At 28.4% G+C, this 72,089-nt stretch overlaps 3 protein-coding genes across 3 annotated transcripts; all 3 read right to left on the reverse strand.

Moving 5' to 3' along the window:
- Nucleotides 1-23,222: 23,222 nt before the first annotated feature.
- On the reverse strand, nt 23,223-26,848 carry LOC129615654 (translation initiation factor eIF-2B subunit beta-like). The gene is made up of 3 exons (XM_055530971.1): nt 26,777-26,848; nt 23,414-23,802; nt 23,223-23,354 (listed from the first exon to the last, which is right to left on the reverse strand). The coding sequence occupies exons 1-3, from the start codon at nt 26,846-26,848 to the stop codon at nt 23,285-23,287; spliced, it is 531 nt and encodes a 176-aa protein (XP_055386946.1). The 3' UTR covers nt 23,223-23,284.
- Nucleotides 26,849-34,014: 7,166 nt separating this feature from the next.
- On the reverse strand, nt 34,015-36,676 carry LOC129615655 (translation initiation factor eIF-2B subunit beta-like). The gene is made up of 3 exons (XM_055530972.1): nt 36,605-36,676; nt 34,153-34,541; nt 34,015-34,093 (listed from the first exon to the last, which is right to left on the reverse strand). Exons 1-3 carry the CDS (start codon nt 36,674-36,676, stop codon nt 34,024-34,026), a joined length of 531 nt encoding a protein of 176 aa, XP_055386947.1. The 3' UTR covers nt 34,015-34,023.
- Nucleotides 36,677-36,920: 244 nt separating this feature from the next.
- On the reverse strand, nt 36,921-38,453 carry LOC129615643 (translation initiation factor eIF-2B subunit beta-like). The gene is made up of 6 exons (XM_055530959.1): nt 38,270-38,453; nt 38,126-38,212; nt 37,942-38,074; nt 37,564-37,887; nt 37,124-37,512; nt 36,921-37,064 (listed from the first exon to the last, which is right to left on the reverse strand). The coding sequence occupies exons 1-6, from the start codon at nt 38,335-38,337 to the stop codon at nt 36,995-36,997; spliced, it is 1,071 nt and encodes a 356-aa protein (XP_055386934.1). The 5' UTR covers nt 38,338-38,453; the 3' UTR covers nt 36,921-36,994.
- Between the last annotated feature and the right edge of the window lie 33,636 nt (nt 38,454-72,089).

The following is a 72,089-nucleotide window of genomic DNA, read 5'->3' on the forward strand; positions in this document are numbered from 1 at the left end:
AACTTGTCCTGTCACGGTCGCCAGTTAACGAAATTATTACTACTTTAATTAAAAAAATAATTTCGTTGGACAATGTCCTTTATTGAAGCTTTATTTTTTAAGTATCTCGGTTGAATACAAAAATATGACTTAAATCTAATTTACAAGATCAACTTTATTTATACTAATTATTGGTTACTTCGCATTTAAAGTGTGAGAAATAATTTTATGCTAAATGCGTAAAGTAAGCAATTCCATCGTGTGAACGTTAAATAAAATTTTATGAAAAACAAAAGTTTTAAATTACATTTTTTGAACTAACAATTTTATCGTGTGAAAATAAAAATTTAAGTTAAAAAATAAAGGTTTCAACTAACAGTTTTATAATTACAGAAACTTATGAAATTAAAAAGTGCTGACTCAGCGTCTTATGTTATGCGCGTGTACTGTAGTTACTTAACTTGTATGTATGTATATTTTTTTAAAGCTTCCTGAGTAATTTTTTTTAAGCTTTCTATATGAATTGAATAATATTCAAAACTGTGGTTTGGCATATAGAAACACATAATAATTATTAATTCAGGGGGGTAATATAAGTACATAAAGAATTTTTCAAATAAAGAAAAGGTTTAGGCATAAATAAAATAATATTTTTATTCAAATATGTTATATGTATGTACATGAATATATTAGAAATGAACATTTTAAAATTTTTTACTCAAAAAATTAGAAGTGAAATTTTAAGCACAAACATACGTAACTATGAATGTATACCTACTTTTTTAAAACTGCGGGTGAACATATAGAAATCAATTTTTCAAATAAAGAAAATGTTTGGGCAAAAATAAAATAATAAGTTTAATTTGCGGGCCGATTTTACATTTTTCACCATTTTGAAGAAAATATTCAACCGATTTACTTGAAATTACATATTTGAGCTTTGCTCGACCGTGCGCGAAAATTCTGACTTTTGGAACAAATCAGGCATCAGCAACTGGACGTTTACTACGGGCCAAATATACATTTTTGTGTATATAGAGAGAAATAATTAACCGATTTTATTGAAATTTAATATTGGAATTCCTCGTATTAAAACGATGAACATGTAAATTTAGTTGAAAGATTAGGGCTCGAAAAGTGATCTGCGGGCCGATTTTACATTTTCAACCATATCTACGGAACGAATTGATGGAATTTCTTGAAATTTGATATTTGAGTTCTGGTTGTTACCGAAACTAAGTGGCGGGCATTTCAGATAATTCGGGGTGCACAAAGCGAATCTCTACTAAGAGCTAAATTTACATTTTTCTAGGTATGTTATAAGCTTATATAGCTATAAGCTTACTAATGTCCTAAAAATTGGAAAGAAGTATTTAACAGACATTTTTATAATATTCTGTAACACTTTCTGACGTTTTGTGCTGACCACATCAGATTTTTTTTTAAGCTTTCTATATGAATTGAATAATATTCAAAACTGGGGTTTGCTATATAGAAATAAATTTTAAACGCATAATTATTAAATCATGGGAGTAAACATACAAAAATTAATTTTTCAAATAAAGAAAAGGTTTAGTCAAAAACAAAATAATAATTTTATTCAAATATATGTATGTATGTATATATGAATGTTTTAGAATTGAAGATTTTAAAATTTTTCTTTCCAACAAATGAATGTATGTAGATATGAATGTATTAGAATCGAAAATTTTGAAATTTTGCTGTTGGAACAATTAGAAATAAAATTATAAATACAAACATACATAATTATGAATGGATACCTGTTTTTTTGAAACTGCGAGTGAACATATGGGATTGAATTTTCCAAATAAAGAAAAGGTTTAGTCAAAAACAAAATAATAATTTTATTCAAATATATGTATGTATGTATATATGAATGGATTATAATTTAGCATTTTACAGTTTTTCGCTCTAACAATAAAAATAAAATTTTTGGTAGATACATACGTACATACATAAATTGTGTATGTATATTTTTTTTAAGCTTGCTGATGAAACATAATATTCAAAAGAATAACAAATGAAGCATTAATATTCAGTTGCCACAAAACATCTGTTGTCTTTTATAAAATCTGACATTTATTTAAGTTTATTTCCATTTTTCGAACTTAAAATATATGTGAGATCATTATATTTTCGAATATTATTTATTTCTCGTCCCCGGTTTGTGTTTCATATAATAAAAAGTATTATTTCATTTGTTGGTTTGCGTTTCTAGTAATATAAAGTATAAAAGAAAAAGGTGCTTTTGTTATACAAAAATTTTTTGAGAAAATCTTAAAATAGGGCTATTTCGGGGCTAAAAAGTTCCAATGTCAGATTTTTCTGTGACCCTGGAGGCAAAACCCTATCTAATGCCTTTTGTCCCATGTCTCTAGCCCTTCTAGAAGTACCCGTACTTTTTGGTACCTGAGAAGTAGCTATATATATAATAACTTCATTCTTTTATTAGCGCTCAACAAATAAAGTTGATGGTTTCTTAGTTATATTTTTGTCTGAATATAATTAAAGTTAATCAATACAGTTGAGTTAATCTTGAATTATTCAACAACACCTAACCTCAAATTGACAATGTCAAGTTTTATATTTTAGCAAGTTTTATGTTAATATTAATATTAATTTTTAAACCGCCTTTAAACTTGAGCTTTTCAAAAAAAGGCAATACCTAACGTAATTTGTGACGTTTCTACAGTTTATTCACGATTTGTTTTTATTTATTGATTGACTTAGATTACACGGTCAGTGTTTGCGCCAGTTTTCATTGAAATCCCATGTATTTTGTTGTAAAAAACAATATAGAAACTGTAAAATAATTTTAAATTTTCTTTAGTTATTCCGATTCCATAATTTCGTGTTTTATTATTTACGTTTCAAATTTAAACTAGAAATTCACTTAGCAAAGTCGTTTCCTTTTTTTTTTAAGTTTAGTTTAAATAGTTATTTAACGAGGAGAGCATAACATAAATTATTTTCAAATATTGCAGTAAGCTACAAATAATGGAAAAATTACAAAATTATAATTTAAGCTCATATTTTTTATTTGATCCTTACAATTAATACTTTACCAGATTATACAGTTCATGATGGATTGGAATAAAATTCAAACTTCAGGTGTGTTTTGATCAATTTTTTGAAAATAGAAAAATATTTAAGCATCGTCAACATTAATTATCCTAGTCGCTGAAGAAAACTGTTTTCATGAACTTTGCAAAGATATGCAAGATGTTAAAAGTGGCATCACCATACCGGATTTGAAAAGGAAAATAAATATATTGAAAACACAATATAAAAAAGAAAAAAATCGGATCAAGTCAAAGGATCAGGTTTGGAGAATAAATATTTACCAAAATTATGGCGTTATAACGATTTAACGATTTTTGATGAAGGTAACGAAGGTAACAACGAATCAAACATTGAATATGAGGTAAACATTGAATATGAGGTACGTTGTGTTTATCTCTAATTCAATACCAAAATTTATATATGTACAATTTTATACGCAAGTTCAAGCTCAGGCACTTCTTCATTACTACCATCCTATAAGAAAAAGTATAAAAGAAATTGTTTGGACAAAGACGAGATAATGAAAAGTATTGAAAATAGAGACAAATACTTAAATTCAATTTTTGAAAGACAAAAAAAAGATACGGCTGACTATAATTCAACAATAATTGAAGTTGTAGGTATTTTTTTCGCACACGTAAGAGAGTTGCTGATTGTATTATATTATCCATTTCTAAAATAATAAAACTTATGTTAAATTTTTATTATGTACCTAAATTATTATAGAAAATTTACAAATTAAAAACTATTTACATACCTATTTTAATATAAAATTTGTTTTATATTTTTTTAATTCAAGACGGAATTTGAATATATTGTTTTTTTCGGTAATGTTTTACTTTTTTCTTGTTATGTAGTGTTTCACTTCCAATTTGTACTCACAAATGAAATTTTTCATTTCCCGCCATCGTAAAAATTCTGCAGTTAAAGCATACAGTATAATCATATGTCACTTTTTCAGCGCTGAATCACGGACTTGAACTCTGACCGTGTAATCTTCGCCATTAACTTATCCTTATTTTTAAACCTAACGTTTAATACCAATTTGACACCCAACATCCTGCTTCAATCAGTATTACCAGCTTTACTGCACATTTGACCTTAAACTCCTATTTGAGGCGGTATATATAACTAACATTTAGCACAATGTGTTAAATATTTAACAAATAGAAATATTTTAATAAATTTTACTTTCAGTGTCAGCACCGCTTTAACAAATGGTAAATTCTTAAACGTCAAATTTTACAAAATCTGAGTTATCTGAGTTTACGGATACTCTACTACGTTTTTACTCTCAGTCAAAGTTTAAATTCTTAAACGTTTAAAAAAAGTCAATTAAGCGTCAAAATTGTAGATTTTTTTTTTTACATGCAGACAGTCTGACGTAGTAATTCAGTAAATAAATTTGATGTGTTGAGTGACTATCATTACTTTAAAAATAATATAAAAAATATTTTTATTGTTAATTTTTAATATGTAAGTATAAAATTATTTTAAATCTAAAAAAAAATTTTTTTTTGTTTTGACGTTTACGGATGATCAAAATTCAAAGTCAATTACGGGTAAAAAGTTTACTAGATTTCTGTCCGTAAAAGTTTTAGCTTCAGACAGTTTGCAGACTAAAATCAAAATTTTGACGTTAAAGAATTTGCGGAAAATTTATAAAAAGCTTCCTGAAATTCGTTCTAGACGCTCTCCGCTTCTTTCTGTCTATTCAAAACGGTTTCGTCGAAAGCTTTTAAAATACTATAACATGAAACATTGCAGCGAAAACATTTTTTTACAATATGGAAGCCAGGGTACGAGTTAAGTTTTATTAACTATGTTACTGCCCTAGTAAGTATAAGGCTACGGCATTAAAAAAGTTTTCTGAGCTGCTTCAATCTTTGATCAATTTCGATATAATTCGTATGTTCTTCCTCAATTTATATTCTAATGAAAGCATTTTTTTTGAAACAAACTATTGAAAAAGTAAGTTCTTTTCGTTTACTTAATATTTTTTTATTATTATTTTCGTATATTATAATAGAAATGAACTATTAAAGGCATTTAATAGCTCCTTTCTAGCTATTCTAACTAAAATCTTAAAAATAATTTTTTGCATAATTAAAGCTCATCTTTAATAATTAAAAGTTTTATTTTTGCAGATTTATTAGTTAAATGGTATTAGTATTTAACTATGCCAACGTCAATCATCAGTTTACCCTGAGAATTAAAAATTGAGAATTACGGTATCGACACATTACAAGCACTAAGCGAAACATATCGTAACACTGCCTTAGATGTGTTCATAAGAGGGTTAAACGAAGATTTAGCAAGAATGCTCATCATTTAGCGGCCCCAATTCTTACCAGAAGCGTATTCTTCACGCCTCGAAATCCCAAATGCCAGCGTGCGTAGTATATCTATACACAATAAGGGCTCAAGCAATAGAGTGGTAGCTTCAATCAATGCACTTTCGAAGAAAAAACCATCATACAATTACAATAGATGCACATTCAGGAGAACAAACGAAGAAACACCAGCCAGGCCAAGACAACCGAAACCGCCTGTCCCGATGGAAGCTGATAACTGAATACAAACAAAACAGGTGAGCTATTCAAACCGGCCTAGTCAAAATTTCAAAATGGCCAAGCGACACAAGCTACATGAATCGTAAGTAGCAGAGAGTTTATAAATTAGAAACTTCCGAAGATGCAAAACAGTACAACGAAGACCTAATTACGAGCGCGAATCAGAGGTATCGGAATGCGAAGAAGAAGACGAGTTAAATTTTATACTTCCAGCCGAAACACGCAAAAGAAACAAAGGCCCGCGGTACGCTCATTTACTATACGATTTGCTGGAGTTGAAAGGCAAAAAGTCAGCGCAAGACTCTTCAAACCATACGGAAACAACACGAAATTAGACTTCTTCCTGCTACCAGAACTGAAATCATTCGATGGGATCATCGGCGATGATACCCTAAAACAACTGAAGGCATCGATCGCGAAGAAAACACGTTGAAAGTATCAGTAACAAATAAAAAAACATATTTATCTGTAAAATGGATCAAATAAAAGAATTACATGACGACCACTGCATCACCCAAATTCTGAGAAACTGGAACAATATTTGTGAGTACGCGTTCAACATAAGAGAATCAGTCGAAGTAATCAATGAAAATACGATATTCCTCTATAATTTCAATGGAACAGTCAAAGCTAACAACACAACAAGAAACCTTAACGGTAACTTCGTCATAGAATTTTACAATGAAACAATTCAAATTAAAAACGAAACCTATACCTACAAAGAATTTCAATCGTCTTCCAGGACCCAATGAAATCCCAGGGAAAATGTAACTCGCCCTAGAGTTTCTGCATAATTTGCACTTAGGTAATGTCAAACAACTGAGCGAGCTCACTAAAACTTCAGCAATTAGCATAACATTCAATTCCACATTCACCTTAATTATCATTGCCATAATACTAGCAGCAGCTGTCCACAAATACCAAAAGCGGAATAAATTGAACATCTATTTAAAAACGTTAAAACTAGGAAAACTGGAATCAAAACTTCAACCAGTAAAATTAATTAATAACCCCACGTGGGTTAGAAGCTTAAGCTTCTTCGCGTATCTTAAAGGAGGGAAGAGTTAAGACACTATGATACACGCGCATAACATCAGACGCTGAGTTCAACATAATGTTGTTTAGTAATTTACCTGTAAATAAAACGGACATCAGTCCAGAAAAATGTTTTTTAAAAGAAATTAGACTATAATTTCTTAATTTGTACGTTTTTTTTTCGAAGTATTTAGTTGATTTAGGTACATTTTTCAAATTTGGGAAAAGGCACATTTGATATTAATAAGTTTGCTAATTTTATATGATATGTCTTCCAAAATGCATACTTTTTATATAATCACATATATGTATATCTACATATATATTTTTCAGGTGATTACTTAAATTCATAAAAATTATTGCATATATGAATTGTTTCTATTTTAAAAGCCCATATAATTCTTTTTAGGTATGGACGTGATTTTAGTTAAATTAGGAAATATTTTCACATTGCTATTAAGGCCAATTTACTGATTTATCTAAACTACCGCATCAGGAAATGTGAAACTTATACAAGCTTCTTTATATAATATGTTTGTTTTTATATTAGGAATAACGTAATAAATAATTACATACTTAAATTCTAAATTTAAATCTAATAAAATTTTTATTAACTTTATATTAAGTCGTGTATTACTTTATTTTAAGTCGTATTAACTTTATTTTAAATCGCCAAATTATAGCACCAATTTTTTTTTCAGTATATTATCTTTTTTTACTTTCAATTCTCTCAGATTTTTAATCAAAATTTTGAGTTGAAATTCAAATTTTTGATGTGTTGTTCAGAAAACTTCAAATTTCATTTTATTATAAAAATTTTTAGGTTTTAGTCAACTTTTCGTATAGAAAACTCGAAATGCAAATAGACAAAAATCATCGCTTTTCCAAAAAAACAACAGAAAAGAAAATGATTCCTAAGAAATATCATTTCACCATTTATGAACCCATTTTGTTTTTTTATTTTATTTTTAATTGAAAAGTTTAAAAAAAAAAGTTATTGTTGAAGAAAAAATTTTTTAAAAGTAAAATTTCAGACATAACCAAGAAAAACATATGTTTCGACAGCTGTAAGATTACTTTATACGTTCAGAAAACTAGAATATTATCATTTTCTCTCATTTTTGTTCAAAAAGTATTATCCCAGACAGTTTGCATGCAAAAACTTTATAAAGTTTTAAAAGTTTTCAAAAATTTTCTTATAACAGACAGACCTAAAATATATAAAATATTAAAAAGGTACAAAATATACAATTACACGTTATTGCTATTCATGTATGTAGATAGTTACTCTTATAGGTACGCACAAATACTTGTAACATATTCTTTTTTATCTTACGAGTAACAACCGCTACACTCTTAGGTCATAAGAAATGTAAATTAAAAATTATCATACTCTATTGTGGCTATAATCGGAAAGTAATTAAAAATGTGCATCAATGCAGTGTCGATGCAAAAAACAGTTGCAGATGCTATACCGGTGTGATGCGTTTACCTTGCTGGTGCTTTATTATTTTGCGTTTTTGGAAACTTTCTAAATCATTTTATGCATTTAATTTGAAAATGTTTTGTGTAATAGTATTTAAAATTATTAACAACTGCAAATCTATTAAAATTTTTTTTTTTAATTTTAAATTAATTTTTGAAGTTTTAATATAAAAGTAAATAATAAATATTTAAAAATATTTATTAAATATTTTTATTTAATAAATATTTTTAGATGTTCCATTAAAATTTAGTTAAAATAATTTGAGTTCAAATAATAAATTATTTGCTTCTCAGCTTTCATTTAAAAAACTTTGCATCAATACTAAATCGCAAAAAAATTGATGCGCAGCTGATTTAATATAATGCGAGCATCGTTGTATAATCGTTGGTTTTATAATTTAAACAAAATAGATTAACTTAAGTCAATTTTAAAAGATTTTAATATAAAAGTTCCCACTTTTTTAATACTTTTCAAGAGCCAAAAATTTTGAATTTGAAACTATTTAAATAAAAATTTATTATTTCTAAACCGTTTCTCTTATTAAAATATTTGTAGTGTTTCCATTTGTATTACATAATTATGGAGTTTTGTTTTATGAATTAAGTTTTTTATCTTAAAACGATCTTTTTAATATTCGTTTTCATAAATATTTTAGTATTTATTCGTTAATAAAATGTAATACAAAGAAAATTAAACTGATTGTAATTGTAATTGAATTAGAATGAACGTGAATGCAAACATTTCATTCGTTTTTCTGTGTGTTCTATTTAGGTATTCTTCTAGTTTAATCACTTTTATCTGTATTGTATTTATATCAGGCAGCTGAATCGGCCAATATTCCATATAGGAGTATGTCGATCGGTTTTATAAGTATTGGATATGCCTTATTAAGTATGTTGTTCAGTTTTTTTGTATTGCATTTATATTAGGCCATCTTTATATAAGATTTGACAATACTCAATTTACTAATTCATATATACGGTGTATTCAAAATTGATCATCATACTTTTTGTTAAGAAATATAATCTTATATATTTACGAATAAATCAGAAATGTTCATGGTGATTTAGAATATTTGAAAAATACAAAAAAATGCAGAAATTATTTTATTTTGTTTAAATATTTACAAAATTCAATTTCTTATCCTTACAAACTAGTTACTTATTGCAGATAACAAATTACGGGTAGCAAAATATTTTTCAGCTAAAACCAAAATAGCAATTGTTTTTGAAAAAGCTACATAACATATTTACATAAAAAAATAAAATTTTTAATCCATTTTTCTTAAAACTAGTAACATTTGAAGAGAAAACCTACAAAAAGGTAACAAAATAAAAATTTAAAGTTCTTACTAAATAAAAATATTACAGATATTTCTTTTGTGTCGAATTCCTTTTTCCAAATGCTTGTATACATTTATCCCTGATGACCTCGTTCTTTGGTAAATTAATGTAAATGTAGCATTTACGTTGTCCGTTTCTCGTAGACTATTGCTTCTGGCAACGCCCTCAGAAAATTTATATGACACAACACTTTTCATTACAATAGAAACTTTAAAAAGTACACCAAATCTTATTAATTTATTAAGTGATTTTTCTTTTTAAATGAACTTTAGTAATATTTTTTCAAATTCAGTTTTGTTTTATACTAAATTATGAACAAAAGACAATATTTAACTAATATAAATTATAAATATTCATTTTATTTAATAAAACAAAAAATTAATATAATTTATTCACTAAACTTAAATTAAATTTAAATTTTTAAGCAGCAAATGAAATTATTTTGCCGCTCAGCGATATAACATTTCCGTACGAAATTGATATTTGTACTAAAGAAATGAATAGTCCTTTTCAGTGCTGCTGCTTTTAATGCAATTGCAAAATTTTGCTGTAATTTAACACCATTTACTACAACACTGTAATTTCTTTCTATTTCCTGCAATTTTACATTGAAAAAAAAAATTTTTTTGTTCTTTTGTTTTGATGTTCATTTGAAATTTTAAATTGAAATCCCCCAAAAATGATTCAAAAAAAAATTAGATGCGCCAACACTGAATTTTTTTAATAGCATATTTGTCAAAAAAACATATATAGCGCTGTAGTGGTAGACTAGATATTATTATGCCGCGTCAACATTTCTACTAATTACTATTTAAATGACAATCAAAATATGTACGGTACACTTCAACTATATAAGTGCGTAACCTACTTAACAACGTGTGTAAAGTTTCTGTCAAAATAATTTTAAACTTGTATATTTTAATGCATACCGAAATACACGACAATTGTTTACAAGCTACTGTTTTACATGCAATAATAGCAGCAAAAGCTTTGCTTGGTGATAAATCAGCAGCAGAATGGCACTCATCAAAGAAGATCATTGACAACTACAAAAAATAAATTTGATAATATTATTTAATGAATATAAAATCTTCGATAGACTTTCATATAGTTATTAATTATAAGAATAATAATGGTTATTATAATAACTAACAAATTATATTCATATTTTTTGTTTTGTTGTTTTGTATTTATTTTTTTATTTTTTGTGACAAATGTGATAATGGACTTCAGCTAAATTTGTTTTTGTTTTGTGCAATTCAAATTTAGTTTTTGATCTCGTAATATAACTTTTCGACATTGGAAAGATCAACAGATCAAGTTATATTTGAATATTACCATATTTTTATCATAATTATCGATGAAAACAATAATTTTATAGATAATTGTGCAAGTAATACTAAGTATTAATACTTTGTTGTTATACTAAATAACGCAACAGGAAATTGTAAAATGACAGCACTGGTCCCTTTTCTGAAAAAAAAACTTTTAATACACGCAAATACAAAAATATTGAGACTTCTTATTCATTATAGGAATGCTGTCGCTTGATTTTTCGGACGGGGAGTAGAAAAATTCAAAAAAGAAGCAATTTTCAAAAACAAGGAGCCATTCCTGTATTTCATAAAAAAAAAAAAACAATTTTTGTAAATTGATTACATATTTATTTTTAATAACTTAAAAACTAACTGAAATTATTTGAAACAATTTTATAAGTAACGTATAAATAATCGAAATGAGATAATTCAAATTGTTGAAATGTGTCAGTGAACCTATTACATTTGAAACCATTAACATACTACAACATTAACATAACGCTACATACGCACTTTATGAAAGCTGATTTTCTTCTTGAAAAGCACGAAATATATTAGCAAAAAAAAATAAAAAAAAAGTATTTTATTCCGAATAAAAGGAAGTTTTCTTTTCATACCAATAAAAGAATTATATTTCGGAAGAATTATCAACCATTGAAAAAAAAGAAAAAAAAAAACATTTTTTTTGAATTTGAAACCATACGGAAATTTTTTTTCATTTTTTCATTCCTCCTACCTTTCTTTCTTCTTTGTGCAATAGAATTTAAATGGGAAGCTTTTTAAAAAATGTGTATAATATCCTGAGTAATGTCTTTATATAATGTCTTTATATCTAACAAGTCCCAATGCTCAGAGAGAAACTTGAAAGCACGACCATATTTTATATATGGTTTTTTAAATTGAATTGGCTATTTTTTGAGAAGAAATATTAAAATAAATTCACACTTATTATAAAGCAGGTAAAATTTAGAAAATATATTTGAAAAATCAAAAAAATATATTACTATTTTCATTGATAATTATTTTAAAATTTAAAAAAAAAACGGAAAAACAACAAGCACATCCTTCGCCTTCAACGTTTTATATGTAACTGAAAGCATTTCATTATTTTTAAGTGAACAGCTTTTTTTCTCATAGGGTAAGTTAACTCAAGATATGGGGAGTAACTTTGGTGTCAAGTTGAAAATATAATTATTGAAAGATAATTATTGAATATTGATATAAATACATAGTAAAGAAAAAATTTGAAGAGGGAATTAGAAAATAATATCTAAAATACAATCAAATACTATTTGTTAAATACAAATTTTATATAAACTTCAAAATTTTACCTCTATTTTTATTTAAAAATTTTAAAAACTTACTATCATTTAAAAAAATATTTAAAATGTTTGGAAAAAACAATCATATATTTTTATGACCGGATTTGAATACTTTTTTTACTTTTGAAATAAATGGTATTTTACCAAATGACTCAAAAATTCCGACTGTAAAAAAACAGGTATTTTAAAATTTTTGTTCTTTATGTAATGTTCTTTCCGTTTAGAATTAAGATAGGTCATACATACACATGCAGGGACATTTTATAAATAGATTGCTCTTGTTTACCTGCTAATAAAATATGAAAAAAGAGCACAGCAAAATTTTTGAAGCACTCAATATAACATGTTTGAAATAGTTTTAAAATATAATAATTATTTAAAAAAAAATGATTGGAAGTAGGTACATACATATTTATTATTAATAACTTAAAAACTAACTGAAATTATTTGAAACAATTTTAGAACTAACGTATAAATAACCGAAATGAGATAATTAAAATTGTTAAAATGTGTCAACCTATATTACTTTTAATAACATTTTTGTTATCCGACACTACTCAACTTACCTTATTGGGAAATACAAAATGTGCATAAAAAAACATACATCCGTCCTCATTAACATTTGAAACCATACTGAAATATGAATTTCAAATTTTTTTTCATTGTATCTTCTCTCCTACCTTTCTTTCTTTTTCGTGCAACAGAATTTTAATGGGAAGCTTTTTAAAAAATGTGTATAATATCCTGAGATTTTTTAAAATATTAAACTCTTTTTTACTCAAAAAAACGAAAAAAAAATAAAAAATATGACACGATCAGTAGCATTTAAAGAAAAAAACAGGAACGAAACCAAAAATTCGTAATATTTTGTAAAAAAAATTTAGTATTTTGACTTGTTAGATGTAAAGACATTAGTATGAGGTTCTTTTTTCTAAGTATTTAATAACGCATATTTAGTATGTCGTTCAATTTTATTGGTATTGTATAATATTAATACAGAAGGAAATAAGGAAAAATATAAAATGTATATCAATTTCCAATTGTAAATAAAATATGTATGTATATGCAGTAATTTTTTTAATAACTAAAAAGAAAATTGCAATTCTTAGTGAACGATGAACGATTCATTTGTGAAGAATTGAACTAACCAGTTATTCTAACCAGTTTACTAACCGTTTGCGAACGACACATTACTACAGTACCCTTTTAAATGGCAATGAGAAAAGTCTGTGTCGATTGATTCTCTTGCTAATTTTTTTTTGCAAACCTAAAAATAAAACTCCAAATTTATTTATATAAAAATATTTTTAGGTATTTTTAGATGCAAATAACTTAAAACGTAAAAGGAAAGTGATGACTTTTCTTTTCTTCATATATACCGTGACTTCAATAATGCGCTTGCGACGTTAATTTTACAAAGTATCAAATTTCAAAAAGTTTAGTAAAAGCTATTGACATTGTACACTTTTCCTAAATGCGTTTTGTACCTAGTGGAGACGTAAAATAAAAGTAAATTGGGTATACTTTTTGGAATTTTATACTTTGTAAAATTTACGTCGTAAGCGCATTATTGAAGTCACGGATACTTACATTTTTACATTTTTTTGAGAATGTATAGAGTTTCCGTGACTTCAATTATGCGCTTAAGACGTAAAATTTTACAAAGTATCAAATTCCAAAAAGTTTACTAAAAGCTCTTGACATTGTACACTTTTCCAAAATGCGCTTTATACGTAATGGAGACGTAAAATAAAAGTAAATCGGGTATCGAAAAAATCGAGCACGCTTTTCTTATACCTTGTCATATAAATGTTACCAGAAATAACCGATAAAATAAACTAGCATATATTTTCAGCAATAAAGTGCTAGCTATCAAGTTTTTTCCAAAATAAAGCATAAGAATGCTATTTTTCCAGTGGTGTGGTAACGTTTGTTAGTTATACAAAATTTAGTGTCATTTGTCATATTTCAAATTCATAAACAAAAAAGTTTTTTGAAAACATTCACGTATATGTTATTTTTAAAATTTGAAGAAAAAAATGGAAAAGGAGCAGTAAGTTATACCTTAATTCATTAAATGTAATATTGATTTAACATTTAATTTTTGCAGTAATAAGAAATGGACCGTGGATAGGAAAAAATGATTGATTACAGTGAGGCTGAAATAAGAAAGTGAATTCCCATTCAATTCAATTGAATTATTTACAACAATATTTGCGAACACATTCATTTCTTTAAAATTAACATTTGCACAGAACTTTAAATTGAAATTTTCAAACAAATGTCAAAGTTGTATTGATATGGTAAAAATTGTATTCCAAAATGTATCAAAAGCTTTAGTAGTTTTTTTTACAATGTAAAGGTATTGAAAGCTCTGAGACGGTACTAATACCGTACTTAAATCTTTTTTAAAGCATTATTGATGTCACGGTTTATATGACTATAAAAGCAAAATGAGAGCTACTATTTCTATGCGGTGGCCATATACTTACCGTGATTATGCTTATAATTTGTTTAATTTTAAAAAAGTAATTATGCATGACTAAAATATAAATATGTTTGTATATAATATGCATGTAAGCTTTTCGTACATTTTGCAATACATTTTTTACCATATTAATACAACTTCGACGTTTATTTGAAAATTTTAATTTAAAGCTCTGTTTTCATTTTTATAAAACGTTACCACATCATTAAAAACATAGCATTTTTATGCTGCATTTTAGGAAAAAAATTGATAACTAGAACTTTAGTGCTGAAATTATATGCTGGTTTATTTTATCGGTTATTTCGGGCAACATTTATATGACATGTATAAGAAAAGAGTGCTTGATTTAAGGGAATTTTTTTTTCTTGATTTCATCGAAAATAGGCCATAATTTTGGCTGTGCGTGACATAACGGCTGTTTTAGATATAAGCTGTTTAAATGTACGAATATCTAAGTAGCCAGAAAATAGTACTCTTTTATTGAAATTCGGTTTACTGTTCCGTATTATGCTATTTAATCTATCTTCTGGAATGGTTCTAATAATATAAAATTGTAAGTTTTATTATAAAAATCATTTTCCATTACAATCATTATTTATACAAAAATACAAAATGCTGCTTATTTTTCTTTCTCATTAAAAAGTAGTAAATTTTTTAGCGGGAAATTTTTTTTTGCGGTGAAGTATTCTTGGAGAATCTGAAAATGGGACCCGCTATTATGATCATCTTGCTAATAAGTATCTATAGCATGGCTAGCAGTAATGCAGGTTGCTATTATGTAAAAATGTGGAAGTCGCATATTTGTGCAAGTTAATTACAGACTCGCTGGTGGTTTTGTATAGTACAAATAAATAGTAGTAACAAAATAATTAAGCAAAAAATTTAAACTTGCATACAAGCATTTGATTTTATTTCAATATGTGTAATTAACTTTATAAAATTTATTATAAAGTAAGAAATCAAAGAGATTAATTTTTTTAATAATAATTATTTGCGTCTAGAAAATATTACCTATATTTGATGCTGTGTTATTTTGCTTTCAATTGATTGGGTAAAATATGTATTTTTGAACACATCTAACACTTGTGACTTCATGGCAAAACTATGAGAGACTGAAATAAATATTGTATAACGGTTTTTACCGCTCATTGCAGCTTATCGAAAAAAAAAATTGTAAGAAAAGACATCGAAAAGTTTCGTATTTTTTAGAAAGTAAGTGTCTATAGTCATGTGCCGTTCGCAAACGAACTAATCTTAAAGAACGAATTACTCCACAGAATTTAGTTCACTCCTTCAAAAATGAATCATCGTTTACTAAGAATTCCAATTCTTATTTTTAGCTATCCAAAAAATTACGGTAAAATATGTACATATTTTATTTACAATTGGTAATTGATATACGTGTTATATTTTTCTTTATTTCTTTATATATTAATATAATGTACAACAAAAATAAAAGTGAACGAATATTAATAATAACCCATACGCAATATTAATAACAACGAGAAAGACCTGAAATATAAATGAAATTTTACAAAAATAAAATTAAACGATAGACTAATAATAACCTATATGCAATAATAATAAGTAGGGAACGGAGTTTTAGGTGCTAACAAACTGCTTTTTGGCACCTAAATAGGTAACTTTAAACTGGAAAAAAAGGTCCTAATAAACTTCAAAAATTATACCAATAAAAATCAAAGTATCATTTTTATTCCAATAAATTGATAAAACTGAAAATAAAACAACAAAATTTAACTTAATCTTGCTGAAAATACTAAATAAATTAATTTAAGATACAATATAACATAATTTAACGAATCAAAAATATAAATTAAGATAATAATTTTAATTTTTTATCAAAATAACGGTTTTTAAAAATGTCAACCGCTTTTCAAAGTAACTATTGTGATCAGAAATTAGTAGTAGTTGATCACTACAGCACTTTAAATCAGTAAAATTTGGAAATAGTGACAATTTTTGATTATTTACATATTAATAGGGTCCTTAAAATCTTGTCATAAAAATGGTTTTTGTACTATATCTCCTGCATCGTAAAAGACTTTTTAACGTTTGATGATTAAAATTAAAGCTTAATAAAGTGGCCAAAATTTCGTAACAAAAAAACTTTAAGTTTCTAAAATTTTTACACAAAATAATGGTGTTGAAAAAAATTGACAAAATTAAAGTTGACGTTTTTCTAAAGTTCGAATGCTTCGTATTCCGAAAGTATGTAGAATACAAAATCAAAAAGTATGTTGTTTTCAAGCCCTTTACTAGTTCTTTCAGAAACTGTTAATTCAAAGCCTCTGCCTTTTTTAAAAGGGAAATTGCAAGCAAAGGGAAGTAAAATTTTCGTGAAAATTCGTTAAAATCCCTGTATCCCCGAAACTGTTGTTCCAAACAAAAATTTTACCCATTTTTTATGCCCTAAACAATAATATATAATATTGTACTCTTTACTGAATCACTCTGTATATGTCTTTTTCCTAATAAATAATAAGATAAAACTTAAACTAAAAACAAATTTTGAAAATAATAACAAAAAAGTATATAATTAAACAAACAATTAGTTCCTTCGAGAACTCTTTTGAGTAATTTATTTTAAAACCTCGCTTTGAGTTATGCCGCATAAAATCGTAAATTACCTTTGACAATAAGCACTTTAAGCGATTAATTAATGTATACGCATAAAATAAATCGCGACAAAATTCTTTGCACATACATATGTATTTGGATTTTATAATACATGCGAATAAAATGCGTGAATGTATAATCACTTAATACTAATACTATATAGCATACGATTTCTATGCAAAAAGTCCCAGGTTCAAACCCTGAAAAATGCGATTTGTCAGATTAACTTTCTTTTATTGATAATTTTATTTTTTTTGTTGTTATTTAAAATGAAATTAAACCTTTACCCTTACAAATCAATATCAGCGAATTTCCGCCCTAAATATTTTTTGGGAAATACCCTATTTGTAAAAGATTAATGCAACAAAATAACATTTTCTTATTAAATTCTGTCAAGAAATTTAATGTTCACTCATGTTTTGCTTACCATTTGGCAGCAGATCGCGAAAAGAATACATAACTAAATGCGTACCTACATACATACTCATTATAAAAAAATGTAAATTGAATTAACTTTAACAATTTTCTTGAGGAAGTGTTCACTTTTTGTTATAACTCACAATTTGTATCGAATACTTATACTACCAAAAATAAATAAAAATTACCCCTACAGGATGTAGTACCATTTTGTAAAAAGCGGTCCCAAAGCAGCTTGGGAGAGGGTGAAGGGGAAGGATGGGAGGAACTAATGCTTTTTCTGGGACCCTAGAGGCAAAACTCTATCTAATGCCTTTTGTCACATGTATCTAGCCCTTCTAGACGTACCCGTACTTTTAAACACCTGAGAAGTAGCTATATGTAATGATTACGCAAATTATCAAACGTACAATGTTGTCGGTAAAATTTAAAATATTTTTATACATTGAAAACGATCTTTCAACACCAGTTGAAGTCACTGACGCAAATTTAAATCCCATGATTTCAGCATTTGTGTATAAATTTTGAGGAGATGCTGTTGTTTCAGCAATAATTTTTTAAAATATTCAAATTACTACTTTTTTTAATAATATCGGAGATTTTAACTTTAACTGAAACTACATGTGACCTATTTACGTTATTAATGTTTTCAACAGTATCTTCAATAACCTCTATCTGATCATGAAGAGATAACTTAAAAGTTTTCAGGCGAGTAATTGAAGTGCCAAGGAAACTGAAATTTATGCATAAAAGTGCAAAATCTAATATATTTTTAAAATCTAAATTCGGAACCATATTTTTTGCTGTTGCAACCGCAGCAGAATCTTCTTCTGGGAAGTGGCACAACACATTTTCAGTTTTTTCAAAATAGTGGACATAATATTTTATTGCATCTAACCATGTCCCCTAGCGTGTTATAATAGTTTGGGCTTGAAGTGGAAAATTCGGTTGTTTCTTTCTGAATTTCTTCTCTTGCTGGTGCCTTTGAAAAATTTAAAAAAAAGGCAATAATACGATCAACTCTCCATAGGCTGCCAAATGCAAAATAGGTCAAAAAAGGCAAAAAATAATAAAAAAAGGTGTTAAACCCCGAAAAAGGTTAAAAAACGTTTTTCCAAAGCCATGCCAAATAAAAGGAAATTTTATGAAACGAATTTGTATAGGATCATTTAGTAGTAGCGGAGCAATAGATCCTAGCAAGCACTACTAAAAATAAGTTAAAACCTAAATATCCATTCCTTACTTAAAACAACTAACGAGACCTGAAATATACATAAATGGAATTCTATACAGATAAAATTAAACGATATTCTTAATATCATATATGGAATGGTAATAACTGCGAACGAGTCCTGAAGTAAATTAAATTTTATACAAATAAAAGGGACCGATTCTAGTACCTAGTATAAATACAATACAAATAAAAATGACCGAACTAGAGATCTAAAAAAAAATTTATAATTATAAATTTTTATTACAAATCATAATAGTGACTTCAATAGTATTAATACGGTTGTAGTATCGTCTCAAAGCTTTCAATACCTTTATATTGTAAAAAAAACTACTAAAGCTTTTGGTACATTTTGATAATGTCTTTATATCTAACAAGTCCCTATGCTCAGAGAGAAACTTGAAAGCACGACCTTATTTTATAAGGGTTTTTTTTAAATCGAAGTGGCTATTTTTTGAGAAGAAATATTAAAATAAATTCACACTTATTATAAAGCAAGTAAAATTTAGAAAATATATTTGAAAAATCAAAAAAATATATTAATATTTTCATTGATAATTATTTTAAAATTTAAAAAAAAAGCGGAAAAACAACAAGCACATCCTTCGCCTTCAACGTTTTATATGTTACTGAAAGTATTTCATTTTTTTTAAGTGAACAGCTTTTTTTCTCATAGGGTAAGTTAACTCAAGATATGGGGAGTAACTTTGGTGTCAAGTTGAAAATATAATTATTGAATATTGATATAAATACATAGTAAAGAAAAAATTTGAAGAGGGAATTAGAAAATAATATCTAAAATACAATCAAATACTATTTGTTAAATACAAATTTTATATAAACTTCAAAATTTTACCTCTATTTTTATTTGAAAAAATATTAAAATCTTACTATCATTTAAAAAAATATTTAAAATGTTTGGAAAAAACAATCATATATTTTTATGACCGGATTAGAAAATTTTTTTTTATTTTTGAAATAAATGGTATTTTACCATATGACTCAAAAATTCCGACTGTAAAATAACAGGTATTTTAAAATTTTTGTTCTTTATGTAATATTCTTTCCGTTTAGAATTAAGATAGGTCATACATACACATGCAGGGACATTTTATAAATTTGCTTTTGTTTACCTGCTATGGACAAAGAGCACAGTATAATTTTTGAAGCACTCAATCTAACATGTTTGAAATAGTTTTAAAATAATTATTTAAAAAAAAAATGATTGGAAGTAGGTACATACATATTTATTATTAATAACTTAAAAACTAACTGAAATTATTTGAAACAATTTTATAAGTAACGTATAAATAACCGAAATGAGATAATTAAAATTGTTAAAATGTGTCAACCTATATTACTTTTAATAACAATGTTAGCCGACACTACTCAACTTACCTTATTGGGAAATACAAAATGTGCATGAAAAAACATACATCCTTCCTCGTTAACATTTGAAACCATACTGAAATAAAAGTATATCTACTAACAAGTAGTTCGACTCTCCGTTTACATCACACTAATTCAATCACTCACCAATGTTTGTATACAAAAAATTCCGCATTAGTGTGATGTAAACGGAGAGTCGAACTACTTTTTAGTAGATATACTTTGGTTAAAAGAGTTAAGCAGTATACTTTCTTATTTTCATTTTTATACACATAAGAATTTTTGGGAGAGGGAAAGAGTACACAATAAATGTCAACCTCTTTTTTAATAATATAATTTTGAAAGGCGACACTTTATTATTTGTTCCTATATAAAGTATAGGGAAAAATATTAAGAATTTTAAAAGCGACACAATAATTTCTGTAGTTCATTCCAGTACAAGGTGGCAAAAAATGTGTATTATATTATAAAAGCGAAGAAGAAAAAAAGTGTTTAAAAAAATTATTATAATTTATATAATATAGTTTTTAAAAATAATAAAAATAAATTTTGAAAAGACGTACAATAGTAAAAAAAAATTTAAATAGTTGTGAAAAAAAATATTTTTTTTATAAAAATGGGTAAACATTATTTGAAGTTTTTGGAATGAAAAAAAGCCGACACAAAAATTTCATTTGTTGCCAAAAGATGTGAAGAGATAAATATGTACTTTTGAAAATATTTTAAATATTTAGTGTTAGGCATTTGTAATTAATAAATAAAATAAATAAATTATCTTTAAATTTTTTATTTTTATTTCAATCTTAATAAATTTAGAACATATTTGCATGAATAATATATTTCCCGGTAATAATTATATATCATAAAGTAATCAGTATGTATACACTTTTTTTTCTTTATAAATTACTTTATTTCTATGTCACTACTACTGCGTATTTACTGTATCAGGTACATGCATGTGTACATTCATACATGAAATTTCAAACTCTTTTGCTTTGATACATTTCAATTTTTTACCTAAATTTTATAAAATAAAAAATAAATTTTGTAATAAAAAATAATTATATTACCAACTTAATTTAATTTTAGTTCAATGTTTTTGATACACTCGTTTGTTTACAATATTTTGTTTCTTTCTGGCCTACACAACTCTTATTACCATCTATTTCTACAAAAAAATGGATATTTTAAGAATTTGGAAGCAAGATGCAAACGAAAACTAACGGAATGGAACGAGTCGAATTACTTATTAGTAGATATACTTTGACTGAAATATGAATTTCAAATTTTTTTCATTTTATCTTCCCTCCTACCTTTCTTTCTTTTTCGTGTAACAGAATTTTAATGGGAAGCTTTTTAAAAAATGTGTATAATATCCTGAGATTTTTTAAAATATTAAACTCTTTTTTACTTAAAAAAAAAGAAAAAAATAATAAAAAATATGACACGTTCAGTGGCATTTAAAGAAAAAACTAGCAACGAAGCCAAAAATTCGTAATATTTCGTAAAAAAAATTGAGTATTGGGACTTGTTAGATATAAAGACATTAATTTTGGAATACAATTTTTACCATATCAATACAACTTTGACGTTTGTTTGAAAATTTCAATTTAAAGTTCTGTGAAAATATTCATTTTTATAAAACGTTACCACATCATTAAAAACATAATATTTTTATGCTGCATTTTAGGAAAAAAACTTGATAACTAGCACTTTATTGCTGAAAATATATGGTGGTTTATTTTATCGGTTATTCCTGGCAACATTTATATGACAAGGTATAAGAAAAGCGTGCTCGATTTTTTCAATACCCAATTTACTTTTATTTGACGTCTCCATTACGTATAAAACGTATTTAGGAAAAGTATACAATGTCAAGATATTTTGCAAAACTTGATATTTTGTGAAATTTAAGTCGTAAGCGCATTATTGAAGTCACGGTTTATTTTGTACAATTACATTATTTCTTCCCGGTAGGCTGGAATAATATTTCTACAACCGATTAATTTAGCGTTTTCTTTTTAATCGATTAATGTGAAATGTCTTTTTAATAAATTGACATTCGAACAATAAAAAATAAAGTTAATAATAAATAAAGTTAGCGTTTTCTTTTAAATCGATTATGAAAAAATGTTGGTTTTGCATATGCATATGAGTAATTTAAACACGTACATTGAACACAAATATTTTAGAATAGACTTACGAAAGTTTTGCCATTTTACGTTTTTTCCCATCAAGAGATTCTTTAATGCAACACGAATCCATACTTGAAGCCTATACATATAAACGACACTTGCAGCCGGTTTAATATATGTAAGTTAATTAAAAAATTTTGCTTACTTGATTTGCATATAATAGCTAAACAGCATTTTTGTGCATTCATGTTAACATGTCAAAGGAAAGGTTGAATTTCGGGATGATTTCAAGCCAAGCTGACGTAACACTGGGTATAGTTTACCTATGTAAATTGTGGCAGAACATGCTTTTTAAATTATCTTTAAAATGAAATGCTTTACAGTGCTCATATTAACTTTCGATAGAACCAGAATTATAGACAGCTAAATTGTTTTGTTTTTTTATTTAAAAATAAATACTTTAGTTCTTAGAATCTGCAATATATCGCTTTCTGTAAGTGTTTTCTTTTTTATTCCCTGCTGTTGTTTCATCATATACATAAAGTTAAAGGTAAATGTACGTAAAATTAAAGGTAAACGTACTCAAATTTAAGGTAAATATGCTTGTTTCAATAATAAAGTTAATAAAAATCCTTATTTCAAAGTTGTTACATTAATAGCTCTTGCAAAATAAGTTTTTTGAACTTGGAACCTATTGTTCTTACTTATATTGTAAGTTATTTTAAAATCAGGATGTACTCTAGCCATAATAAGCATTCTTGAAACTAAAATGTAATGCATGTGTATTAAACTTCTTTATTTACGATTAAACTGTCAAATTTTTGTAATAAAATTTTAACTGTTTTGAAACTATATTTTATCCTCCGGATGATACAACTCTGTCAATAATCTGCACACATATGAAGGTGAGTGACCGCCCCTTTAAAAAGATATAATATTAAAAATTTATGTTATCCTTGGCAATTATCAATTACTTACATATTAGATATGAAAAGTGTAACTAATTCAGGAGGAACATAATCGAAAATTGGGCTAAATGTTCTAGAGATATTAGGTCCCAAAGAATTGCATTCAATCACACTCCCATCGGGACCAACTAAATTGAATGCGTCTTGTTTATAACTGCGTAAATACATTGCCGATAGCATGTACATGGGAGCAAGAACAATCACTGGGACTGAGTAATGTTTTGCAGCCAAAGCCTCTGTATAAGAACCACAGGATGCTCTTAAGCCACCGTTAGCTAACACACAGTGCGTACCTATTATAACTTTGTTTACCCGCGACATCATTGCAAAAATTGATGAATCTGGAATGACAACCACATCTACATTTGGAGCTGCAATATTAGCTGCCAAATTATGACCCTGTATTTATCAATAACATTATATGGAGAAAATGAAATTTTATTGTCTTGAAATAGTTGTGAAAAAAAATATTTTTTTTATAAAAATGGGTAAACATTATTTGAAGTTTTTGGGATGAAAAAAAGCCGACACAAAAATTTCATTTGTTGCCAAAAGATGTGAAGAGATAAATATGTACTTTTGAAAATATTTTAAATATTTAGTGTTAGGCATTTGTAATTAATAAATAAAATAAATAAATTATCTTTAAATTTTTTATTTTTATTTCAATCTTAATAAATTTAGAACATATTTGCATGAATAATATATTTCCCGGTAATAATTATATATCATAAAGTAATCAGTATGTATACACTTTTTTTTCTTTATAAATTACTTTATTTCTATGTCACTACCTGATACTGCGTATTTACCGTATCAGGTACATGGATGTGTACATTCATACATGAAATTTCACACTCTTTTGCTTTGATACATTTCAATTTTTTACCTAAATTTTATAAAATAAAAAATAAATTTTGTAATAAAAAATAATTATATTACCAACTTAATTTAATTTTAGTTCAATGTTTTTGATACACTCGTTTGTTTACAATATTTTGTTTCTTTCTGGCCTACACAACTCTTATTACCATCTATTTCTACAAAAAAATGGATATTTTAAGAATTTGGAAGCAAGATGCAAACGAAAACTAACGGAATGGAACGAGTCGAATTACTTATTAGTAGATATACTTTGACTGAAATATGAATTTCAAATTTTTTTCATTTTATCTTCCCTCCTACCTTTCTTTCTTTTTCGTGTAACAGAATTTTAATGGGAAGCTTTTTAAAAAATGTGTATAATATCCTGAGATTTTTTAAAATATTAAACTCTTTTTTACTTAAAAAAAAAAGAAAAAAATAATAAAAAATATGACACGTTCAGTGGCATTTAAAGAAATAAAGTTGGGTCAAACCAATGGTTTGTATTGTAGCACTTTTCCCTTCAACAAGTGAAAATTCTGCTTTTAAATACAGTCTATGTCTATCCACCACACTATTAAAATTATTTTTATTCATATACAAAACTATTTCTAGGGTTGCATATATTTAGGATGACGCATATATGCAGTCTTTGAAATAAAGCAAAAATTAATATAAAGTGGGGTTAACATAATGCTCGATTTTAAGGTTTAATTGTGTGAGTTAAGAAAAATAATTATATTTTTTAATTTCATGGAATTTACCGTTAACTTTTTGCGTTTATAGAAATTTGAAAAAGCTTGCGGTTTCGGAAATACAAGGTGTCAAAAATTCAAATTTTACAAATTTCAAGAGGCGATAACTTGAGAGGGGGTGGAGATAGAAAAAAATTTTCTTCTAATGAAATGAACTTTTTGATAATGTCTAAAAGCTCCTAAAATTTCAAGCTTCTACAGGCTGGGGTTTGGAAGATAAACGACATCAAAAATTTGAAAAAAAACGACTTTAGATAACGGTAAATTTGAGCGGTCATTTTGTTTTTCTAAGGTTTAACTATAGTATACCGCGGTAGGGGAAGCAAGCAGCTGACATTCTGTGTTTGCAAAATTTCAAAAATGCTTATGGTTTCATTGCAACAAATAGTTAAAAAAGGCCATTTTTAGGGGTTTGGGGGGGTATAACTTCTAGAGGGGGGGAGATAGGTAAAAATTTTGTTCTACAGAAATAAGTTTCTGGTAAAGATCTATGTACGTACAAAATTTCAGCTTTCTATCTTCAAGGGTGTAGAAGTTTTGTAAACAGACACACGGACGGACGGACGGACGGACGGACGGACAGAGTGAAACTAATAAGCACTTTTTTTCAAAAAATTTTTGGAAAAGTGCTAAAAACCAGCAACGAAGCCAAAAATTCGTAATATTTCGTAAAAAAAATTGAGTATTGGGACTTGTTAGATATAAAGACATTAATTTTGGAATACAATTTTTACCATATCAATACAATTTTGACGTTTGTTTGAAAATTTCAATTTAAAGTTCTGTTAAAATGTTCATTTTTATAAAACGTTACCACATCATTAAAAACATAACATTTTTATGCTGCATTTTAGGAAAAAAACTTGATAACTAGCACTTTATTGCTGAAAATATATGGTGGTTTATTTTATCGGTTATTCCTGGCAACATTTATATGACAAGGTATAAGAAAAGCGTGCTCGATTTTTTCAATACCCAATTTACTTTTATTTTACGTGTCCATTACGTATAAAACGTATTTAGGAAAAGTATACAATGTCAAGATATTTTGCAAAACTTGATATTTTGTGAAATTTAAGTCGTAAGCGCATTATTGAAGTCACGGTTTATTTTGTGCAATTACATTATTTCTTCCCGGTAGGCTGGAATAATATTTCTACAACCGATTAATTTAGCGTTTTCTTTTTAATCGATTAATGTGAAATGTCTTTTTAATAAATTGACATTCGAACAATAAAAAATAAAGTTAATAATAAATAAAGTTAGCGTTTTCTTTTAAATCGATTAAGAAAAAATGTTGCTTTTGCATATGCATATGAGTAATTTAAACACGTACATTGAACACAAATATTTTAGAATAGACTTACGAAAGTTTTGCCATTTTACGTTTTTTCCCATTAAGAGATTCTTTAATGCAACGCGAATCCATACTTGAAGCCTATACATATAAACGACACTTGCAGCCGGTTTAATATAAGTTAATTAAAAAATTTTGCTTACTTGATTTGCATATAATAGCTAAACAGCATTTTTGTGCATTCATGTTAACATGTCAAAGGAAAGGTTGAATTTCGGGATGATTTCAAGCCAAGCTGACGTAACACTGGGTATAGTTTACCTATGTAAATTGTGGCAGAACATGCTTTTTAAATTATCTTTAAAATGAAATGCTTTACAGTGCTCAAATTAACTTTCGATAGAACCAGAATTATAGACAGCTAAATTGTTTTGTTTTTTTATTTAAAAATAAATACTTTAGTTCTTAGAATCTGCAATATATCGCTTTCTGTAAGTGTATTCTTTTTTATTCCCTGCTGTTGTTTCATCATATACATAAAGTTAAAGGTAAATGTACGTAAAATTAAAGGTAAACGTACTCAAATTTAAGGTAAATATGCTTGTTTCAATAATAAAGTTAATAAAAATCCTTATTTCAAAGTTGTTACATTAATAGCTCTTGCAAAATAAGTTTTTTGAACTTGGAACCTATTGTTCTTACTTATATTGTAAGTTATTTTAATATCAGGATGTACTCTAGCCATAATAAGCATTCTTGAAACTAAAATGTAATGCATGTGTATTAAAATTCTTTATTTACGATTAAACTGTCAAATTTTTGTAATAAAATTTTAACTGTTTTGAAACTATATTTTATCCTCCGGATGATACAACTCTGTCAATAATCTGTACACATATGAAGGTGAGTGACCGCCCCTTTAAAAAGATATAATATTAAAAATTTATGTTATCCTTGGCAATTATCAATTACTTACATATTAGATATGAAAAGTGTAACTAATTCAGGAGGAACATAATCGAAAATTGGGCTAAATGTTCTAGAGATATTAGGTCCCAAAGAATTGCATTCAATCACACTCCCAGCGGGACCAACTAAATTGAATGCGTCTTGTTTATAACTGCGTAAATACATTGCCGATAGCATGTACATGGGAGCAAGAACAATCACTGGGACTGAGTAATGTTTTGCAGCCAAAGCCTCTGTATAAGAACCACAGGATGCTCTTAAGCCACCGTTAGCTAACACACAGTGCGTGCCTATTATAACTTTGTTTACCCGCGACATCATTGCAAAAATTGATGAATCTGGAATGACAACCACATCTACATTTGGAGCTGCAATATTAGCTGCCAAATTATGACCCTGTATTTATCAATAACATTATATGGAGAAAATGAAATTTTATTGTCTTGAAATAGTTGTGAAAAAAAATATTTTTTTTATAAAAATGGGTAAACATTATTTGAAGTTTTTGGGATGAAAAAAAGCCGACACAAAAATTTCATTTGTTGCCAAAAGATGTGAAGAGATAAATATGTACTTTTGAAAATATTTTAAATATTTAGTGTTAGGCATTTGTAATTAATAAATAAAATAAATAAATTATCTTTAAATTTTTTATTTTTATTTCAATCTTAATAAATTTAGAACATATTTGCATGAATAATATATTTCCCGGTAATAATTATATATCATAAAGTAATCAGTATGTATACACTTTTTTTTCTTTATAAATTACTTTATTTCTATGCCACTACCTGATACTGCGTATTTACTGTATCAGGTACATGGATGTGTACATTCATACATGAAATTTCAAACTCTTTTGCTTTGATACATTTCAATTTTTTACCTAAATTTTATAAAATAAAAAATAAATTTTGTAATAAAAAATAATTATATTACCAACTTAATTTAATTTTAGTTTAATGTTTTTGATACACTCGTTTGTTTACAATATTTTGTTTCTTTCTGGCCTACACAACTCTTATTACCATCTATTTCTACAAAAAAATGGATATTTTAAGAATTTGGAAGCAAGATGCAAACGAAAACTAACGGAATGGAACGAGTCGAATTACTTATTAGTAGATATACTTTGACTGAAATATGAATTTCAAATTTTTTTCATTTTATCTTCCCTCCTACCTTTCTTTCTTTTTCGTGCAACAGAATTTTAATGGGAAGCTTTTTAAAAAATGTGTATAATATCCTGAGATTTTTTAAAATATTAAACTCTTTTTTACTTAAAAAAAAAGAAAAAAATAATAAAAAATATGACACGTTCAGTGGCATTTAAAGAAAAAACCAGCGACGAAGCCAAAAATTCGTAATATTTCGTAAAAAAAATTGAGTATTGGGACTTGTTAGATATAAAGACATTAATTTTGGAATACAATTTTTACCATATCAATACAACTTTGACGTTTGTTTGAAAATTTCAATTTAAAGTTCTGTGAAAATGTTCACTTTTATAAAACGTTACCACATCATTAAAAACATAATATTTTTATGCTGCATTTTAGGAAAAAAACTTGATAACTAGCACTTTATTGCTGAAAATATATGGTGGTTTATTTTATCGGTTATTCCTGGCAACATTTATATGACAAGGTATAAGAAAAGCGTGCTCGATTTTTTCAATACCCAATTTACTTTTATTTGACGTCTCCATTACGTATAAAACGTATTTAGGAAAAGTATACAATGTCAAGATATTTTGCAAAACTTGATATTTTGTGAAATTTAAGTCGTAAGCGCATTATTGAAGTCACGGTTTATTTTGTACAATTACATTATTTCTTCCCGGTAGGCTGGAATAATATTTCTACAACCGATTAATTTAGCGTTTTCTTTTTAATCGATTAATGTGAAATGTCTTTTTAATAAATTGACATTCGAACAATAAAAAATAAAGTTAATAATAAATAAAGTTAGCGTTTTCTTTTAAATCGATTATGAAAAAATGTTGGTTTTGCATATGCATATGAGTAATTTAAACACGTACATTGAACACAAATATTTTAGAATAGACTTACGAAAGTTTTGCCATTTTACGTTTTTTCCCATCAAGAGATTCTTTAATGCAACACGAATCCATACTTGAAGCCTATACATATAAACGACACTTGCAGCCGGTTTAATATATGTAAGTTAATTAAAAAATTTTGCTTACTTGATTTGCATATAATAGCTAAACAGCATTTTTGTGCATTCATGTTAACATGTCAAAGGAAAGGTTGAATTTCGGGATGATTTCAAGCCAAGCTGACGTAACACTGGGTATAGTTTACCTATGTAAATTGTAGCAGAACATGCTTTTTAAATTATCTTTAAAATGAAATGCTTTACAGTGCTCATATTAACTTTCGATAGAACCAGAATTATAGACAGCTAAATTGTTTTGTTTTTTTATTTAAAAATAAATACTTTAGTTCTTAGAATCTGCAATATATCGCTTTCTGTAAGTGTTTTCTTTTTTATTCCCTGCTGTTGTTTCATCATATACATAAAGTTAAAGGTAAATGTACGTAAAATTAAAGGTAAACGTACTCAAATTTAAGGTAAATATGCTTGTTTCAATAATAAAGTTAATAAAAATCCTTATTTCAAAGTTGTTACATTAATAGCTCTTGCAAAATAAGTTTTTTGAACTTGGAACCTATTGTTCTTACTTATATTGTAAGTTATTTTAAAATCAGGATGTACTCTAGCCATAATAAGCATTCTTGAAACTAAAATGTAATGCATGTGTATTAAACTTCTTTATTTACGATTAAACTGTCAAATTTTTGTAATAAAATTTTAACTGTTTTGAAACTATATTTTATCCTCCGGATGATACAACTCTGTCAATAATCTGCACACATATGAAGGTGAGTGACCGCCCCTTTAAAAAGATATAATATTAAAAATTTATGTTATCCTTGGCAATTATCAATTACTTACATATTAGATATGAAAAGTGTAACTAATTCAGGAGGAACATAATCGAAAATTGGGCTAAATGTTCTAGAGATATTAGGTCCCAAAGAATTGCATTCAATCACACTCCCATCGGGACCAACTAAATTGAATGCGTCTTGTTTATAACTGCGTAAATACATTGCCGATAGCATGTACATGGGAGCAAGAACAATCACTGGGACTGAGTAATGTTTTGCAGCCAAAGCCTCTGTATAAGAACCACAGGATGCTCTTAAGCCACCGTTAGCTAACACACAGTGCGTACCTATTATAACTTTGTTTACCCGCGACATCATTGCAAAAATTGATGAATCTGGAATGACAACCACATCTACATTTGGAGCTGCAATATTAGCTGCCAAATTATGACCCTGTATTTATCAATAACATTATATGGAGAAAATGAAATTTTATTGTCTTGAAATAGTTGTGAAAAAAAATATTTTTTTTATAAAAATGGGTAAACATTATTTGAAGTTTTTGGGATGAAAAAAAGCCGACACAAAAATTTCATTTGTTGCCAAAAGATGTGAAGAGATAAATATGTACTTTTGAAAATATTTTAAATATTTAGTGTTAGGCATTTGTAATTAATAAATAAAATAAATAAATTATCTTTAAATTTTTTATTTTTATTTCAATCTTAATAAATTTAGAACATATTTGCATGAATAATATATTTCCCGGTAATAATTATATATCATAAAGTAATCAGTATGTATACACTTTTTTTTCTTTATAAATTACTTTATTTCTATGTCACTACCTGATACTGCGTATTTACCGTATCAGGTACATGGATGTGTACATTCATACATGAAATTTCACACTCTTTTGCTTTGATACATTTCAATTTTTTACCTAAATTTTATAAAATAAAAAATAAATTTTGTAATAAAAAATAATTATATTACCAACTTAATTTAATTTTAGTTCAATGTTTTTGATACACTCGTTTGTTTACAATATTTTGTTTCTTTCTGGCCTACACAACTCTTATTACCATCTATTTCTACAAAAAAATGGATATTTTAAGAATTTGGAAGCAAGATGCAAACGAAAACTAACGGAATGGAACGAGTCGAATTACTTATTAGTAGATATACTTTGACTGAAATATGAATTTCAAATTTTTTTCATTTTATCTTCCCTCCTACCTTTCTTTCTTTTTCGTGTAACAGAATTTTAATGGGAAGCTTTTTAAAAAATGTGTATAATATCCTAAGATTTTTTAAAATATTAAACTCTTTTTTACTTAAAAAAAAAAGAAAAAAATAATAAAAAATATGACACGTTCAGTGGCATTTAAAGAAATAAAGTTGGGTCAAACCAATGGTTTGTATTGTAGCACTTTTCCCTTCAACAAGTGAAAATTCTGCTTTTAAATACAGTCTATGTCTATCCACCACACTATTAAAATTATTTTTATTCATATACAAAACTATTTCTAGGGTTGCATATATTTAGGATGACGCATATATGCAGTCTTTGAAATAAAGCAAAAATTAATATAAAGTGGGGTTAACATAATGCTCGATTTTAAGGTTTAATTGTGTGAGTTAAGAAAAATAATTATATTTTTTAATTTCATGGAATTTACCGTTAACTTTTTGCGTTTATAGAAATTTGAAAAAGCTTGCGGTTTCGGAAATACAAGGTGTCAAAAATTCAAATTTTACAAATTTCAAGAGGCGATAACTTGAGAGGGGGTGGAGATAGAAAAAAATTTTCTTCTAATGAAATGAACTTTTTGATAATGTCTAAAAGCTCCTAAAATTTCAAGCTTCTACAGGCTGGGGTTTGGAAGATAAACGACATCAAAAATTTGAAAAAAAACGACTTTAGATAACGGTAAATTTGAGCGGTCATTTTGTTTTTCTAAGGTTTAACTATAGTATACCGCGGTAGGGGAAGCAAGCAGCTGACATTCTGTGTTTGCAAAATTTCAAAAATGCTTATGGTTTCATTGCAACAAATAGTTAAAAAAGGCCATTTTTAGGGGTTTGGGGGGGTATAACTTCTAGAGGGGGGGAGATAGGTAAAAATTTTGTTCTACAGAAATAAGTTTCTGGTAAAGATCTATGTACGTACAAAATTTCAGCTTTCTATCTTCAAGGGTGTAGAAGTTTTGTAAACAGACACACGGACGGACGGACGGACGGACGGACGGACAGAGTGAAACTAATAAGCACTTTTTTTCAAAAAATTTTTGGAAAAGTGCTAAAAACCAGCAACGAAGCCAAAAATTCGTAATATTTCGTAAAAAAAATTGAGTATTGGGACTTGTTAGATATAAAGACATTAATTTTGGAATACAATTTTTACCATATCAATACAATTTTGACGTTTGTTTGAAAATTTCAATTTAAAGTTCTGTTAAAATGTTCATTTTTATAAAACGTTACCACATCATTAAAAACATAACATTTTTATGCTGCATTTTAGGAAAAAAACTTGATAACTAGCACTTTATTGCTGAAAATATATGGTGGTTTATTTTATCGGTTATTCCTGGCAACATTTATATGACAAGGTATAAGAAAAGCGTGCTCGATTTTTTCAATACCCAATTTACTTTTATTTTACGTGTCCATTACGTATAAAACGTATTTAGGAAAAGTATACAATGTCAAGATATTTTGCAAAACTTGATATTTTGTGAAATTTAAGTCGTAAGCGCATTATTGAAGTCACGGTTTATTTTGTGCAATTACATTATTTCTTCCCGGTAGGCTGGAATAATATTTCTACAACCGATTAATTTAGCGTTTTCTTTTTAATCGATTAATGTGAAATGTCTTTTTAATAAATTGACATTCGAACAATAAAAAATAAAGTTAATAATAAATAAAGTTAGCGTTTTCTTTTAAATCGATTAAGAAAAAATGTTGCTTTTGCATATGCATATGAGTAATTTAAACACGTACATTGAACACAAATATTTTAGAATAGACTTACGAAAGTTTTGCCATTTTACGTTTTTTCCCATTAAGAGATTCTTTAATGCAACGCGAATCCATACTTGAAGCCTATACATATAAACGACACTTGCAGCCGGTTTAATATAAGTTAATTAAAAAATTTTGCTTACTTGATTTGCATATAATAGCTAAACAGCATTTTTGTGCATTCATGTTAACATGTCAAAGGAAAGGTTGAATTTCGGGATGATTTCAAGCCAAGCTGACGTAACACTGGGTATAGTTTACCTATGTAAATTGTGGCAGAACATGCTTTTTAAATTATCTTTAAAATGAAATGCTTTACAGTGCTCAAATTAACTTTCGATAGAACCAGAATTATAGACAGCTAAATTGTTTTGTTTTTTTATTTAAAAATAAATACTTTAGTTCTTAGAATCTGCAATATATCGCTTTCTGTAAGTGTATTCTTTTTTATTCCCTGCTGTTGTTTCATCATATACATAAAGTTAAAGGTAAATGTACGTAAAATTAAAGGTAAACGTACTCAAATTTAAGGTAAATATGCTTGTTTCAATAATAAAGTTAATAAAAATCCTTATTTCAAAGTTGTTACATTAATAGCTCTTGCAAAATAAGTTTTTTGAACTTGGAACCTATTGTTCTTACTTATATTGTAAGTTATTTTAATATCAGGATGTACTCTAGCCATAATAAGCATTCTTGAAACTAAAATGTAATGCATGTGTATTAAAATTCTTTATTTACGATTAAACTGTCAAATTTTTGTAATAAAATTTTAACTGTTTTGAAACTATATTTTATCTTCCGGATGATACAACTCTGTCAATAATCTGTACACATATGAAGGTGAGTGACCGCCCCTTTAAAAAGATATAATATTAAAAATTTATGTTATCCTTGGCAATTATCAATTACTTACATATTAGATATGAAAAGTGTAACTAATTCAGGAGGAACATAATCGAAAATTGGGCTAAATGTTCTAGAGATATTAGGTCCCAAAGAATTGCATTCAATCACACTCCCAGCGGGACCAACTAAATTGAATGCGTCTTGCTTATAACTGCGTAAATACATTGCCGATAGCATGTACATGGGAGCAAGAACAATCACTGGGACTGAGTAATGTTTTGCAGCCAAAGCCTCTGTATAAGAACCACAGGATGCTCTTAAGCCACCGTTAGCTAACACACAGTGCGTGCCTATTATAACTTTGTTTACCCGCGACATCATTGCAAAAATTGATGAATCTGGAATGACAACCACATCTACATTTGGAGCTGCAATATTAGCTGCCAAATTATGACCCTGTATTTATCAATAACATTATATGGAGAAAATGAAATTTTATTGTCTTGAAATAGTTGTGAAAAAAAATATTTTTTTTATAAAAATGGGTAAACATTATTTGAAGTTTTTGGGATGAAAAAAAGCCGACACAAAAATTTCATTTGTTGCCAAAAGATGTGAAGAGATAAATATGTACTTTTGAAAATATTTTAAATATTTAGTGTTAGGCATTTGTAATTAATAAATAAAATAAATAAATTATCTTTAAATTTTTTATTTTTATTTCAATCTTAATAAATTTAGAACATATTTGCATGAATAATATATTTCCCGGTAATAATTATATATCATAAAGTAATCAGTATGTATACACTTTTTTTTCTTTATAAATTACTTTATTTCTATGCCACTACCTGATACTGCGTATTTACTGTATCAGGTACATGGATGTGTACATTCATACATGAAATTTCAAACTCTTTTGCTTTGATACATTTCAATTTTTTACCTAAATTTTATAAAATAAAAAATAAATTTTGTAATAAAAAATAATTATATTACCAACTTAATTTAATTTTAGTTTAATGTTTTTGATACACTCGTTTGTTTACAATATTTTGTTTCTTTCTGGCCTACACAACTCTTATTACCATCTATTTCTACAAAAAAATGGATATTTTAAGAATTTGGAAGCAAGATGCAAACGAAAACTAACGGAATGGAACGAGTCGAATTACTTATTAGTAGATATACTTTGACTGAAATATGAAATTCAAATTTTTTTCATTTTATCTTCCCTCCTACCTTTCTTTCTTTTTCGTGCAACAGAATTTTAATGGGAAGCTTTTTAAAAAATGTGTATAATATCCTGAGATTTTTTAAAATATTAAACTCTTTTTTACTTAAAAAAAAAGAAAAAAATAATAAAAAATATGACACGTTCAGTGGCATTTAAAGAAAAAACCAGCGACGAAGCCAAAAATTCGTAATATTTCGTAAAAAAAATTGAGTATTGGGACTTGTTAGATATAAAGACATTAATTTTGGAATACAATTTTTACCATATCAATACAACTTTGACGTTTGTTTGAAAATTTCAATTTAAAGTTCTGTGAAAATGTTCACTTTTATAAAACGTTACCACATCATTAAAAACATAATATTTTTATGCTGCATTTTAGGAAAAAAACTTGATAACTAGCACTTTATTGCTGAAAATATATGGTGGTTTATTTTATCGGTTATTCCTGGCAACATTTATATGACAAGGTATAAGAAAAGCGTGCTCGATTTTTTCAATACCCAATTTACTTTTATTTGACGTCTCCATTACGTATAAAACGTATTTAGGAAAAGTATACAATGTCAAGATATTTTGCAAAACTTGATATTTTGTGAAATTTAAGTCGTAAGCGCATTATTGAAGTCACGGTTTATTTTGTACAATTACATTATTTCTTCCCGGTAGGCTGGAATAATATTTCTACAACCGATTAATTTAGCGTTTTCTTTTTAATCGATTAATGTGAAATGTCTTTTTAATAAATTGACATTCGAACAATAAAAAATAAAGTTAATAATAAATAAAGTTAGCGTTTTCTTTTAAATCGATTATGAAAAAATGTTGGTTTTGCATATGCATATGAGTAATTTAAACACGTACATTGAACACAAATATTTTAGAATAGACCTACGAAAGTTTTGCCATTTTACGTTTTTTCCCATCAAGAGATTCTTTAATGCAACACGAATCCATACTTGAAGCCTATACATATAAACGACACTTGCAGCCGGTTTAATATAAGTTAATTAAAAAATTTTGCTTACTTGATTTGCATATAATAGCTAAACAGCATTTTTGTGCATTCATGTTAACATGTCAAAGGAAAGGTTGAATTTCGGGATGATTTCAAGCCAAGCTGACGTAACACTGGGTATAGTTTACCTATGTAAATTGTGGCAGAACATGCTTTTTAAATTATCTTTAAAATGAAATGCTTTACAGTGCTCATATTAACTTTCGATAGAACCAGAATTATAGACAGCTAAATTGTTTTGTTTTTTTATTTAAAAATAAATACTTTAGTTCTTAGAATCTGCAATATATCGCTTTCTGTAAGTGTATTCTTTTTTATTCCCTGCTGTTGTTTCATCATATACATAAAGTTAAAGGTAAATGTACGTAAAATTAAAGGTAAACGTACTCAAATTTAAGGTAAATATGCTTGTTTCAATAATAAAGTTAATAAAAATCCTTATTTCAAAGTTGTTACATTAATAGCTCTTGCAAAATAAGTTTTTTGAACTTGGAACCTATTGTTCTTACTTATATTGTAAGTTATTTTAAAATCAGGATGTACTCTAGCCATAATAAGCATTCTTGAAACTAAAATGTAATGCATGTGTATTAAAATTCTTTATTTACGATTAAACCGTCAAATTTTTGTAATAAAATTTTAACTGTTTTGAAACTATATTTTATCCTCCGGATGATACAACTCTGTCAATAATCTGTACACATATGAAGGTGAGTGACCGCCCCTTTAAAAAGATATAATATTAAAAATTTATGTTATCCTTGGCAATTATCAATTACTTACATATTAGATATGAAAAGTGTAACTAATTCAGGAGGAACATAATCGAAAATTGGGCTAAATGTTCTAGAGATATTAGGTCCCAAAGAATTGCATTCAATCACACTCCCAGCGGGACCAACTAAATTGAATGCGTCTTGTTCATAACTGCGTAAATACATTGCCGATAGCTTGTACATGGGAGCAAGAACAATCACTGGGACTGAGTAATGTTTTGCAGCCAAAGCCACTGTATAAGAACCACAGGATGCTCTTAAGCCACCGTTAGCTAACACACAGTGCGTACCTATTATAACTTTGTTTACCCGCGACATCATTGCAAAAATTGATGAATCTGGAATGACAACCACATCTACATTTGGAGCTGCAATATTAGCTGCCAAATTATGACCCTGTATTTATCAATAACATTATATGGAGAAAATGAAATTTTATTGTCTTACTTCACAATAAGGTGCACATTCCGCTATAATTATTGTTAAATACTGACGTTCTTTAATAGCTTTTTTTAAAAAATTCTCAACACTATGAAAAAGACCAATAGTTAATATAACTTCAGAAGAATGAACATGCTCCTTAGCTTGCACTGAAATATTATCTGAACTAGTTTCCAATTCAGTTTCAATTTCCTGAATATGGTCAATTATATGTTTTTTCAAGCCAATTTGTGGAGTAGTAAAATCCAAATTAAACTCGAAGTCACTATTTTGTTTGACTAATTTATGAAGTGACAAACAAGTTTGTGCATCGTCTGAATACTGGTTGATCTGAATAAAAAGTATGAGCTTTTTACATAATTGTTTCTGTATTCATTTTTTCACCTTAATTTGTAGCAAAATAAATTCATCACGAATCACTTTTAAAATCCTTCTAGTAATGTTGGCTAATACAACTTCGTTGGGTAGAGAAGAAACTAATACTTCCCCATGCAAGCGAATTGTTTCCAATAACTCTCTATAATGAATATTTTATTAAGTCTTTTTTTAAATATAAAAATGTCTTTACTGTGCATTTTTCCACTGATAACTATTAATAACATTTTTTAAAATTTGCAATGCTTGATGTGCGATGTCAAACGATCCCTTTAACTTTCTGGTAACAAATATTTCATATACTTTTAAAATTTTCAATCTTTAACAAAATATTTACCCAATTTTAATGTTATGAATAAGCAAAATCGCCTCAGGGTTTATTTTTTCGAAATCGATTAAATTCATATTTATATCTGTATTAAATGGCTATGAATTTATATCCGCTTGTGTATTAAGATGTGACTACATTCACTCACTTTTTTTTAAAATATCAAGCACTATCAATCGGCTGCATGAAAACTGCCAAATCTAATGAATATGACGTCAGCTTGAAGATATACTTTCATTTTGTTCAGAGTGCCCTATTAAAGCTGGATTCACTGGTTCGTCGCTATCGCGAGGAGCTGATGTATTTTGTATGAAAATTTGAATTTTTGACATTATCTTTATTTTTAGTACAGCTTTTTTTCTCTCTCTCAAAAAGTTGAATCAGCTTCAACTTTAGTGCGGAGTTTTCTTAAAACGTCAAATTACATGACCTATTACAATTACATATGTATATGTAATTCTTGTTAAAAACGTAATAAATGCATCATAATAAAAAAAATGAATTGCTTTTTTCAGACGAACCAATGAACAATCAAGAGAAAAAATAGTTCGACTACAAGTGAAAAAAGATCAGCTATTTCGAAAACGACGAACCAATGAATCCAGCTTAAGGGATCAAGTAATTGTTTTAAATTTGTAAAACAAATATTTGCGAGTAAAAATAAAAAACTATTAAATAAAAAAAAACCAAAATTGAAGTGAACAGATGGAAAAAGTTATGAAATGTTAGTTTTTAAGTAACATGTTCATATCTCGCGGTATGAACATAAGCAATCACATAAGTTGAAAGAAAAAAAAATGAAAAACTTAAATGCGTACTATAAAAATTATTCCTTGCATGAGAGAATTATTTCTTTGACTTAATCTTAGAGATCTAAGACTTTTAAAAATTAAAAATTGTCAACGGTAAAAAATTTTTTTTTGTCAAGTCATTGTTTTTACAAATTCTGACAACATTGTTAAAGGAAACAATTGCGAAAAAAAACTTAATTAAAAAACTTTTTGCATTAAAAGGAGCTCGTTTAATTTATTTTCTTAACGTTTAGAATATTAGGAGAAAAGAGTCATATGTATTAACATATTAAATTTTTTAAAGTCATGTTTAAGTTATAATAAATAACTAATGGTATGTTCGCATTCATTACGGACAATGACGCTTGTAAAATAAGTCCGTTTAGTATACGATAACGATCCAGAAATATTTGTCTATGTTCTAGTATTCGGGAGAATGTGAAGAGAATTAAAATTTTACATTCGCCGGAAAGCGTTCCCCTGAGTTCGAATGTTTCAATTCCATTTTCGAAATTCAAAAATAAATGTCAAAATATATAATTTCGCACATTTAAAAAGTATATCGTAATTTATCATGTTTTGTTATTTATTATTTAACGAGAAAAATAGACGAACGAAAAATAAAAATGTTGCATGAAAAGGCAAATGTTAAGATTTTCCTGATTCTATGTAAGGTAACAGTTTTAAGTTAAATATTTAAAATAAAGCAATTTCAAAACATAAGCATTTTAAAATGAAGAACTTGTATAAACTCATTAAACTTTAATTTTTGAATGATATCCAAAAGTGAATACTAACTTTTCCGTTCATATTTTTAAAAAAGAGAATCACAAAATATTATAATAATATGTTCATTTTCGGAAGTATTTTATAAAAAGACATTGTTTTTTGCCCAAAGCAGCTAATTTAAAGATAAATGAATTAAAAAAACTAACTTTTTTATATATAGATATGCAATTAAGTTTCACCATCTTGTAAAAACTAACAAAACAAATTCAGTCTTAATTTTAAACATAAGAAATAAAAAATGAATATACATCACAAGGCCATTAGATTGGTACGCATTTTTTAAAAAATTTTACGCTACAAGCTTTTCTCTCCTCACAAAGATAAAACATCTCGACGCCTTTTTTAAAGATTTATCAATTTTTTTACGCCAATATGCCAAAAATGCATTTGACAATTTTCAAAAAACTCAATGCAAAACAAAAATTGTTTACGCCAAGTTTGGCATTAAGCATGCCAACAACACTGATGCTAGAACACTAATATTTCTATTCTCCCGTCAAATTCTCATTTTGAGAAAGTTGGAACATGGTCGATAAAAAGACGGAGCATTTTTATTTCTGTCTTCAATTGTTCTTTTGAAACTCAAAAAAAAAAAAAACTCATACATTTTTTTTCTCTGGATAAGTTTGTTTTATAAATTGAAATTAAATTGTGCACATATGTTTTTTTATATCACAATATCTTACTGCCCTTGAACTGAACATATATTTTTGATTTTTTGTATAGTCTTGGTTGTTACTTGCAATGTACTTTTTGCTGATGACGATCAAGGCTGTCGTTTGGCTCCGATTTGGAAATTTATGTATCCGGCTCCTCCGTTTGCATTTTGGCTCCGATTTTGTATTTGCTTCAGTAAGATCCAAAAGCAATATTGATAATAATTATCCTTGAAAAAATTTTTCTGTTGAAAAATATAATTTCTAAAAAAAAAAAATTTTTTTGCAATATTTAAATATTTTTTGACAAAACCCTGGCTAACGAAATTATGTGCATATATAAACCTTTTTCTGCTAATTCAAAAGCCATAACCTATCTTTTTATAGTCAAGTTAATCAATTAGCCAGTTCGAGCTTCAAATAAGCAAACCTAGGAAAATTCGTGGACGTCAGTAGATGAAATATGTTTGTATAGAATTTTTGCAATAGGCGGTAATATTGCGATTTTGACATTTTAATTAAAACCGATCGAGTTTCGATATTGTTGAAAATTTGAAAAATTTATTCAAAGCTCCCTCAGTTTAGCGCATTGTAGTGCAACAGCTGAAAGGGTATTTTCTTCTGATAATTTGATTAAAACTAAATTGAGAGACTCCTTTTATGTTGATATGGTAAGCAACATTTTAAAATCAAAAAAGTTATTTAAAGATTTTGGTGCGAAAAGCTGGAAACCAAGTTGTGATCTTATTTAAACTACCAGTAATTTGAAGTACTCATTTTTTAATTTGAAGCACCATTAAAATAATTTGGTAACGAGTCCCCAACAAAATCTTTTTAAAATGGTTTTGTTGTGAACTCGTTACCTGAAAGTTGTTCATGCATTTCAGCTGATGTAATAAAGTGTGAATATTATAATAATATTATAATAAAGTGTGAAAAATTAATAAAACTACACGAAAGAATAAAAAGGAAATAATTCATATAAATGAAAAATTATTATATTAATTTAGTTTGTTAAAAACAGTACTCATAAAAACATCTTAATCAGAGTTCTGAAGAAAATATTTCTATTATAGAAATATTAAATGAATTAAATGGTAAAATTCAACTTCAATCATTTCAAATACTTAATCATAGAGGAAAAAGATTTATCATCCTCAGAGCTTGTCGCATAATGACTTTTGATGGAGTTACAATCTTTTTAATTCTATCTTACGAGGGAGAAATTTTTAAAATACGTCTTCCAAGAAAATTCATAAACATGACTGGTGATATGCTAATATGTGTTAATAAAGGAGACTATGCTTTGGTATGTAATGGTTTAAATAATGATCTAATGCCAGATCTACAATTCTTAAGTTCTTGGGAGATAACATTTAATTGAAATAACTATGATATAAGAAATTATGTACTATTATTATCATTTTTTTTGTTATAATTTTTATGATAAATAACTAGCCCGCTCCCCATTGATTTGTAATTGATTTTAATTTGAAATTTTGATTTTTCTATTCTTCAGGGATAGACAAAAGTAAATTAAAAAGAAATTCTCTTTCAATATCTTGTTTTATTGAAAAAATGAGTTAGAGAGAGGTTGTTGAGGAATTGCATAAGCCTGCGAGAAGAAATTTTCCAAGACGAAAAGTAATTGTTAAGGGTACTCATGATCAGTGGCAAGCTGATTTAATTGAAATTGAAGCTTAATTATGGATAAAAATTTATATTAAATGTGATTGATACCTTCTCAAAATATGCGTGGGTTATTCCAATAAACAATAAAACTTCAAATAGTGTCATAGATATCAATTTTTAAACATTCCAATCGTCAACCAAAAAATCTTCAAACAGATGTCAAATAAATCATTACTCATCATTTAGCTCACTGATAGCCTCAATCGTGGAACGCTTTAAAGAAAAAAATCGAACTTTAAAAGAAAAAATTGGAACGAGTTCAGCTTCAATGGAAATTACAAATGAAAAGACAAAACTAGAAAGTTAGTCAGCCAATACAACAATAAAAACCATCAAATCATTCAAAGAAAACATGTTTATGTCAACAAAAATTATGCTAAAGAACTCTTGTCAAGTTTGCATATGAGTAACTGAATATGAGTAACTCAAATCAAAACATAATGATATTTACCTAGTTGGAAAAACTGTATAAGATTAAGGTCGTAAAGTATTTGTAAAATGGCTTAGTTTTCAATCAACTCATAATTCTTAGATGAATAGAACAGATGAAATTTATTTTTTGATTTTGTTTTATTAGAACTATATTTCCAGGCAACACAATGATAATTTTTTTATTTAAAATATTTCCATATGGTAAGTTTGATTTACTTTACGTAAATCTAATATAGTATCTGCTGAAGATTGATAGTCTGTATTAAAAGCGGTATGTGTTTCTAATTCACCACTACTTGTAATTCTTTTACCATAAGTTACGGTATACCCTTCACAATTAATTTTTAATGTTTTTTTGCTGAAAGTTGGAATCATATGAACATTGTATTTTAATATCATCATCCTCTCCGCATTCTAATCTAAAATGTCTGTAGAACACGTGCGTACTTTGTATTAATCCACCGATAGCAAGTTCTTTTACAATTAAATTTTTCTTAAAAGCTTCGATTGCTTCTGCTACTGTTACATATTGCGGAACTGAATCAGCTTTTAAATACTCATCCGGTTTAAAAGATGCATTAGTTGTTGTTTTTTCTGTTGTTTTTACTGTTGTTTCTGCTATTGCTCCAGTATCAACCACATGCTTAAGAAATTGCACTGATAGATTTACTTTTGCAGTTTCATTATTAGGTAGAACTGTATTGAAATCAGCACTTCCCTAAGCTGACTCATCTAATCTTATATTCGGGGTAGGTTCGGATTAAATTGTAATTGTTAGAAAACTTAATATGTAAAATAATTTCATGTTGGTTATGAAAAATTTTTCATTTACAGCCAATTATAATGATGTTTACGCATCGATGTTTAAACTTTAAATGTTCAGATCTTCCTTCAATAACTACTGCATTTTAATCATGATTTTTCTGCAATTGCTCTCTTTTATGTGCTTTTTTGATTTTTTCTATAAATTTGAAAATAAAAAGTATAGTCGACATGTATCTTTTTTTCTTATTGTCAGAACTTTCAAACTCTATGTAGTTGGAATTTCCTCTATTTCCTCTATATTATCTAAACTTTTTAATAAAATCACCAAGCTTAGCTTTATTATTTTCAGAATTATGTAACTTCTCAACAGAAATCAAGAAATCTATAGAGCTTTCAAATCTCTCCCTTAATAATGATCTATTATCTTCTTTATTTGTGTTATACACTATTTTATTCATAGCATCAAGTGTATTTCACCTTCGTTCTGTTGTCTTCTTGTTTTCATCAAATATACATCTGTTATACTTTTTTCAATAATTTCCCAATCAGTTTCATCAGCAAACGGACAGCCAAATGAAAAATTTTTAGGTTTTTTCGGTTTACATTCACTCTAGTTTTACCAGATATGCTAATATCACCATCGTACACCTCTATTTTCAAATGTTGCCAATGCAAAAAAGTTATAGCTAGATTATTAGCTGAAAATGTTTCTCCATTTCTAATTTTACAAAAACAAACTTGATCACCATTTTTTGGAGTTAGATATATATATATATAGAAACATAAAGTACCTCATATTTTGTTATTTGTATTGTTGCCATTCTTTGTGAACAAATACAATATTATCGCTATCAAGTTAAAAAATCTAATGACGCTGCAAGCACTACACAATTGTATTTATATAATGGAAAAAAAGTGGTGGAAATAGAGCCTCAATATAATTTATAGCTACCATTTTCAGGAAAGAAATTAATTTTAAACGCTACAACACCATTGAGGAACTTTCAAAATGTTTACATTATTTTTTAAGTTCACACATAGTATCATTTTTTTAATTCCTTAATTATAACGTACATAACATAAGTTTTGATGAAGCAAAAAATATTTTGATAAAGAAAAAGTATAAATACTGAATTCTTGTTTTGAACAACTATCAGTGTAATTAGTTTAATCTACAGTCAAGCTAAATTTATGTACAAAAAAAAACAAAAAAAAAAAAAACAAAACAAAAATGGAATCATACTTTTGCAGCAAATGTAATACCAGCGTAGTAAACAGGAGTGCACATTTGCGTTCATTCTCGCACAAGAAAAATGCCGCAACTCAAGTTTCCGAAAAAGTTAAGTTAATAGAAACATGTTTCAAGGGGAGAGTGAAAACATTTTTCTTTGAAAACAAGAAAGAGTCAACTATGTACCCCTTGGATCTTCTTTTGACTAATTGTTCCAATATTTTTACACTGCTAGAAGATTGCTTGGTAGAACATGGACGTTTCAAAGTGAATGCTGAATACATCAAAATGAATAAAGATGATGACGATGTTCAAATATCAGTCAAATCATTTCAAACAAAGATGGTTGCTGTATTAAATATTGAAGATCTAAGGGACACTTTGGAAAACTTAATCTTAAAAATGCAAGAACGCGTTGAAGATTTCCAGGATAAAGGCAATGGATAGGCGTTATTAAAAATTATTGGTATACAACTAAGTATTAATGAGTATCAACCATTAAAGGATCAAGATATGTCAGACTTCCAGCAAAAATAAAAAAAAGGCTGTTTCAATATGAAAATTTTGATATTTACTGTTTTAAAGGGGCTATAATATCAGCATTACAACCAGCTAAACAAAATATATCAATATCTTTAACATATAAAATAAATAATATTAGCGAAATAAAAATAAAGCTAAATCATAGTTTGGTTCCGGTGATAAATTTGGATGGGATAGAATTTCCACTCAAATTTAACCAATTAAAAACATTTGAAGAGCAAAATGACACAATTAGCATTAACGTTTTTGGATTGGAAAATAATAAAATAGTAGGACCTCATTATTCAATCAAAAATGAAAAGAAACATCATATTAATTTACTCTTTAAATGGAGAAAAATACCACTTCGTATTTTATTCACAAGTTTAAATTACACAAAAGTCTACATCTAAAAGCTCTTATTAATAGCAGGATTAAATACCAAAGAATTAGAATTAACAGAACGCAACATTCTAGCGAATATTATACAATTGAACAGATCTTATATTTTTAACGTAATCCCTAATAGAAACTTGCGCCAACAAAGAAGAAGCCACAAGGCCCCCGACACGAGCTGATGGATAAACACTATGTCAAACATTTTTATAAATCTGCAGACTTTAAAATCCATAAAAATGAATGTAATAAGATTGTTACTACTTTACCAACGAAAGATGATAATATTTTAAAATTTAAAAATTTTGAGCAACAAGGAAACGCCTTTTGATATACATATATGCGGAAGTTATATATATTCCTCATCCAAATTTAAGTGTCACAAATTCTATTGAAAATCTTTCACAAAAATTCGTTTCCCACGAATTTTTAAATGAAAGAAACTCAATCGCAACTATAAGTGGTCAACAACAACAAAATTAAAATCTTGATTTTGTTGATGAACTTATCAGTAAAATGAATAAGGATAAAAATTAGAATTGACGTAAAAACATTTTACTTAAATTTCATAATTTAAACCTTTTTTTTTTCTTGTTTTTACTTTTTATGTGAATTTACTTAAAATCTCAATATATAACATTGTTGTCCAACGATGTTCCCACATAATTTGCTGATACAGTTATTTTTAGAACAACTATGTAAATGTGAGAAATCTGTTGAACAATAAATAACAACAACAACAACAAATGCAATAGTAAAATAGTTTTTTTTTTATCATGAACCATATAGTGTAAAGTTACTTATGGAAATATTTTATAATTTAATTATAATATTTTATATAATTAAATAACACATTTTTTAGTCCTAGTTTGATAGTGAAAGGGTTGACATAAAAATCCAGTTTTAATTTATTATTATAAGATTTTAGTTTTAAATAAGGTGGTAAAATAAAAGTTTTTTGTTTGCCGTTTTAAAAAATTTATGTTGTGTTTTTTTTTTAAAAAGGAATATACATATATTTGATAAACCACTAAAATCAAATATATAAGTGGCGCAGGACACGGTAGGATTGGTTTCATAGAGTAAATGAATCGAATCTAAACGCTAATTTTAATATTAAAAATAATAATAAAACTAACAAAAAAAATTATTATAAATTAAAATTAATTTTGTTATAAACAAAAACAGCTATTAACTTTAAAAAAAAAAAAAATAATAATAATAAAAGTTTAAAATTAATTATCCACTTACAAGCAATCTTAGTTGGACTTATAAAATTAATAAACACTAAAACATTTGCAACACAAAAACATAAAATAAAAATAGCAAAACAACAAACCAAAAAAAAAAAAATAAATAAACTAAAATAATTTTTCAACTATAATCAAAAATAATAAAATAAAATAAGCTCAAGCTCAAGAACCAGAAGTAACTGTTCAAAACCTAATGGCAGCATTGCGACGAAAAAACCAACAACTGGAGCAATTTGCTTCCGCTTTGCAACAAAAGCGAAGCCTTGGTTCTCAACAACTTCTAAAGGAAGTCAGGTATATACCAACATTCACCGGAACTGAAGATATCACCATAAATTGAAAAAATTCAAGGCGAAGCTAAGACCGCCATCCTTTCAATTCAAAACCTGGACGACTGGTCAACTATCAAACAAGCACTCAAAAGGAGATATAGGCCTAACATCGAACCACTGCAGATATACCGGACAATTACAAACATCAAAGTAAATACGATAAGCGAACTTTTATTAGAAATTCAAAATATAAAAGCTAAATCAGAAAAATTAAAAATTTATTATAAAGAAGAAAATTATATTAATTTAAATAATGTAGACAGTATCCTTGTAAATACAATTAAAGAAATTACTCAAGGAATACTTTGAGATAAAATATATGAAGAAACCGATTTATTCAAAATTATTGATATATTAAATAAAAGAAAATATGAAGATTCTTGTATTAGACAAGAATTTAAAAAATCCAATCATAGATCGGTTCCTTCAACTTCTAAAACTTCTACGTGGCATAATAAAAATAAAAATAATTTTGATAGTTTTAATAATAATAACATTCAAAATAATGTAAATTTCAATAAAAACGGTGATAGAAATTTTGATAAAAATGTTAATGGTAATTTTAATGGCAGTAAAAATAATAACTTTATGCAAAGATCTGATTTCCCCGTCATGGGCCAAGCTAATGGTCAGGAAACCTCCAGATGAATTCGGGCCAATATCGCCAACAGCGGAATTATCCCAAGCACGGATCGGTTGAGCTCATGGAGGTGGAAAATATAGAAAAAACAACACCTAAACAAGAAAATAACAATATAGATTTTTTTTGTGAACTAGCCTCGGATGATTTGCCAATGATTAGGGTGACAATTGATAAAATTAAATATTTAGCTTTAATTGACACTGGATCGTCATTCAGTATAGTTGACGATAAAATTAAAAATTTTAAAAAAGTAGAAATTCCGCTAATTAATTTTTTAACAATTGGTGGTAGGGACTCTATATATAGTGAATTACATACACCAGTTTTTGGAGAATTAGAAGCCCCTAAAATTGCATTGATTAGGAGGAAAATAAAAAATTTACCTAACAGAAAATATAACTTTATAATAGGAGCGGACTTATTAAAAAATTTAAATGCGATAATAAATTTTGAGGAGGATAATATAAGTTTAAATAACAAATATTTACCATTTATTAACAGACCATTTAGTTTTGACCAAATTTGTGTGTTAGAACCCACTTCGAATATTAATGCCTTAAACCTTGACCATCTCAATAAAGAAGAATATAGGGAATTAGTAAAGTAATTGAAAAAAATTAAAGGTGTTTTCTTTCAAGAGGGAGATTTATTAACCAGTACTCCCGAAATTGAGCACGAAATTGTCACTACGACTGAAAAGGCCATTAACTCTAAATTATGTAGATTTCCACCTCAACATGAGGAGGAAGTAAGAAAGCAGATTAAAGAAATGGAGGAGCAGGGAATTATTAGGAAAAGTAATTCCAGATATTCAAGTCCTCTCATAGTTATTCCTAAAAAAATAGACTATTCTGGTAAAAAAAAATACATAATTGTTATAGATTATAGAAAACTGAACGAAGTGACAGTGGACGATAAGTTTCCTTTACCCAATATTGACTCAATATTGGGCAAGTTGGGTAAAGCTCAATACTTCACCGCATTAGACTTGGCGAAGGGATACCATCAAATTTTAATTAAAGAAAGTGATAGAAAAAAAACTGCTTTCGTCACTCCTCACGGTTTATATGAGTTCAACAGGATGCCATTCGGTTTGAAGAATGCTCCTGGTACTTTTCAGAGACTCGTGAATGACATTTTAAGGGACCACATAAATAAAACTTGTGTAGTTTATCTCGATGATATTCTAATTTTTAGCACTTCGTTGACACAACATATAAAGGCAATAACGGACATTTTTAAAATATTAGAAGAAAAGAACTTAAAGATTCAGGTTGACAAATGTAGCTTCATGAAAAAGGAAACTAAGTTTTTAGGCCATATATTAACTGATGAGGGCCTTAAACCCAATCCGAATAAACTAAAAGTAAAAGAAGACTTAAATTTACCTAGAATTCGAAAGCAAATTAAAAGTTTCCTCGGACTAACGGGATTTTACAGAAAATTTGTCAGGGATTATGCTAAAATTGCACAGCCCATTACGAAGTACTTGAAGAAAAATATGAGAATTAATATTAATGACCATAATTACATCGATGCATTTGAAAAACTCAAAACTTTAATTATAACTCTTCCTGTCTTAAGAATTCCCAATTTTGAAAAACCGTTTTGTTTAACTACTGATGCTTTAAATTATGCAATTGGTGCTGTACTATCACAGGAGGGACCCCCAATTTGCTTTGCATCGAGAGCGCTTAATAATCATGAACAAAATTATTCAGCGACTGATAAAGAATTTTTGGCCATAATGTGGGTCGTTAATTATTTTAGGCCCTATTTGTACGGAAAAAAATTTAGTATTCTTACGGATCATCAGCCGATTAAGTATTTGCATGCCAAATATCGTGGTAAGGACTTGTCACCAAGGCATCAAAGGTGGCTACTCAAGTTGGGTGAATATCAATTTGAAATTGATTATTTAAAAGGTAGGGAAAATCGTGTCGCCGATTTTCTGAGTAGAATAGAAAACGATAATACGATAAATAGTAAGGTAATTGAAGAGCAACAAAAAGTAGTACAAAGGTTAGAGCATAAAACTGAAGATGGCTCTGACCGTGGCATTTTTAATAATGAAAGCGCTGAAACGATAGACATGGTAGAGTAACGATGGCTACTGTACACTCTGCAACTGAAGAATTGCTACATTATATTCCTATAAAGGAGGAAATTGTTAATAAATATAAAACTCAAATAATAATAACGAACAATAAAAGTGTAGAACAGGAAAATATATTAGGTCGACGGATTCTCTATATTGCCGAATATGATTTTCACAACTTAGATGAAATTCTAAAGGAATTTGTTAAAAAAGGTAAAACAGGAATTTTCTCGGAACTTTCTGATAATCGTTATAACGTAGTACAGGAGAAACTTATCCAGTTATTTTCTAATGATAACAGTATAAAGTTTGTTAAATGTTCTTTTAGAGCACAGGAATTGAATACAGAGGTGGAAGCAGTAAAACAAATATCTCTGTACCATGTGGGAGAAAGCTTGAAATCTGGAATTCAACAAACTTATAACAATATAAAATATAAGGTGTATTACCCAAATTTGTTAGAGTTAGTTCAAATGGTAATGAATCAATGTGACTTGTGCCAGGAAGTCAAATATGACAGAAGACCTATAAAACAAAAGCTTAGGCTGACAGAAACTGCTAATGATATTAACGACATAATACATATTGGCACTTACGCAATAATGAAAAATGATTTTTTGACTGTTATTTACAAGTTTTCCAAATTCGGTGCCGCCTATCACTTACCAAATAAAAATCAGTTAACATTAATTGACAAATTAGAAAGTCATTTTAGTAAATTTGTAAAGCCAAATAAGATGGTTGCTGACAATGAATTCAAGGAAATTCACATACAAGAATTTTTACAAAATGAGGGAATCAGCTTACATCTGACTAAACCTAATAATCACACTGGTAATAGTGATGTGGAGCGATTCCACAGTTCAATAGCCGAGAAAATTAGAATTTTAAAATTATCTACAAAAATTAAGTCAGTACAGAGATTGCTACAGCAATCCATTCGCAGCTATAACTCTAGATTTCATTCGACAATAAAAAATATTCCTAGTGATGTTCAAAATCGGACTGTAGATTTTGACAGTGTAAGGGATAATTTAGCAAAAATAAAACTCAAAACGGCACAGAAATTTAATAAATATAGGGAAAGCTATCGCGAAACCACGTCAATCGGATTTATCAAAAACTATAAAGCCGTAAGACATAAGGAACAACCCAAATTTAAGAAACATAAGTTGCAAAAAATACACGTTTCAAATATTAAAAGACCTTTAAAATTTTCAGGAAGACAATACTGATGATGTTACTATTGATACTGCTTAGTCGGGGGTTACTTGAAGTAAATCAAATTAGGGAAGAAAATGGGTACGCTGAAATACATTTAGGTAAAACGGAAATAGTTGTTAAAAGTGACATAATTATTCACATAACAAAACCATACGAAATATTAAATATTTTGTACAACATTTCACATACTCTTGACGAAATTGATATAAAACAGAAACAGATTTTACATTTGATAAAAAAGGTAAAAACTATTTTCCCACAAAAACGACGTGAAAAACGATGACTGGTTAACGCTATTGGAACAGTGGCTAAGTGGCTGTTCGGAAGTATGGACGAAGAGGATACACAAGACATAGAAAACCATTTTAAAACTTTGGACGAAAATACTCACAAAACAATTTCTACAGTGAATAATCAAATCAAAATTCGAGAAAGATTTCGAAATAATAAAGGATTCTATTGAAAATGACAGAAGTTTGTTTACAAATAGATAAATTCCATTAAGGAACCTCTTATTCACCAAAATTTATGTTTTGACTTGCTACTTGAAATTCAATTTCTCAAAGATAAAATAGGGCATATTCAGGACAATATAGTTTCGGCTAGATATGGAATTTTACATCCTAATATACTTGCTGACGAAGAAATAGAAGAATATGAGATAAATTTTTATAAATTGCAGCACATTAGATTAGGTGTTACAAAATTTCAAAATAATACACTCGTATTTGCCATTGAAGTTCTTAAAACATTTATGGAAGTTCAATTAAAAACTATTATATCGATGCCAAATAAAAATTGTAAAGAAATAGACTATTCTACTGAAAATATATTTGTATTTGAAAATGTAATTTATGAATATCAAAAATTTAAAACTCTAAATGAATTGAGTGCTAGTAAGAACTGTGTGTTTAAAAATAATTGTAAATTAATAACAAATTATAATACTGAAATTTTCGAAATAGATGAAGAAACTATTATTGTAAAAAAATGCTAATAAAATAAAACTTATTCAAACTTGTGATAACCAGAAATATTTTAGTTCACTTTATTAACTGTTCTTTAAAAATGTTGGATCATAATTTTACTAATAATAAAGAAATTTTTGAAGAAAGATTTTATTATCCTAATGAAGAAAACTTTAAAAAATTTGAAGAAAAATTCAGTTTTAATGAATTATTTTTAGAAAATATAAAAAATATTGAAAACATTGAAGAATTAAAATATCACAAGAATTTTTCTTATGGTCTTAATATAAGTATAATTGTAGTAATTATTATATTACTCTTAATTGTATTTGTTGTTATTAACTAATTTAAAATTAAAGTATTTAAAAGAATTCAGGAGAATTCTTCTCCGAATTTAAGTGTCACAAATTCTATTGAAAATCTTTCACAAAAATTCGTTTTCCACGAATTTTTAAATGAAAGAAGCTCAATCGCCACTATAAGTGGTTAACAACAACAAAATCAAAATCTTGATTTTGTTGATGAATTTATCAGTAAAATTAATAAGGATAAGAATTAGAATTGACTTAAAAACACTTTACTTAAATTTCATAATTTAAACCTTTTTTTTCTTGTTTTTACTTTTTATATGAATTTGCTTAAAACCTCAAAATATAACATTGTTGTCCAACGATGTTCCCACATAATTTGCTGATACAGTTATTTTTAGAACAACTATGTAAATGTGAGAAATCTGTTGAACAATAAATAACAACAACAACAACAAATGCAATAGTAAAATAGTTTTTTTTTATCATAAACCATATAGTGTAAAGTTACTTATGGAAATATTTTTATTATGGAAAAGATCAGAATAATTAAATAACACATTTTTTAGTCCTAGTTTGATAGTGAAAGGGTTGACATAAAAATCCAGTTTTAAAATATTATTATAAGATTTTAGTTTTAAATAAGGTAGTAAAATAAAAGTTTTTTGTTTGCCGTTTTAAAAAATTTATGTTGTGTTTTATTTAAAAAGGAATATACATATATTTGATAAACCGCTAAAATCAAATATAAAAGTCGGATAGTGAAAACTTATTAAAACCAATTTCGACATGTCAAATAAATGGACAAACATCATCTACAACAAATATATAGGAACATATTCAAGATGCGTTCTCCTACTTTATAATGTGCTCATTTGACACATCTTTAAATAAATATATAGAATGTATTGGACCAACTTGTGCAGATGATATTATTAAAAGGCTAGTATATTATTATTATATTTCAGACTTTTTGTTTATAATATATTTTTAAATGTTAATTTTTAACTTTTTATAGATTGATAGATATTTGACTGCTCAAATATTTATTTGAAATATTTCCGGGGTATAAAACCAATGAAGAAAATGACACTAGATGAGGAACTGAGGCAGTTAAGGGAAATCGTCTGTCACATTTGTGGAAAGGATTGAGATTTTAGCGACTGAGTAAGAGTAAGAGACCATGGTCATTTTAGTGGAGAGACCAGAATGAGCTGGTAAAGAGACCATTGTCATCTCTGGTTCTAAAATTTTATTTAGGAAACCTTCATATTTCCCCGTGTTTCTCCATAATTTTTCTGGGTATGATTGTCATACTCTATTTAAATCATTAAATTTATTACCGGGAAATATTTCAGTTATTCCATTAAATAAGGAAAACTGTTCTTTCAATATTAGATTTTTAGATAACTTTCGTCTCATGGCAGCTAGCTTAGATAGCCTTGCCAAGGATATAGATAAAAGTAATATGAAAAATATTTTAAAATGTTTCAGTGATAAATCCGATCTAATGATCGGAAAAGGTGTTTTTCATCATGAATATTTAAATAGTTGGGAAAAACTACAAGTTTTATTACCACAAAATGAATTTTTTAATAAAATGGCGAACATATCTTGTGCAAATGGAGATTACCAACATGCGATTACCATGTGCAATACCTTGAATAGTCGAAATTTATCGAATTATCTTAGTTATACTTAAAAACAGATGTTGTTAGAGAATGTTCTCGAAAATTTTAGAAAAATATGCAGAAAAATCTACAATTTAGATCCTACAAATTTTTACACTGCTCCAGGTCTTTCATGGCAAGCTAAAATCAAATATAGAAGTGGCGCAGGACACGGTAGGATTGGTTTCATAGAGTAAATGAATCGAATCTAAACGCTAATTTTGATATTAAAAACAATAATAAAACCACAAAAAAAAAATTATTATAAATTAAAATTAATTTTGTTATAAACAAAAACAACTATTAACTTTAAAAAAAAAAAAAAAAAATAATAATAATAAAAGTGTAAAATTAATTATCTACTTACAAGCAATCTTGGTTGGACTTATAAAATTAATAAACACTAAAACATTTGTAACACAAAGACATAAAATAAAAACAACAAAACAACAAACAAAAAAAAAAAATAAATAAACTAAAATAATTTTTCAACTATAATCAAAAATAATAAAATAAAATAAGCTCAAGCTCAAGAATCACAAGTAACTGTTCAAAACCTAATGGCAGCATTGCGAGAAAAAAACCAACAACTGGAGCAACTTGCTTCCTTTTTGCAACAACAGCGAAGCCATGATTCTCAACAACTTCTAAAGGAAGTCAGGTATGTACCAACATTCACCGGAACTGAAGATATCACCATAAATTCATTTATAAGCAGTGTGGAGTATTACTGTTCCCAGACAACCGAAGCTTAAGTTTTAAAATCAATAGTGAGGATAATTTTCTACGAAAAAATTCAAGGCGAAGCTAAGACCGCTATCCTTTCAATTCAAAACCTGGACGACTGGTCAACTATCAAACAAGCACTCAAAAGGAGATATAGGCCTAACATCGAACCATTGCAGATATACCGGACAATTACAAACATCAAAGTAAATACGGTAAGCGAACTTTTATTAGAAATTCAAAATATAAAAACTAAATCAGAAAAATTAAAAATTTATTATAAAGAAGAAAATTATATTAATTTAAATAATGTAGACAGTATCCTTGTAAATACAATTAAAGAAATTACTCAAGGAATACTTTGAGATAAAATATATGAAGAAACCGATTTATTCAAAATTATTGATATATTAAATAAAAGAAAATATGAAGATTCTTGTATTAGACAAGAGTTTAAAAAATCCAATCATAGATCGGTTCCTTCAACTTCTAAAACTTCTACGTGGCATAATAAAAATAAAAATAATTTTGATAGTTTTAATAATAATAACCTTCAAAATAATGTAAATTTTAATAAAAACGGTGATAGAAATTTTGATAAAAATGTTAATGGTAATTTTAATGGCAGTAAAAATAATAACTTTATGCAAAGATCTGATTTCCCCGTCATGGGCCAAGCTAATGGTCAGGAAACCTCCAGATGAATTCGGGCCAATATCGCCAACAGCGGAATTATCCGAAGCACGGATCGGTTGAGCCCATGGAGGTGGAAAATATAGAAAAAACAACACCTAAACAAGAAAATAATAATATAGATTTTTTTTGTGAACTAGCCTCGGATGATTTGCCAATGATTAGGGTGACAATTGATAAAATTAAATATTTAGCTTTAATTGACACTGGATCGTCATTCAGTATAGTTGACGATAAAATTAAAAATTTTAAAAAAGTAGAAATTCCGCTAATTAATTCTTCAACAATTAGTGGTAGGGACTCTATATATAGTGAATTACATACACCAGTTTTTGGAGAATTAGAAGCCCCTAAAAATGCATTGATTAGGAGGAAAATAAAAAATTTACCTAACAGAAAATATAACTTTATAATAGGAGCGGACTTATTAAAAAATTTAAATGCGATAATAAATTTTGAGGAGGATAATATAAGTTTAAATAACAAATATTTACCATTTATTAACAGACCATTTAGTTTTGACCAAATTTGTGTGTTAGAACCCACATTTTCGAATATTAATGCCTTAAACCTTGACCATCTCAATAAAGAAGAATATAGGGAATTAGTAAAGTAATTGAAAAAAATTAAAGGTGTTTTCTTTCAAGAGGGAGATTTATTAACCAGTACTCCCGAAATTAAGCACGAAATTGTCACTACGACTGACCAGGCCATTAACTCTAAATTATGTAGATTTCCACCTCAACATGAGGAGGAAGTAAGAAAGCAGATTAAAGAAATGGAGGAGCAGGGAATTATTAGGAAAAGTAATTCCAGATATTCAAGTCCTCTCATAGTTATTCCTAAAAAAATTGACTATTCTGGTAAAAAAAATACATAATTGTTATAGATTATAGAAAACTGAACGAAGTGACAGTGGACGATAAGTTTCCTTTACCCAATATTGACTCAATATTGGGCAAGTTGGGTAAAGCTCAATACTTCACCGCATTAGACTTGGCGAAGGGATAAAATCAAATTTTAATTAAAGAAAATGATAGAAAAAAAACTGCTTTCGTCACTTCTCACGGTTTATATGAGTTCAACAGGATGCCATTCGGTTTAAAGAATGCTCCTGGTACTTTTCAGAGACTCGTGAATGACATTTTAAGGGACCACATAAATAAAACTTGTGTAGTTTATCTCGATGATATTCTAATTTTTAGCACCTCGCTGACAGAACATATAAAGACAATAACGGACATTTTTAAAATATTAGAAGAAAAGAACTTAAAGATTCAGGTTGACAAATGTAGCTTCATGAAAAAGGAAACTAAGTTTTTAGGCCACATATTAACTGATGAGGGTCTTAAACCCAATCCGAATAAAATAAAAGCAATAGAAGACTTAACGGGATTTTACAGAAAATTTGTCAGGGATTATGCTAAAATTGCACAGCCCATTACGAAGTACTTGAAGAAAAATATGAGAATTTATATTAATGACCATAATTACATCGATGCATTTGAAAAACTCAAAACTTTAATTATAACTCTCCCTGTCTTAAGATTTCCCAATTTTGAAAAACCGTTTTGTTTAACTACTGATGCTTCAAATTATGCAATTGGTGCTGTACTATCACAGGAGGGACACCCAATTTGCTTTGCATCGAGAGCGCTTAATAATCATGAACAAAATTATTCAGCGACTGATAAAGAGTTTTTGGCCATAATGTGGGTCGTTAATTATTTTAGGCCCTATCTGTACGGAAAAAATTTAGTATTCTTACGGATCATCAGCCGATTAAGTATTTGCATGCCAAATATCGTGGTAAGGACTTGTCACCAAGGCATCAAAGGTGGCTACTCAAGTTGGGTGAATATCAATTTGAAATTGATTATTTAAAAGGTAGGGAAAATCGTGTCCCCGATTTTCTGAGTAGAATAAAAAACGATAATACGATAAATAGTAAGGTAATTGAAGAGCAACAAAAAGTAGTACAAAGGTTAGAGCATAAAACTGAAGATGGCTCTGACCGTGGCATTTTTAATAATGAAAGCGCTGAAACGATAGACATGGTAGAGTAACGATGGCTACTGTACACTCTGCAACTGAAGAATTGCTACATTATATTCCTATAAAGGAGGAAATTGTTAATAAATATAAAACTCAAATAATAATAACGAACAATAAAAGTGTAGAACAGGAAAATATATTAGGTCGACGGATTCTCTATATTGCCGAATATGATTTTCACAACTTAGATGAAATTCTAAAGGAGAAACTTATTCAGTTATTTTCTAATGATAACAGTATAAAGTTTGTTAAATGTTCTTTTAGAGCACAGGAATTGAATACAGAGGTGGAAGCAGTAAAACAAATATCTCTTTACCATGTGGGAGAGAGCTTGCACTCTAGAATTCAAGAAAATTATAACAATATAAAATATAGGGTGTATTACCCAAATTTATTAGAGTTAGTTCAAATGGTAATAAATCAATGTGATTTGAGCCAGGAATCAATTGGATTTATTAAAAACTATAAAGCCGAAAGACATAGAAACTACCCAAATTTAAGAAACATAAGTTGCAAAAAATACACGTTTCAAATATTAAAAGACCTTTAAAATTTTCAGGTATGGAAGACAATACTGATGATGTTACTATTGATACTGCTTAGTCGGAGGTTACTTGAAGTAGATCAAATTAAGGAAGAAAATGGGTACGCTGAAATACATTTAGATAAAACGGAAATACTTGTTAAAAGTGACATAATTATTCACATAATAAAACCCTATGAAATTTTAAATATTTTGTACAACTTTTCACATACTCTTGTCGAAATTGATATAAAACAGAAACAGATTTTACAAGTTGAAATTTTACATTTGACAAAAAAGGTAAAAACTATTTTCCAACAAAAGCAACGTGAAAAACGATGACTGGTTAACGCTATTGGAACAGTGGCTAAGTGGCTGGTTGGTTGGTTGGTTGTCCACCAACCAACCAACCAACCGGCTAAGTGGCTATTCGGAAGTATGAACGAAAAGGATACACAAGACATAGAAAACCATTTTAAAACTTTGGACGAAAATACTCACAAAACAATTTCTACAGTGAATAATCAAATTAAAATTAATAACCAATTCGAGAAAGATTTCGAAATAATAAAGGATTCTATTGAAAATGACAGAAGTTTGTTTACAAATAGATTAAATTCCATTAAGGAACCTCTTATTCACCAAAATTTATGTTTTGACTTGCTACTTAAAATTCAATTTCTCAAAGATAAAATAGGGCATATTCAGGACAATATAGCTTCAGCTAGATATGGAATTTTACATCCTAATACTGACGAAGAAATAAAAGAATATGAGATAGATTTTTACAAATTACAGCACATTAAATTAGGTGTTACAAAATTTCAAAATAATACACTCGTATTTGCCATTGAAGTTCCTAAAACATTTATGGAAGTTCAATTAAAAACTATTATACCGATGCCAAATAAAAATTGTGAAGAAATAGACTATCCTACTGAAAATATATTTGTATTTGAAAATGTAATTTATGAATATCAAAAATTTAAAACTCTAAATGAATTGAGTGCTAGTAAGAACTGTGTATTTAAAAATAATTGTAAATTAATAACAAATTATAATACTGAAATTTTCGAAATAGATGAAGAAACTATTATTGTAAAAAAATGCTAATAAAATAAAACTTATTCAAACTTGTGATAACAGAAATATTATTTTAACCAGAAATAATATTTCTGTTATTTCTGGTTAAAATCTTTCTGTTTGAAGAAAGATTTTATTATCCTAATGAAGAAAACTTTAAAAATTTGAAGAAAAATTCAGTTTTAATGAATTATTTTTAGAAAATATAAAAAATATTGAAAACATTGAAGAATTAAAATATCACAAGAATTTTTCTTATGGTCTTAATATAAGTATAATTGTAGTAATTATTATATTACTCTTAATTGTATTTGTTGTTATTAACTAATTTAAAATTAAAGTATTTAAAAGAATTCAGGAGAATTCTTCTCAGAATTTAAGTGTCACAAATTTTATTGAAAATCTTTCACAAAAATTTGTTTCCCACGAATTTTTAAATGAAAGAAACTCAATCGCCACTATAAGTGTTTAACAACAACAAAATCAAAATCTTGATTTTGTTGATGAATTTATCAGTAAAATTAATAAGGATAAGAATTAGGATTGACTTAAAAACACTTTACTTAAATTTCATAATTTAGCCCTTTTTTTTCTTGTTTTTACTTTTTATATGAATTTGCTTAAAACCTCAAAATATAACATTGTTGTCCAACGATGTTCCCACATAATTTGCTGATACAGTTATTTTTAGAACAACTATGTAAATGTGAGAAATCTGTTGAACAATAAATAACAACAACAACAACAAATGCAATAGTAAAATAGTTTTTTTTTATCATAAACCATATAGTGTAAAGTTACTTATGGAAATATTTTTATTATGGAAAAGATCAGAATAATTAAATAACACATTTTTTAGTCCTAGTTTGATAGTGAAAGGGTTGACATAAAAATCCAGTTTTAAAATATTATTATAAGATTTTAGTTTTAAATAAGGTAGTAAAATAAAAGTTTTTTGTTTGCCGTTTTAAAAAATTTATGTTGTGTTTTATTTAAAAAGGAATATACATATATTTGATAAACCGCTAAAATCAAATATAAAAGTCGGATAGTGAAAACTTATTAAAACCAATTTCGACATGTCAAATAAATGGACAAACATCATCTACAACAAATATATAGGAACATATTCAAGATGCGTTCTCCTACTTTATAATGTGCTCATTTGACACATCTTTAAATAAATATATAGAATGTATTGGACCAACTTGTGCAGATGATATTATTAAAAGGCTAGTATATTATTATTATATTTCAGACTTTTTGTTTATAATATATTTTTAAATGTTAATTTTTAACTTTTTATAGATTGATAGATATTTGACTGCTCAAATATTTATTTGAAATATTTCCGGGGTATAAAACCAATGAAGAAAATGACACTAGATGAGGAACTGAGGCAGTTAAGGGAAATCGTCTGTCACATTTGTGGAAAGGATTGAGATTTTAGCGACTGAGTAAGAGTAAGAGACCATGGTCATTTTAGTGGAGAGACCAGAATGAGCTGGTAAAGAGACCATTGTCATCTCTGGTTCTAAAATTTTATTTAGGAAACCTTCATATTTCCCCGTGTTTCTCCATAATTTTTCTGGGTATGATTGTCATACTCTATTTAAATCATTAAATTTATTACCGGGAAATATTTCAGTTATTCCATTAAATAAGGAAAACTGTTCTTTCAATATTAGATTTTTAGATAACTTTCGTCTCATGGCAGCTAGCTTAGATAGCCTTGCCAAGGATATAGATAAAAGTAATATGAAAAATATTTTAAAATGTTTCAGTGATAAATCCGATCTAATGATCGGAAAAGGTGTTTTTCCTCATGAATATTTAAATAGTTGGGAAAAACTACAAGTTTTATTACCACAAAATGAATTTTTTAATAAAATGGCGAACATATCTTGTGCAAATGGAGATTACCAACATGCGATTACCATGTGCAATACCTTGAATAGTCGAAATTTATCGAATTATCTTAGTTATACTTAAAAACAGATGTTGTTAGAGAATGTTCTCGAAAATTTTAGAAAAATATGCAGAAAAATCTACAATTTAGATCCTACAAATTTTTACACTGCTCCAGGTCTTTCATGGCAAGCTAAAATCAAATATAGAAGTGGCGCAGGACACGGTAGGATTGGTTTCATAGAGTAAATGAATCGAATCTAAACGCTAATTTTGATATTAAAAACAATAATAAAACCACAAAAAAAAAATTATTATAAATTAAAATTAATTTTGTTATAAACAAAAACAACTATTAACTTTAAAAAAAAAAAAAAAAAATAATAATAATAAAAGTGTAAAATTAATTATCTACTTACAAGCAATCTTGGTTGGACTTATAAAATTAATAAACACTAAAACATTTGTAACACAAAGACATAAAATAAAAACAACAAAACAACAAACAAAAAAAAAAAATAAATAAACTAAAATAATTTTTCAACTATAATCAAAAATAATAAAATAAAATAAGCTCAAGCTCAAGAATCACAAGTAACTGTTCAAAACCTAATGGCAGCATTGCGAGAAAAAAACCAACAACTGGAGCAACTTGCTTCCTTTTTGCAACAACAGCGAAGCCATGATTCTCAACAACTTCTAAAGGAAGTCAGGTATGTACCAACATTCACCGGAACTGAAGATATCACCATAAATTCATTTATAAGCAGTGTGGAGTATTACTGTTCCCAGACAACCGAAGCTTAAGTTTTAAAATCAATAGTGAGGATAATTTTCTACGAAAAAATTCAAGGCGAAGCTAAGACCGCTATCCTTTCAATTCAAAACCTGGACGACTGGTCAACTATCAAACAAGCACTCAAAAGGAGATATAGGCCTAACATCGAACCATTGCAGATATACCGGACAATTACAAACATCAAAGTAAATACGGTAAGCGAACTTTTATTAGAAATTCAAAATATAAAAACTAAATCAGAAAAATTAAAAATTTATTATAAAGAAGAAAATTATATTAATTTAAATAATGTAGACAGTATCCTTGTAAATACAATTAAAGAAATTACTCAAGGAATACTTTGAGATAAAATATATGAAGAAACCGATTTATTCAAAATTATTGATATATTAAATAAAAGAAAATATGAAGATTCTTGTATTAGACAAGAGTTTAAAAAATCCAATCATAGATCGGTTCCTTCAACTTCTAAAACTTCTACGTGGCATAATAAAAATAAAAATAATTTTGATAGTTTTAATAATAATAACCTTCAAAATAATGTAAATTTTAATAAAAACGGTGATAGAAATTTTGATAAAAATGTTAATGGTAATTTTAATGGCAGTAAAAATAATAACTTTATGCAAAGATCTGATTTCCCCGTCATGGGCCAAGCTAATGGTCAGGAAACCTCCAGATGAATTCGGGCCAATATCGCCAACAGCGGAATTATCCGAAGCACGGATCGGTTGAGCCCATGGAGGTGGAAAATATAGAAAAAACAACACCTAAACAAGAAAATAATAATATAGATTTTTTTTGTGAACTAGCCTCGGATGATTTGCCAATGATTAGGGTGACAATTGATAAAATTAAATATTTAGCTTTAATTGACACTGGATCGTCATTCAGTATAGTTGACGATAAAATTAAAAATTTTAAAAAAGTAGAAATTCCGCTAATTAATTCTTCAACAATTAGTGGTAGGGACTCTATATATAGTGAATTACATACACCAGTTTTTGGAGAATTAGAAGCCCCTAAAAATGCATTGATTAGGAGGAAAATAAAAAATTTACCTAACAGAAAATATAACTTTATAATAGGAGCGGACTTATTAAAAAATTTAAATGCGATAATAAATTTTGAGGAGGATAATATAAGTTTAAATAACAAATATTTACCATTTATTAACAGACCATTTAGTTTTGACCAAATTTGTGTGTTAGAACCCACATTTTCGAATATTAATGCCTTAAACCTTGACCATCTCAATAAAGAAGAATATAGGGAATTAGTAAAGTAATTGAAAAAAATTAAAGGTGTTTTCTTTCAAGAGGGAGATTTATTAACCAGTACTCCCGAAATTAAGCACGAAATTGTCACTACGACTGACCAGGCCATTAACTCTAAATTATGTAGATTTCCACCTCAACATGAGGAGGAAGTAAGAAAGCAGATTAAAGAAATGGAGGAGCAGGGAATTATTAGGAAAAGTAATTCCAGATATTCAAGTCCTCTCATAGTTATTCCTAAAAAAATTGACTATTCTGGTAAAAAAAATACATAATTGTTATAGATTATAGAAAACTGAACGAAGTGACAGTGGACGATAAGTTTCCTTTACCCAATATTGACTCAATATTGGGCAAGTTGGGTAAAGCTCAATACTTCACCGCATTAGACTTGGCGAAGGGATAAAATCAAATTTTAATTAAAGAAAATGATAGAAAAAAAACTGCTTTCGTCACTCCTCACGGTTTATATGAGTTCAACAGGATGCCATTCGGTTTAAAGAATGCTCCTGGTACTTTTCAGAGACTCGTGAATGACATTTTAAGGGACCACATAAATAAAACTTGTGTAGTTTATCTCGATGATATTCTAATTTTTAGCACCTCGCTGACAGAACATATAAAGACAATAACGGACATTTTTAAAATATTAGAAGAAAAGAACTTAAAGATTCAGGTTGACAAATGTAGCTTCATGAAAAAGGAAACTAAGTTTTTAGGCCACATATTAACTGATGAGGGTCTTAAACCCAATCCGAATAAAATAAAAGCAATAGAAGACTTAACGGGATTTTACAGAAAATTTGTCAGGGATTATGCTAAAATTGCACAGCCCATTACGAAGTACTTGAAGAAAAATATGAGAATTTATATTAATGACCATAATTACATCGATGCATTTGAAAAACTCAAAACTTTAATTATAACTCTCCCTGTCTTAAGATTTCCCAATTTTGAAAAACCGTTTTGTTTAACTACTGATGCTTCAAATTATGCAATTGGTGCTGTACTATCACAGGAGGGACACCCAATTTGCTTTGCATCGAGAGCGCTTAATAATCATGAACAAAATTATTCAGCGACTGATAAAGAGTTTTTGGCCATAATGTGGGTCGTTAATTATTTTAGGCCCTATCTGTACGGAAAAAATTTAGTATTCTTACGGATCATCAGCCGATTAAGTATTTGCATGCCAAATATCGTGGTAAGGACTTGTCACCAAGGCATCAAAGGTGGCTACTCAAGTTGGGTGAATATCAATTTGAAATTGATTATTTAAAAGGTAGGGAAAATCGTGTCCCCGATTTTCTGAGTAGAATAAAAAACGATAATACGATAAATAGTAAGGTAATTGAAGAGCAACAAAAAGTAGTACAAAGGTTAGAGCATAAAACTGAAGATGGCTCTGACCGTGGCATTTTTAATAATGAAAGCGCTGAAACGATAGACATGGTAGAGTAACGATGGCTACTGTACACTCTGCAACTGAAGAATTGCTACATTATATTCCTATAAAGGAGGAAATTGTTAATAAATATAAAACTCAAATAATAATAACGAACAATAAAAGTGTAGAACAGGAAAATATATTAGGTCGACGGATTCTCTATATTGCCGAATATGATTTTCACAACTTAGATGAAATTCTAAAGGAGAAACTTATTCAGTTATTTTCTAATGATAACAGTATAAAGTTTGTTAAATGTTCTTTTAGAGCACAGGAATTGAATACAGAGGTGGAAGCAGTAAAACAAATATCTCTTTACCATGTGGGAGAGAGCTTGCACTCTAGAATTCAAGAAAATTATAACAATATAAAATATAGGGTGTATTACCCAAATTTATTAGAGTTAGTTCAAATGGTAATAAATCAATGTGATTTGAGCCAGGAATCAATTGGATTTATTAAAAACTATAAAGCCGAAAGACATAGAAACTACCCAAATTTAAGAAACATAAGTTGCAAAAAATACACGTTTCAAATATTAAAAGACCTTTAAAATTTTCAGGTATGGAAGACAATACTGATGATGTTACTATTGATACTGCTTAGTCGGAGGTTACTTGAAGTAGATCAAATTAAGGAAGAAAATGGGTACGCTGAAATACATTTAGATAAAACGGAAATACTTGTTAAAAGTGACATAATTATTCACATAATAAAACCCTATGAAATTTTAAATATTTTGTACAACTTTTCACATACTCTTGTCGAAATTGATATAAAACAGAAACAGATTTTACAAGTTGAAATTTTACATTTGACAAAAAAGGTAAAAACTATTTTCCAACAAAAGCAACGTGAAAAACGATGACTGGTTAACGCTATTGGAACAGTGGCTAAGTGGCTGGTTGGTTGGTTGGTTGTCCACCAACCAACCAACCAACCGGCTAAGTGGCTATTCGGAAGTATGAACGAAAAGGATACACAAGACATAGAAAACCATTTTAAAACTTTGGACGAAAATACTCACAAAACAATTTCTACAGTGAATAATCAAATTAAAATTAATAACCAATTCGAGAAAGATTTCGAAATAATAAAGGATTCTATTGAAAATGACAGAAGTTTGTTTACAAATAGATTAAATTCCATTAAGGAACCTCTTATTCACCAAAATTTATGTTTTGACTTGCTACTTAAAATTCAATTTCTCAAAGATAAAATAGGGCATATTCAGGACAATATAGCTTCAGCTAGATATGGAATTTTACATCCTAATACTGACGAAGAAATAAAAGAATATGAGATAGATTTTTACAAATTACAGCACATTAAATTAGGTGTTACAAAATTTCAAAATAATACACTCGTATTTGCCATTGAAGTTCCTAAAACATTTATGGAAGTTCAATTAAAAACTATTATACCGATGCCAAATAAAAATTGTGAAGAAATAGACTATCCTACTGAAAATATATTTGTATTTGAAAATGTAATTTATGAATATCAAAAATTTAAAACTCTAAATGAATTGAGTGCTAGTAAGAACTGTGTATTTAAAAATAATTGTAAATTAATAACAAATTATAATACTGAAATTTTCGAAATAGATGAAGAAACTATTATTGTAAAAAAATGCTAATAAAATAAAACTTATTCAAACTTGTGATAACAGAAATATTATTTTAACCAGAAATAATATTTCTGTTATTTCTGGTTAAAATCTTTCTGTTTGAAGAAAGATTTTATTATCCTAATGAAGAAAACTTTAAAAATTTGAAGAAAAATTCAGTTTTAATGAATTATTTTTAGAAAATATAAAAAATATTGAAAACATTGAAGAATTAAAATATCACAAGAATTTTTCTTATGGTCTTAATATAAGTATAATTGTAGTAATTATTATATTACTCTTAATTGTATTTGTTGTTATTAACTAATTTAAAATTAAAGTATTTAAAAGAATTCAGGAGAATTCTTCTCAGAATTTAAGTGTCACAAATTTTATTGAAAATCTTTCACAAAAATTTGTTTCCCACGAATTTTTAAATGAAAGAAACTCAATCGCCACTATAAGTGTTTAACAACAACAAAATCAAAATCTTGATTTTGTTGATGAATTTATCAGTAAAATTAATAAGGATAAGAATTAGGATTGACTTAAAAACACTTTACTTAAATTTCATAATTTAGCCCTTTTTTTTCTTGTTTTTACTTTTTATATGAATTTGCTTAAAACCTCAAAATATAACATTGTTGTCCAACGATGTTCCCACATAATTTGCTGATACAGTTATTTTTAGAACAACTATGTAAATGTGAGAAATCTGTTGAACAATAAATAACAACAACAACAACAAATGCAATAGTAAAATAGTTTTTTTTTATCATAAACCATATAGTGTAAAGTTACTTATGGAAATATTTTTATTATGGAAAAGATCAGAATAATTAAATAACACATTTTTTAGTCCTAGTTTGATAGTGAAAGGGTTGACATAAAAATCCAGTTTTAAAATATTATTATAAGATTTTAGTTTTAAATAAGGTAGTAAAATAAAAGTTTTTTGTTTGCCGTTTTAAAAAATTTATGTTGTGTTTTATTTAAAAAGGAATATACATATATTTGATAAACCGCTAAAATCAAATATAAAAGTCGGATAGTGAAAACTTATTAAAACCAATTTCGACATGTCAAATAAATGGACAAACATCATCTACAACAAATATATAGGAACATATTCAAGATGCGTTCTCCTACTTTATAATGTGCTCATTTGACACATCTTTAAATAAATATATAGAATGTATTGGACCAACTTGTGCAGATGATATTATTAAAAGGCTAGTATATTATTATTATATTTCAGACTTTTTGTTTATAATATATTTTTAAATGTTAATTTTTAACTTTTTATAGATTGATAGATATTTGACTGCTCAAATATTTATTTGAAATATTTCCGGGGTATAAAACCAATGAAGAAAATGACACTAGATGAGGAACTGAGGCAGTTAAGGGAAATCGTCTGTCACATTTGTGGAAAGGATTGAGATTTTAGCGACTGAGTAAGAGTAAGAGACCATGGTCATTTTAGTGGAGAGACCAGAATGAGCTGGTAAAGAGACCATTGTCATCTCTGGTTCTAAAATTTTATTTAGGAAACCTTCATATTTCCCCGTGTTTCTCCATAATTTTTCTGGGTATGATTGTCATACTCTATTTAAATCATTAAATTTATTACCGGGAAATATTTCAGTTATTCCATTAAATAAGGAAAACTGTTCTTTCAATATTAGATTTTTAGATAACTTTCGTCTCATGGCAGCTAGCTTAGATAGCCTTGCCAAGGATATAGATAAAAGTAATATGAAAAATATTTTAAAATGTTTCAGTGATAAATCCGATCTAATGATCGGAAAAGGTGTTTTTCCTCATGAATATTTAAATAGTTGGGAAAAACTACAAGTTTTATTACCACAAAATGAATTTTTTAATAAAATGGCGAACATATCTTGTGCAAATGAAGATTAACAACATGCGATTACCATGTGGAATACCTTCAATAGTCGAAATTTATCGAATTATCTTAAGTTATACTTAAAAACAGATGTTGTTAGCGAATGTTCTCGAAAATTTTAGAAAAATATGCAGAAAAATCTACAATTTAGATCCTACTAATTTTTACACTGCTCCAGATCTTTCATGGCAACCGAAGCTAAAATACACCGAAATAGAGTTGGAACTATTTACAGACATGAACATGTATAATTTTATAAAGTCAGGAGCACGGGGAGGTATTAGTCAATGTTCTTCTGTAGCCAATAAAAAATCTATGAATGAAAAATTCAATTCTAATGATGTTTCCAAATACATCATTTATCAAAATGAAAATAGCTTTTGCGGTTGGGCTATATCTCGATATATCCCATATAAAGATTTCAAGTGGATTCATAATCCAATCGATGTTTCATTAATATCTGATAATTCATAATGACTTATTTTGTCCTGAATTAAATACCTCTCCAAAGGGAAAAACAAAAAAATTATTAACTAATTTATACTATAAAAAAAATTATGTAATCCACTATAGAAATCTTAAGCAGTGTCTGGAAAGTAGATTAATTTTGAAAAAAGTACATAGAGTTTTTTAATTCCAACAAGGTAATAGGTTAAAAAAATACCTTGATTTAAATACTAAACCAATCTTTATAGGTTTTACAATTTTAGATCAATCGAAAATTTTAATATATAACTTTCAATATAACCTTATGAAACCAAGGTTTCAAAATAATTTAATGCTTAATTATATAGATACTGATACTTTTATGCACACAATCATCACAGATGATGTTTATAATGATATAAGGCGATATTTAACAGATATTTTTGACACATCAGATTATGAAGAAGATAACCCATTTAATTTTCCACAAGTAAATAAAAAAGTATTAGGTCTATTTAAAGATCAAATGAGTGGAAAAATTATAACTGGATTTATAGATTTAAGGTCGAAAATGTATTTCATTTAAACTCTACAAAATAAAAATATTAAAAAAGCGAAAGGAAAATACTATTTATACTCAAAATCTTTATAAGGTAGCTTTGAGTAATGCATATGAAAAAAGATATATTTTAAGTGAAAAGTAAAAACAAATGCTTGGGGCATTATGCTTTAGAAAATTAAATGTAGAAAAATATTGCATTATAAAGCAATTACACCGCGTAAGCTTTAAAAAAGAAAAAAGCTCTTCATAAAGTACATAGAATAAACCTAACCTTTTGTTTAACGTGGTCTAACGTGGTGCTGTGTAATCAATATTTAAAAAAATAATTCTAAACCTACCTTTCAAGCTTTTAGAACTTTTTCAAATTTTAAAGGCAAAAAATCTTTGTTTTGCCTTTTTCCTAATCTTTTAAAAAAATTTTAAATTTAAATAAAAGATTAGAAAAAAAAAATCACTTAGCAAAATTAATTAACCCGTTTCACGAGGTTATAATATAACCTCTGATTAAATGGTGGTAAAGAATGGTCAACTCCGACAATAGAACGCAGATTCAAATGGCACCGAGAAAGGCAAAATATGTGTGGTCCTGTACGAAACAGGTGACGAAGAGTTGGCCAAAGAAACCGATTGGATTCTTAAAACCAAAAGAAACTCAAAGAGAAAAGCTAAGAGTTCACGAGAAATGAAACCGGCACTAGAAATGAATAGATTGTAGATTTTGTAGATTCCAAGGGATCCGAGTGGGACAGGAGCATCCCGCCAAGCCACCGCAGCCATTTTGGACTTATTGTAGCCACCCCACTCTCCCGTCTATAATATCCCCATCCCAATGACAAAGCCGGAGATATCCCTAAGGGAGTTGGACAACAGTTTCCGAACACTTAAGGACCCCATGTCCAAGACAATTGCGGCGCCGAACAGCCAGTGCCGGACAGTCGCAGAGAATGTGCACGGCGGTCTCATCGCCACCCCCACAAAATCTGCAAAGGGGGGAGCCCGATTTCCCCAGCCTATGCAGGTGGTACTTCACCGGGCAGTGCCCTTTCGTGTCCCGCCAGTGACGGCCGCATTCCGCCGCGAGTAGGCAGGCAAGCCTGGCCCCCACAGTGGAAGAAGGCAGACCGCAGAAAGGCAGCGGCTGCACAAAGGCAGCCCCAGATCCCCTCCGCGCCAACTCATCGGCAACTTCGTTGCCGCATGGTTACTATGGCCCGGCACCCAAATGAGCATCACTCTGTTCTCCGATGCCAATTCCATAAGTGCAGCAAGGCAGCTCCAGACCAGCTTGGATGTAACCTGAGCTGAACGGAGCGCCAGCAGTGCCGCCCTGCTGTCTGAGAACACATAGATGGTGCGGTTTCTATACCCCTTTCCAAATTGATTCTCAGACAGATCTCTATTGCATGTATTTCGGCCTGGAACACTGTGCAATACGGGTCAAGGGTTGCATATATACGCATGTCTGGGCGGACACCGTATACGCCCGAACCCACACCCGACTCCGTTTTGGACACGTCCGCATACCACATGCTCGAACCCGACCAAAGTACCGGACCACCCTGATCCCACGTCCATCGATCGGGAAACAGAACCCTGTACCTGTGGTCGAAGTTATACCGCGGCAGACAGGTATCTGACATGGTTATTCTTAGAATCGGATCGGCCTCAATGAAGTCTCTGTGAGTTCTGTGGGCCAACCTTAGCCCTGCCCCGTCCTCGCCAGAGAGAAGTTGGTAAGTCACCAGCCGAGCTTCCTTTAATATATGGAGGTGCAGTGGCGGCAATCCGATCATCACCTCCAATGCAGCGGTGGGAGCCGTCCGCATCGCCCCGGTCACTCCCAGGCAGGCCAGCCTCTGTAGCTTTTCCAGCTTGGCCCGCACACCCGCCTGCTGAGCCTTACGGCACCATACAATCGACGCATAGGTGACGATAGGCCTAGCAAGGGCCGTATATAGCCACAGTGCTATTTTGGGATTAATTCCCCAGGTCCCCCCGATGAAGCTCCTACACGTCCACAAGGCCGCCGTAGCTCTCCCGAAAACTCTATCGATATGGGTATTCCAAGAGAGACGATCATCCAGGGTTACCCCCAGATACTTCACCTCCCTCGAGTAACTAATACGTTCACCAAACAGAATTGGGCTCGTTAATCTGTCCCTGCTTCTGCGTCTGGTGAAGGCGACCAAAGTGCTCTTGCTTGGATTTATATTTAACTCAACGCCTTTGCACCACCTTTCCACAACACGTAAATTTTGCTGTAGAAGATCAGAAATAGTGCTCTCAAATTTTCCCCGCACGACGAAGGCCACATCGTCAGCGTATCCCCAGACACGCGCCCCGGAGCCCCTGAGAGCAGCGATTAGATCATCCACTACAATGGACCACAGGAGGGGCGAAAGAACCCCGCCCTGCGGACATCCTTTTGCAGCGGAGATGAAGAGTATATCATCAGCTATGGTGGACTTAATAATCCTATCCTGTAGCATCCGATTAACCCATCTGCTAGTCATCGCATCAATCCCTCGTTTTTGTAACGACTCACAGATGACATGATATGGAGTGTTGTCAAAAGCTCCCTCTATATCAAGGAAGCAGCCAATTGCCACCTCCCACACTTCCAGTGAGTTTTCAAGGACCCCACCAGACTCTGCAGAGCGAGTACAGTAGACCTTCCCGACTGATAGGCGTACTGAGATTCATGCAAGGGATTGCTTCCCCACGCATAGCTGGCACGAAAAATTTCCAACAGTGCTCTAGCGATATGTTGGAAACCCCTCTGCAAAAATGCAGGATATATCCCATCATCACCTGGAGATTTGAAGGGCCTGAAAGAGAAAACAGCCCATCTAATCCTGCCCATCGTGAAGACCAGACGGGATCGTTGCCAGTCATCCCTCCTGGGCCAGGATGCCCTCGGTTCGATGACTGCATTTGAGTGATTCCGAAGAATCTCCGAGTCAGGAAAGTGCGTTGTCGTCTTAGCTCCAACATCTGGTTTCCGTTCTCAGTCATGGAGCCATCAGGACGTTCCATCAGGCC

The sequence above is a fragment of the Condylostylus longicornis genome, unplaced genomic scaffold (genome assembly GCF_029603195.1).
Source record: "Condylostylus longicornis isolate FDR11 unplaced genomic scaffold, ASM2960319v2 ptg000141l, whole genome shotgun sequence".
NCBI lineage: Eukaryota > Metazoa > Arthropoda > Insecta > Diptera > Dolichopodidae > Condylostylus > Condylostylus longicornis.

Bases quoted from the DNA above. Each gene is read 5' to 3' on its own strand.
- LOC129615654 (XM_055530971.1), bottom strand. From the start codon at position 26,848: ATGAAACAACAGCAGGGAATAAAAAAGAATACACTTACAGAAAGCGAT. The intron at 23,803-26,776 runs GTATTTATTTTT...TGATAAATACAG, and splicing joins TGCAGATTCTAAGAACTAAA to GGTCATAATTTGGCAGCTAA. The intron at 23,355-23,413 runs GTAAGTAATTGA...ATCTTTTTAAAG, and splicing joins ACACTTTTCATATCTAATAT to GGGCGGTCACTCACCTTCAT.
- LOC129615643 (XM_055530959.1), bottom strand. From the start codon at position 38,337: ATGAATTTAATCGATTTCGAAAAAATAAACCCTGAGGCGATTTTGCTT. The intron at 37,513-37,563 runs GTAAGACAATAA...TGATAAATACAG, and splicing joins AATGTGCACCTTATTGTGAA to GGTCATAATTTGGCAGCTAA. The intron at 37,065-37,123 runs GTAAGTAATTGA...ATCTTTTTAAAG, and splicing joins ACACTTTTCATATCTAATAT to GGGCGGTCACTCACCTTCAT.
- LOC129615655 (XM_055530972.1), bottom strand. From the start codon at position 36,676: ATGAAACAACAGCAGGGAATAAAAAAGAATACACTTACAGAAAGCGAT. The intron at 34,542-36,604 runs GTATTTATTTTT...TGATAAATACAG, and splicing joins TGCAGATTCTAAGAACTAAA to GGTCATAATTTGGCAGCTAA. The intron at 34,094-34,152 runs GTAAGTAATTGA...ATCTTTTTAAAG, and splicing joins ACACTTTTCATATCTAATAT to GGGCGGTCACTCACCTTCAT.